The following is a 72,089-nucleotide window of genomic DNA, read 5'->3' on the forward strand; positions in this document are numbered from 1 at the left end:
TCTTTTGAAACCTCAGAGCCTGTCCCCAGTAAATTCTCCTTCAAAAAGTCTACACACCTCCCAATTCTTCTCAAACTGTTCCACCAACATATTTATAAGGTTTAAATCCCCCCATCATTTCTTGTTTTTTTCAAAGGAACCTAGTGTAAGGATTTTGTGCCAAGACTTTTCCTACATGCTGGCTTTCATACATACATACTTGAAGAAATTGTTAATAACCTGCTTTTTTTTTTGGCAGAAAATACACCATAGTATCAAACTTCAAGTTCATTTCCTTGAACTTATCCCACAGAGTCAGTGTCTAGACAATCAAGAATTCCTCCTTCACACCAATCTGATTTAAAATCATTTTCTAAAATTTTTGTATGTGTGCATACATGTACAGATTGCTGTATGTGTCCATACACGTATAGATTGTATGTGTGCACATGCATTTATTTGTTCAGATGAGACCAGACAATGTCATTATGTCTTTCTTAATCGTTGGGACCAAGCACTGAAACATATGAACCTGTGGTAGCCATTCTCATTCAAACCACCACACAGACATTCATTGAATTAGGCACTATATTTATTATTTATTTATTATTCAATCATGAATGAATAATTCCAGTGCCAAGTCTTTAAGATAGATGTGTCAGGATCTCTCTCCATAGATATCTTAATTGAAAAAGCATAGTTGCTTCTGTAGTCTGAGTTTTTGGGGACTCAGAGCGAAATAATTTATCCTTATTCCTTTGTCTCCCAAATGGTGCCTTTTCTCAGCCTTTCAGCTGTGTTGATTTTATCTGTCTTATTCTGGTATAATGACACTAGAAACTCTACTTTCTGTCATTTTTTTTCTTTTACAGCAATGTGTGTGTTTCTGGTACTCCATTTATATCTTGTTACCCGTCTTTCTTCAGGCTGCTACACTATCTTTAACTATTTCTCCCTGACCTGTAGTCATCTTTGTTTTTTTTTTTTTTTTCCTTTATCATAGGTGGGGCTGATAGTAGTTTTGGAATGGCCATTCTGTCTTTTGTTTTTGGTGCTAGAGATCCAGTCGAGGGCATCACACATGTTAGGCAAGTTCTCTACCATTGAGCTAACCTTTCCTCTTTTCCTAATATCAAAAGAAATCCAGTTTCGAAACAAGGTTTCTTTCTCTTGGTTTTGATGTCACTTTACAAGCAATAGTGTTCTATACACATACCAAACATGTATCCTTCTCTGCACTTTCTTAGGTACTCAGCCTTTACCTCCAATGGAACTGCTCCTTTGAACATACTGCAAGGAGGGGATTGCAAACAATACCGCTATACCATGGTTCACACCAATTTCATCATCTTTTTTACCATCCCAAGTCCTGAAAGTGGCCTACTCTTAACATTGTAGGAATAATATTCATTGTTTTGATCAGAAACTCCAGACTTCCCTCCATGATCTAGGTTTACAGTCTGAGTCTCAGACCCTAAACACAAACATACATCAACACACCGAGAGATAGGGAAATGAGGAGGTATCCATGTCCCTGCTCATGAACTTAGTATATCTATGGTTAACATTAACATTAACATTGAGTGGAAAATGCCCAGATTGGTGACTGTATTAACTCTGCTGGAGTTGAGGGATACAAGTAGAGAAGAAAGATGGAGCAGAGTTTGTGGAGACAGAATTATTGATGAACCGGAAGTTGGACTGGGCCTGCCTCTAATTCGGGTTTATGATCACAACCCCTTGAGTTTCCTTCTGTTTCTAAACAGTGATATTCGTAGGACTTTTAAATTCTACTTCAGTTCCCTTGTTTCCCATCTAAGGTAATGGTTTTCAAAAGGCCTTGCTTATCTTACTGCTGACTAAATTATTCCCCTCATTTCACCTTCCATGACTTGGCCACTAGTTGAGATGCAAAGGCCTCACCCTCAAGTAACAGTCAGCCGTGGAACAGTGCCATAGTATCGGTGCCTGGTGGGAGGCCATAGTAGAGACAGAGCCAAGTCAGAGAAGTCATGGAAACATAGTCCAAGATCAGAACATTGAGTCAAACTGGAGAGGAGATGAGGAGTGACAGGAAACCAGGTGCATGCTGGGGCTTGGACAGAAGGTCTTGGATGGCTGACAAGAACATTGCCTCCTAGGGAACAGGGTAGTTGTATTTCTAGCTCATGACAGGATCGATGCTGGCAGATACCCTGTGAAGGCCAAATCCCCACCAGGTGAAATGTTCATGTTTGCATTCATGAATCATGGATTCTGATAGCAGCAGGCTCTATGGTCTCTTGCTATCTTTATGTCAGAACTGTAGGAAGTTGACATGTCCGTGGGTATGAGCACCTTTAAACTCTTCAAGAATTGACTTAGTGCCTCCTCCTGTCATCCATTTCAGGGCTTCAGGCGTCTAATAAGAGCAGAGTCTTCCTTGTCTCAAAGCTCCATTAGTTTCTTGTGTCTCCTCTGACCACAGATTTTGATAGCACATCATCTTTTCTTGCTAAAATGTTCTTTCCCCTGAGAAGCCAAACCTAATGCATTTGCCCTTTCCTTATCACACATGTATTTATTCAATGCATATGTTCTTTTTGTTGACACATGTTCTATCGCTGGGTAATGCAGTTCACTGAACCTGAATGTCACTGCATTGATTAGAGTAGTTGACAAGTTAGCTTCAGGTGCTCATACATCTCTGCTTTTGGAACACTGGAGTTACAGGTAATACCCCTGGCCTTGGCGTTGATGTAGGTACTTAGGACCCAAATTCACATTCTTGTAGTAGCGTTCCAAGCATTTTTACTAACTGGGCATCTCTGCATACCCTCCCTACCCTAGGTTTTATTTTCATCCAAGCAATCTTTATTCATGTGTTAAAATCAAATTTGTCAAAGACAACATTGTCAGAGTATGTTGTGCATGTGTGTGCACACACACATGTGCATACACACAGAGTGCTAGGTATCGTTCTAAATGCCTTATATATGTTAACTTAATTGATAATGGCAGCTTGCTGTTTCTACCGTCCAGATGGGACTCTGGGTTCATGGATGATTATTTGCATATAAAAGTTTAAAGATTCTGCAGTGGTAGTGCTGGATTATGGACAGGCAGTGCAGCATAGGGATTGTGTGTCACTCATCCTGGACTTACAGAGCATGGGCCACCCTCCCCACAGTGGCACCACCATGCCTTTCCTCCTGATACCCAGTTCCTTTTCTCCAAGACTTTCTGTTCTTTTTTCAACATATACTTTTTCTCTGATGTTGGCCTCTATATTTCCAAGTTATGTATAGTCAAGGCTATTTGTGGATTTATTAACTTTTGATAATATCTACTGAATGCTTATGTGTGTGTTGACAATAGTTTTGCTGTAGCTATGTTCTTTTGTTTCCTCCCTCACCCTCTGCATCTTGCTTATCAGTATTGCTTATCCATCAGCATAAACCTGATTTTAACTATGCAAAATTTTATGATGAACTAACTAGATTGTATACACTCATTGTATTTTTCTTTCTTACTTGGTTTTTAATTTCCTTGGGATTAATACATTTTTATTTATTTGCTTGTATATGAAAATATTATTTTGCTGTCCAGGGTTAGAGGCTATCAGATATGTTTTTCTCAGTGTTCAAATATGTGAGATCATGCACCAAGTCCAGAGTGATTTCTGCCAGTGGAAATACCCTGTCTTTACCCAGCCATGACCAGCTATTCCTTGCATCTGCTTTCCCACTCTCCCCCAGGACTGTCAATTTTTGGTCTTTTTTTTTTCTCATGTCTCATTTCTCAGATTGACTTCCTTGCTGTGTTATATCAGAGTTTCTTTCCTATCCCTGCATCATAAACCTTCTCAAAGATCATAGGCTTAAAGCAATTTCTCTTCTCTACTGTTCAATGGGTTTACTGGGTTGTTCTGTGCCAGGGGAGATACTAGTGACTGGGGTGCTGTGACACTGGCAGTCATCGTGAGCCTTGGTGGCTTTGCAGGATGAGGGTGGCTCACTCACACAGCTGGAGGACAACGTTGGCTGTTGATTGGGTGCTCAGCTTGGGCAGTTAACCAAGGCACCTACATATGGACTCCCCGTGGAGTATGGGATTTTTCCAGCACAGATTGGTGAGGGATATTAGGGATTGCTGAGGTAGAATCCCAAGAATGAACTTTTAAAGATGCCCAGAAGTTGTCAGCAAGGTTTCTCAAGCCGTGGATGGCTTCCAATCTCTCTTTGCCTGCATTCTTCTCTTCTAGAGAAATCACAACTATGGTTTCATTATGGATTATACTGCAAAGGTCCATGTGTTGCAAGCTTGGTCTCCAACTTGTGGTGCTAATGGAAAGTTCTAGAATCTTTAAGAAGTGGGAGGTCTGATGTTACCGGAGCCATCTGGAGGGTTTTACCCCACTGGTCTCTCCCATACATGTTCATCTTTGTCTTCCTTGTATACACTCTTTGTAAGCCATGATGTAAGTAGTCTCATCTACCGCACATTCCTACCATGATATATTGCCGCACCACAGGCACAAAGGCCATGGGTCAAAGTGGTAATGGACTAAAACCTCAACACCTGAGTCCAAATAAACCTTCCCCTTTTTACAAATGGATGGTGTTGGGTGTTTTTTGTTGTTGTTGTTGTTGTTGCACTCACGTTAACACAGTGAAAGAGAAGCAGACTCCAGGGAAACTCAGCACGGGTGTAGATGGATTGAAAGAGTAGTTGGAAACCATCTGTGAGACCAGATGCCACAGTTGCCAATACTACTGTCATCAGGGAGCTGCAGCCTTCTGTTGCTTCGACACAATGATACTTTTATTTTCTACTTGTGTTTCTCTTCTCTCTCCCTCCCCCTCCAATGAATATTTTCTACTTGTGTTTCTCTTCACATCCCCCCCCCCCCCCCCGAGGATACTGGAATCCTATGTGTTTAAGTGGAGGATGGTGAGAAAGGGTGTGGACTGCGAGAGACATCTTTATTTACTATCATTTTTGGACAAGAAATATCACATATCACTGATTTTTTTTCCTATTCTCAAGAAGCAAGCACATGGCCAAACAGACACAAAGGGGTCTAAAAAGAATTTGTGTGTGAAGAATATGTGCTTAAGGAATGCCTTATGAACAGAAGAGTCATGCCTCTTCTGTGGCTAGCTGGTTGTATCTACTGCTCTCTCTCTCTCTCTCTCTCTCTCTCTCTCTCTCTCTCTCTCTCAGGCAATGACTGGTTTTGGCAGAAACAGGTCCCATTTGTTGGAAAACTCACTAGAGTCAGTGCTTGGAAAGTTTCCTGAACTGATCTATTTCATCACATCACCCCACTCTCTTATTGAACATGCCCTGGAGTTTTAGTAGCTGCTCTGAGTAAGACAGCTGCGATCATGCTGTGGCTTCTTTCTGTTTTGTCTCTTGTGCCTCATACTTGCATTATCTCAGACTACTGCCTTGGCATGCAGAGGCTAATGGTTTAATTTCTTCGATGGGCACACCTCAGGTTCCCTCTCTGTGTTGTGTGGGTAACACAGTTATTGCCTAGTTGCCCAGGTCTGACAAGAGGCAGTTTCCCCCCAAGCCTTTACCTCTTGGGCATTCTATTCTGCAGTGCTAATGTGTCTTCCTGCTGCAGCCATCCTTCTCCTTTGGCTTTGCACTTGTTTATGTTTGGGAAGAGTCTGCACGCTGGCATCCATTCATCTATTCGGTTTGTACTTCTGGAGTTTATAGGTTATATAATTCCTTCAAGATCATAGTTCAGGGAGAGACTACAGGTTTTCTCCCAGTTGAGAGTATCCACAGTTATGAACTTGGTTATCTCTATGTGATAACACAATAGGCCTAGAAATCTCCCCAAGGTACTTAATCTCAAGCCAGGAGTGGCATCCAGTGACATTTGTATCATGGACTGCGAATATCTTTTTCTATCTCTATTTATTTTTTCACTGCTTTGCTAAAACCCATATGGAGTTGCTAGATAGGAGACTATGACTGAGTGTCAGATTCCAGGGGTGTGCTAATTGGTCAAGTATAGACTACTAGTAGAAAATCCAAAGCCTTTGAAACCCTAACCTTTGCCACTCTTTTCAGTATGAATAAGCCTCAGTTTCCTTGTCTATAGAATAACACACACACACATACACACACACACACACACACACACACACACACACACACACTACTAATGACACCTATACTGCAAAAATCTATTTTGAGCATTTAAACTAATGATGAGAGAAAGTGGCCTTATCGTGAAGCTGAAGAAGTTATAACTTATTTTATTTCTACTTAAGATTTTCCCTATCAATGCAATCAGGAAGTTTCTAGAATCTACTGGTAAATCTTTTTTGTCAGTTTCAAACATCATGACACTAGCAGACAATGGCTATTTAAAGCAAAACCTCATTTAAATACTTGAGAGGAGCTGGCTCCTTTTCTTTCCCATAAATCTTCTTTGCTTCTCATAATGCAGAAATGAGTTCCAGGCTTGGAGATAGCAATATCAGGGCAATATTTTATGGTGTTATTGCATTTTGTATCCAAACATGCCCTGAGGATTTTATAAGCAAAAATGAAATTTCCTCACATCCCTGTGGCACAGGCATTTCATTACTAAATTTATAGACAGATAAACAGTGACTCACAAAAATGAAAACTTTCTCCCCCAGCCTTGGCTGTGACTAATGGGATCTGGCAAAAAAAAAAAAAAAAAAACAGCTCTCTGCCCACCTCTGTGCACCTCATATTCAAGTTTTGTAACAGGAATCCCCCATGTACATGGAAAAATGTGAGAAAGGGAAATTAAAGAGAAGACTTTTCATAAAGATGCTAGATGTGGGGTTGAATTGGAGTACGGAGAGGGGAGAAGGAAACTGGAGGGAGCATCGCTGAAATGCAGTGCAGTGAAGACTGGGTTTTATTGACAAATGGAAGAATGACTTGGAGTATGCCCAATAGAAAGAGAACCCTGCTGCCACACGCTGTACAATTTGACAAATTGAATAACCTCTTGAACTTTTAATCCCTTGTCCATTTTCCTTTGGCTCTTCTGATTAGTACATGCAGTTGTAATCTTTTTATATTCAACTGGGAAAGTGCTAACCATCTACTCTATTGATCCTTGCCCCCACCTACTTTTTTTTCCTATCCAGAAAAGAGAACTTCTTTTCAAATCCTCTATAGTTCTTGCGTGAGAACAGATAGAAGAATTCTGTGAGATTAACATGTCCTGATAAGAAATTTGATTGCTTTTAACAAATATTGATCAATTATTCTTATGATCATAGTATCACTAGGTGGGATCAATGAAGGTTTCAAAGATAAGTGAAGATGCAGCTGCTGCTCTTCTGAAGCCAACACCCATCGTTGAAGACAACTGAGGAGTATGAACCCTTAGTACAATGCTTCTAGAGATGCATGTGCTTTCTGAAAGAGCTCCTAAGTTTTTGCAGTGGAAAGATGAAGAAAAGACCCTGCATGCAATGTCATTCAGCATTGCATCAAACTGATTGTCCTCAGACTGATTAGCAGCAAAGGTAGGGTCAGGGTTTTGATAAGAGAAGAACGAAGGTGAAAGATATGTAGATGGAGGGTTTGTGTAGGCCACCACATCGAGATGTGACATAGACATCTGGGAAAGCAATGAATGTCTGCTTAAAACCAAGAACAGTTGGCAGTTGAGGAGAGCCACCTGTATTTTTAATGTTTCACTATCCCCAAACATAAAAGGAGGCAAAATAAGCACGTGCATACCTAAGAATCTTCAGATTCTGCAGCTTACTCTTTCTGAGCTCTCAAGTCAGAAGTCAAGTTTCCAACCAGTTATGGTGCAGTGGCTGCTTGATGTAGAGGTTTGGACACACCCACTGACTTATTTTTGGAGGGGGTGGGAAGAGGACTCTACCAAAGTATCTACAGATTTGTCTACATGATATACACATATCTGCCCAAGACAGCTCAGCCAGTGGAGTCAGTTCAGCTTCTGGAGCAGTAGTTCTCAACCTTCCATCTGCTGCAACTATTTAATACAGTTCCTCCTGCTGTGATGACCCCCAATCATAAAATTATTTCATTGTTACTTCATAGCTGTAATTTGCCACATTGAATCATAATGTCAATGCAGGATATCTGATGTGTGACTCTGTAAAAGGGTTGTTCCACCTTCAAAGAGTTGCAAGCCCCCACAGGTTGAGAACCGCTGTCCTGGGGGCTCTCCCTGTTCCTTGCCTACTGATGGTGTGTACCTGTGACCTCTGCCTCCATCTTCACATGGTCTGCTCTGTCTGTGTCTTTCCCTTTTCTGTCTTTCACATAAGGATATTTGTCTTAACTTAGAGCCCACTCAGGTATTCCAAAATGATGTCACCTAGAGCAATTTACAAAGGCATCCACATTCAGAGATCTGGAGGTTTAGATTATAGGCATTTTTGGAGGGGGTGGGAAGAGGGCTTTACCGAAGCATCTACAGATTTGTCTACATGATATACACATATCTAAGCAAGCCAGCTCTGTCAGTCAACAGATTCTCCATTGCAGGAGCGAAGATTTAAAAGAAAAAAGAGAATTAGACAACATTATAGCATGACCCCAGCTGGTTCTGGGGCTGAGGCAGGTTTATTTTTCCCAATATGCTTTTATACAATTTTAATTACATGCAAGTAATAAGGTCAGTTCTAGGTTGAGGGATAAGCAAGACAATAAACACAAATAGTCAAGGAACAAGTAAGGCAATAAACCAAGCCCCGTGGTCACTGTTTCTAAGGTCTATTAGGATGACCAAGATAGCTGAGCCTACTTCCTTGTCCTAGCCCAAAATCAGATTCTTGCTTGAAGCCTACTTCTTTGTTCTAGCCTAAAATTAGATTCCTGCCTGAACTTACTTCCCTGTTCTAGCCTATAATTAGATTCCTGCCCATGCTTACTTTCTTGTCATCCATGGCCCAATGTCAAATTCCTACCAAGTGGCCCCAAAAGCTCTCCACATATATCTAATGGTACGTGCCTCAAGGTATGTGCTTCTGTAGGGCTCACTTGAATTCGTGGAACCCGCAAGAACTCTGTGTATTCTACAGTCAGCAACTGTTCCCTGTGTGTCTGTGCTTTGGCAGATGTTAGCAACATGTGTATGTTTGTGTTTAGACTTCAGGAGATCCATTACATACATATACAGATGCATATACATATATACATATACACATATATGTTTGTGGTTAGACTCTAGAAGATCCATTATATACATATACAGATGCAAAAAGATCTTTCTCTATGTTGCTCCTTGCTCTTTGCCACCATGACTGAAAAATTCTAGACACCATTTCCAAATTCTCTGTCTCCATTCTCAGCCAGACTACTATTCATGCTTGGGCTCTTTCTGAAAAATGTTATCTAGAAAAATAACTAACAAAATCAAGAGTCTCCTCCTGCATTCTGTTTATTAACTTTCAACTTTCTAGATTTAATTTTTTTAAAAATTTTTCGAGACAGGGTTTTTCTGTGTTCCCCTGGCTGTTCTGGAACTCACTCGGTAGACCAGGCTGGCCTTGAACTCAGAAATTCGCCTGTCTCTGCCTCCCAAGTGCTGGGATTAAAGGCGTGCGCCACCATGCCTGGCAATTTAGATTTGTTACCTTCATTGATTGGACACAATGATAAGGAAGTAATGACTTCATATCAGTACAAGTGTGCTAGTTTTGACTGCTGACAAACTTCTAACTCCTTTTAAGCATCACAGTCTATGGGCCAGTGAGATGGCTCAGCAGGTAAAGGCTAGCCTGACAACCTGAGTTCTATCCCAGGACCCACATGGTGGGATGAGAAAACCAACTCCAATGGGTTATCCTCTGACCCCCACATGTACATGTTGGCATGTGAGCAGTCCTCCTCCAATAAATATATTAAAACTTAAAAGTTATCATCTAGTGCTTATTATTGTCCCATGCCTGTAAAAATATTTTTCATACACCTTTCATATTTTTATAGTTGTTTGCACTGGGACAGCTAGTATAGTATTAAGTTATTCCATTAAGTTTAAGCAAAGTTCCTTTATAAGCATACATACATGCATGCATACATACATATATGCATATATATGCAAAAATCAAGGAGAATCTTGGAATGAAAAAACTCAAGAGAGTTTTATGTTTATTTTTCCCTGCAAGCCATGAAAGAATAATCTCTAATCCAGAGGTATGAGATTTATTTCTCTCGCTTGCTCTTGGGAGTTTAGAAGGTAATTAATTATGAACATCAATTATCAATATCCATGGCTTTAGACTTTGAGCTGGACAAGGTTGATGGCACTGGTTTAAGATATTCAGAGAGAGTACAGTGTCTATATAGGGTCCATCCACAAAGGGATATTCTTGTAGTGAGTGCTTCTCTTTATTTATCACCTGGATAAAGGAGGCTATGCTCATAGATTTGTGACTAGCACAAAAAAAATCACTAAGTCAGGAGAGATGAAGCAATCTGCAGAGGACTAAAGATGTCACATGAGACCCAACTTTAATTCTCGAAAGGCTGCCATGTGGAAGGATTGCCATGCTTTTGAGTGAACCACATGGTCGCAGAAGGCTTGATGAGGGTTATATAGGGAAGAATAATTTGTTGATTTGCAAAATGAGCCTTCTATTTTAAGAAAAGCTCTCTAAAGATAAGGTAGTGATTGCCTATCAGAAGAAGTGTGTTGCTTTTGATTGCTCTCAAGCAACCACAAACTACCCCAAAATTTGCAGCTTAAAACAACACCTTTTATTATCTCACAGTTGCATTAGGCAGGATCCCAGGCAGATGCAGCAGGCCCATTCTGATGTGGGTTCACAAGGCAGAAACCAAGGTGTTCTTTTATATGAGCTCCAGTATGGTGATTCAGGAGAGAGTCATGTTCTAGCAATCGGGTCCCTGGCTGTATTGTGCAGCACTGAGCTCCTGGCTCCTGCTGACTGCTGACTGGTGTTGGTGTTTGGTTTCTAGAGGTCATCTACATTCTTTGGTTTGCCTCTTCCATCTTCAGTACTTTGGAGGGTAGAATACTTTTTTTTGCTTTGAATATCACTGGCTCCTTCTTCAGCCATCAGTGGGAAGAAATTCTTTGTTTTAAGAAATTTTAAGGAATTAGTTCAATATGTTTAGACAAACAACAACTGTATGCCACAACACAATGGAAGGAGTGATTGCTCCTCGCATGCACAGGCTCTAGGGACTGGATCAATTCTGTCTACCTCATGATGGATCCCAGCAGAGAAGAGGTGACTATTTAATACCATATCTCCATGATTCTCAGCAGAGAATGGCCCTAACTAGGTGAACTTTAAGGCCTCTGTATTCTTTGAATTATATGAATATTTTATTTAAAGTAGGACAGGAAACAGGAACATCTCAGGAGATACTGCCTAACATAGTAAATTTCACTAGTCATTCTATTAGCTAGCATTAGATAACTCACCTGTAATGCATCAATTAGTTTTGGTTGTAATCCCAGATCTATTTATTTCTTTTGTTCTCTTACAAGCAAAGAGATTTCTCTTGTTCCACCTTGCTGCTGTTTCTTCTGCTCCCTCAGTTGAGATTCTGCTTTATACTGCTTGTGGTGGTTTGAGTGAAAATGGCTCCCATAGGCCCATAGGTAGAGACACTGTTAGGAAATTTTGCCTTGTTGTTTTGTTGGAGGAATTGTGTCATTGAGAGTGAGCTTTGAGGGTCTCAGAGGCTCAAGTCAGGTAATATCTCTCTTTTCCTGCTGCTTGCCTATCCAGAGGAATTCTCAACTACCTCTCCAGCACTGTGCCAACCTGCACGCTGCCATGCTTTCTGATTTGATAACAATAGACTAAATCACTGACTGTAAGTCAGCCCCAAATAAATGTTCCTTATACAAATTTTCATACTCATATTGTCTCTTCACAGAAATAGAAAACCCAATTAAGACACTGCTCCCATCTTTCTGTGTACCAGGGATGTTCTGAACCTTGTGACTTGTACCTTAAATGCATTCCAAATGTCACAAGCTGAGGGTTTGGTTATCAGCCTGGACAGTAGTTGGGAGATGATGGAACTCTTAAGATGTGGGGTCCATTGGAAGGAAGTTAAGTCATTGGAAGAGCACCACTGAAGGGATATTGGGATTCCCAACATTTCTAACAATTCTTGTTTTCAGGCCACCTTGAGGCAAGCAGCTTTGTTCTGTTTATGTTCCTCATTCTACCACAAGTTTGAAAGCAGTGGAGCTCACTGAGCAGGAGCCAAAAGAAGCCTTCAAGATCTCTATCTTATGCCATTTTTGTCATAGCAATGCAAATGCTGACACAGCTAAAATTGATCCACCTATTAGTGTCTCTCCCTATCTCTCTGAAAAATTCTTTCCTAGATAATTAACGTTTCCAAGGAGAAGAAAGACAGGATACCTTTGCACAAAATAAACAAAACAGAAAAAAAAAACAAAAAACAAACAAACAAACAAACAAACAAAACCAACATGTAGTATGGGTAATGATTTGTGCACACATATTGTTTTTTAAAAATGTAAGAAGCAATAAAGTTTCATCAATTGTAGGAATACATAGGTAAGAAACCTTTCAATTAAAAGAAGATGGAAAATTCACTCTCCCCATCCCCTGGGTTACCCTGGAAATAGTTTGTGACAGTTAGATTCTGAACTGGATCTTGAAAGATAAGAATGTTAGCACCAGGACCTCCCAAAGTTATGACATCACATAGGTGACAGCGTGACCTGCAACCTGCAGACTAGTTGCAAGGCAACAGGCACCATATTCCCAACATCCACTTGGCTCACCTCCCACCTTTACCTGCATTACACCATTTTCAATATCAATAATGCGAACACCCCTTCCCCTCTCTCTCTCTTCCCTTCTTTTTCTGCCACTACCTTGTCTCTCCCTTCCTATAAATCCTTTTTCACGTGGAACTATCTTGGCCTAGTGTGTTGTTGAGACTCCACCTACCATTCTAACACATCAAAGAAGGCTTAAGGCAAGAGGTGAAGTAAGAGGGACATGCCCATTAGAGGGGATTGTGGATAACACCAGCGAGACAGGCTAGAGTTTTGTAGGGCCTCTGAATGAGTTTGCACCTGAGTCAGTAGGCAGCTGGAAGCACTATGCTAAATGTGCATAATGATGCTGCTACCTCCTCCAAAAAGAAAAGAAAAGATAGTAAAACAAAACAACTTTGCAGATTCAAGAAAATTCAAATATTCATAAAGAACATATGCACAGGGCTGTAATGACATACACTAAACTTTAACAACAGATAATAAACTAAAAATACTCCTAGGGAAGAAAGCCGTCCTAGCTTTTTCCCATCCTCTCATTTCCTTTGCTTTTGATTCTCATTGGTATTGTTTTGTGGCCTAAAGCTGCTTTTCCTGTTTGTCTACAAGGCTTGTTTGACACTGTACTGTGAAAGCCCTGGATACAATATCATTTCTCCTCTTCTACTTTTTCTTAGCTGCTTTCCCTCCATCTTTTAAAATCATATTGTGAATCTCATGGAATTTAAGTATCCAAAGGCAGCTTTAATAGTCTGTTAAAAAATAAAATAAAATCAAGTCAATTTTACTTCTTAGTGTATTCCCAGGTTGGCCTTCTGTCAGTTGTGAAGGGTTATTTTATCAATCTAGAAAGCATGTGGTTCAGGGTTGGTGAGCTAAAGCCTGCCGCTGCTGGAGACAGCCAGGGGCTTAGGTGACAGACACTGTAATCATTTGTGTAGGCCTCTCATCAGGTTGGGTTCCTGGAAATCTAGGTCACCTGCTATCCAGCGCCCACTGCCTGAAGGTCTCTGTTGTTTGCGGATTCTTTCCCTGTGACTTGGTGAGAACAATGCCATCTTTAGAATTATAGTGACTAGGATTTACCTTTAGTGATGGAGTGGACTAGCTGAGGGATTTCCTGCTCATCTCTCCTCTTCTTTGAGTCTTTTAGGACCAGTTAGAGAACAGACATGATCCATGCCTGGTGCCTAATTCCATTTGGATTCATCTGTTTTGTAGAGAAGGTCAATTTTCATTTTGAATCGCATCATTTGCAACTCTGGCTTTTTTTTTTTTTTTTAATCAGACTGGCTCCATCAATTGGCAATGGTCGATTGACATCATTCTGTGTACAGACCCCTACATCTGGTATAGTGAAAAATGATAAAGTATCTGGAACATGTCTGTTTCAAATCTGCATGAATGGCATTAACTCTGGAGTCTGCCATGTTTGGCTAGTGCAGCCATTTCTGGAGCCTAAAATTTCAATACGGTTTTTCATAAAGAAATGAGTTGCGTACTGTATGGGTTGTATACCGTATTTTATCATCACCAGAGCCCCAAATACGTTCGTTAAAATGTTCCATTAAATCCCAAATCCATCTGAGGATGCAAAATATCCTCTAGAGATGTCTGACCTTCTTAGGGATAGTGCTCACAAGAGATGCATAGCAAGGCCTCAGGCCACTGAGAATAGGGTTTAGAAGAGGCCTGAATGTCTGATTGAAAACTTATTTTGAGTGCTTGCTCTGAGTGACTTTTTATCTTATCACATTGATAAGAATCTCTGGTCTTGCCTTTGGAGTTCTGATGTCATCAACGGCTATTGCCCCTTCCTCAAGTTCTATTTCTTTCCCTCTTCCCCTCTTTATGATACAAAGACCTATAAGTTACCTTACTTTTGTACATGACATGAGGAGGTATGGATTGGGTACTTTGTTTTACTAATTTTTGCAGCTCTATTTTATTGATGGTACTGTTATTTTCCCATTGGATTTTAAGCCAACTTAATTTTATTGAGCTATGATTTGCACACTGTTCTGTTTACCCATTAAATGAATGATCAGATGTGTGAATGTCACCACAGATTTGTTCAACTTACATCACAATCAATCTTGGACCATTTGGTTACTCTAGAGGGAAAAGCTAAGCCCATTAGAAAATTACCTCAGAGTCTTTATCCTGTTAGTGCTAGGAAACCACAAACCTACTTTCTGTCTTTATAGATTCCCCTACTATTTGACTGTCCACGTAAATGGGTTTATGTACCACATAGTCTTTGGCCCTTAATTCCTTTCATATAATATACTTTTGAGATTTGTGCATACCATAAGCCAACACTGCATTCTTTTTTGTACACATACACATTTGTGGATACACCATATTTCATTCATGCCTTTGTTTGACAGGCATTTAAGTAACCCCTTCTTCTTGGCTATTCTGAATCACACTGTTGATGTTTTAGTATAAGTTTTTAAGTGTGTACATTTTGTTTTCCTATGATGTATTCTTAGGCATGAAATTGCTGGGCCATGTGTAAAACTATGTTTAAACAGTTGAGGGTCTGCCAAAACAACTTCCTGGAGTAGAGGCGTCACTGCGCCTCTCACCAGCAGGGGATGAGGACTCCAGCATCTCCTCCTCCTTGCCCAGACTTCTATTGTCAGCTGTTTTTATGTTCTTCCAGAAGGTATGAAGAATATCTCTTTGTGGTTTTGATTAGCATTTACCAAATGACTCAAATTGTTGAGTGTCTTTTTTGGGGGTGTTCATTTGTCACTTGTGTATCTTTTGTGAATAAATGACTCTTCAAATCTCTTGCCATTTACCAAATGCCTTTGAATTATGGTGTTATAAGTATCTTATGTCCCTACCCTTTATTCCCAGATATTATGGCTTTGACACAGGATAAACCAGGGACCTCTTCAGGGTTCTTAGTTTCATTAATAAAGTAATCTAAGAATGAGATTAAATGGAAACACTAGGGTAGTCTTATTAGAAATTATAAGAAAAACTGCAGGGTAGTCAAGCTGAAAACTTTAGCAGCTGCCCAGAGGACTAGAAGAGGGAAGAGATAGGGAAAAGTCATGTAATTTAAGCTGTCATGGAGGTCAGCATGTGATGAGGAATGAAGCTTTAGAGAAAGAGTGTGGAAGCCAAAATGTTGGGGGGAAACTCAAAACTATTAATGAAAGAATGGATAGAAAAGAGGTAGAAAAAAATGAAGGAAAAATTGTACTTTTCTGAATAATTACAGCCATGCATGACTGTGGTCTGTAAGCTTCTGCAATGGGTGGGGTTTCTGGATGGGAAATTACAATGTCTCATTAAAGGAAATATTACTCCACCTATCTCATTAGCATGGCCTCACGTGAGCTCACCTCTCTAGGTGTGTTCCTGTAACTTAAATGACTGTGCCAGCCCAGCTAGACCATTCGGTGTCTGCCCAGCAAGAGGTTCTACTCTCATAACCAGGGGCTTCTTTAACTCTAACATCAGATGTTACATTGTGATCATGAAGGGTGTTATTCTATTTTTGCCATGCTGTCTTTTTGAAAATCAGAGCAGTGTTAGACTCAGAAAATGATTGTGCACTTACCTTCCTCTATCTGCTGGGATCTTTTTGGTTGGATTAGCAATATTTCTTGCTTAAATATTTGACAGAATTCTCCAGTGAGGCCATTTGCTCTGAAGTTTTCTCCCTGCAAAGGTTGTTAACTATAAATGCACTTGCTTTGATAGGTATTGAGTCATTTGGTTCATTTCTTCTTGAGTGAACTTTGGTGCTATCTGTCCTTCAAGGACATTTTGTACATTTCATCTTAATGGTTGACTTTATTGCCCTGTAATAGTTTTACATTCTTTTATTCTTTGAACATTTGTAAAGTCTATAGTGATCCTGGTTAGTGGTAATTTATGACTTGTTTTGAAATAAAAAAAAATACTCTATGTATAGCAATAGAGTTTATATGTAGTTTACTAACAGTAAAATTGGATTATTTTTAGTTTCAGACAGAAGATGAAAGGGAAAAACTGTAGGTTATACAACCTCTTTACTTTTTTTAAAAGCAATTTTAAAAATTACTCTGCATGTGTGTGTGTGTGTATGTGTATGTTTGTATGTGTATTCATGCATGTATTCCAATATGCTTATGGAGTTAGAGGACAACCTGTAGGATTCTGTTCTCTCCTTCTACCATGCCTTCAGGCTTCTGGGCAAAAACTTTTATCTGCTAAGTCATCTTATGAACTCATGGCTTCTTTTATAGCTTACCAATATGGATAGAGATAGGGATTTAAATTGTTTTCCTGTTTCTTTTATGGTTAATTTGCATATAATTTGTTAGTTTCTTAAGATAGAATCCAAGGTAAATGGTTTGAGGATTTATATTTTCCTAGCACAGGCATTGAGCATCTTGCATTAGGTGCTTTCTAATTAAGGGTTTTTAACTAATAGAATTAATTGAGGAATATTTAAATATTCCTTAAATACTTGAGAATTTTTAAAAGGTCTTGCCATTATTGATTGGAATTTTGTGAAGGTAAGAGTGATTTGTCAACTTGGCAGAATCCAGAATCAACTGGGAGATGGGCCTTTAGGCATGCCTGTTGAGATTAATTGTTTATTATATTATTTAAAGTGAGAAGACCTGTCAACTGTGGGTGGCACCATTCCTTGGCTGGGATGCTGAACTATGTAACTGGAGAAATGGAGCTGAGCAGAAGCAGACATTTACCAGTCTCTGCTTCTTGCCACCGTCTCAGGACAACTGCCTCAAACTCTATTGCTGTGAGATTCCTACCTTGATGGACAGACAGTAAGGTAGGATTGTAGGCACAAATAGCTCTTTCTCTCTTAAGATTCCGTTGTGGGTTATTTTATCACAGCAACTGGAGGAGCCATTATGACAGGGCAGAAAGATTTATTCATTTATTTTCTATCACAGTGCCAGTTCTCCTTCATTACCTGCTTGGGCCCATTTGCTAGAGGAGAATATCATAGAAGTGAGCGTGCATGGCAGGCAAGAACCATAGAGCAAGGCTCAGACCAGGGCTGAACTGTAACTCTTCAAGGCCCACACTGAATATGCAAATCCAAAGTTTTCATGGTGGTTTAAGACCATATTAGCTGTGAATCCCTGTTAAGTTTTTTAAAAAGACAATTAAATACTACCAATATAAAATAGTGTCTTAAATAGAGTTTCTATTTCTGTGGTAAAACACCACAGTCAAAAACAACTTGGGGAGGTAAGGGTTGTTTCAGCTTGCAAGTTCACATCACATCTGCCACAGAAGAAAGTCAGGGCAGGAACTTGGAACAGAAGTGAGGAGATATCCATGGATGGGCATTGCTTACTGCCTTGCTCCCTGTGGCTTAGTTCGTTTGCTTTTTTTATACAACTCGGAGTCACCTAGCCAGTTGTGGCACCACTCAAATTGAACCTTCCCACATCAGTCATTAATGGAGAAAATTCCCCACAGGCTTGCCCACAGGCCTTTTCTAAACTGAGATTTTCTCTTTCCAAATGACTATTTTGTCTCACATTAACAAAAAATTAACAAGGACAAATGGTATAGAGTAAATGGTCCCATTCCAAAAGGAATGAATGGAAGAATAACAAGGAAAGTCTGGATAAAAACATGACTAAAATTTATCACGGCAAACATTGCATCATGAACTCTACTATCCAGTTGTATATGATGGCATTGTTTCAGCTCTAGCAGGCTTAGGTATCTCTTTCTCTATGGCTTTATTGCTTACAGCTCATATGGCCTATCTCTTGAGCTGGCTCTACTTAGTGCCTTCAGCTTTCTTTGCCAAATATTCCACACTTGCATTATCTCCATCAATCTGGAGTATCCTCTGCAATATAGGCTTCAACTTTGAAGATTCATGTATATAACCCTCTAAGTTCTTAAGTTGGAATCTCACTTTGCTACACATTATCTGACTTATGAGTCTTTTCTTTAAAATGATGAGTGTAAGCCTCCAGTTATATAACCCATAATGGCATACCTCCAAAACGACAACCAAGACAGTATATTTGCCAGGTGTAACTGTTTCCAAGTTAACTTGGACATTGACTACAGAACCCACACAGCTCTCCCTTCTCATGAGGCTGTGTGTGATCAAGGACCTGTAGAGGTACTCTGTTATCAAGGGAGTACATTTCAAATGAGTTCACAGTTTTACAAGCTAGAACCTGTGAAAAGTATAATCCCACACTAGTTGCTGAAATTTACTCAAAGCACTTGTATTATGGTCCCAGTGTAAAATACTTGGCTTTTCTTTAATGAGACAAGTCTCTTTAATAACTATGGTTTCTTCTTCTAAAACTTTAAATGTATTTGTTATCTGATAAAACCACACTCTCCCCTACTTCTTTGCTCTGCTGTTTGTGGTTCTCACTGGAAATCTGGCTAAAAGCTATCAGCAGTCACAGTGCCACAGTCTGAACAATTGTCTGTTTTGAAATCTCCTCTGCCAAATTAATTAGTCTATTACTTTTGACTTCAGTGGCACTTACATCTTGACAATATGAGCAAAATATAATCAAAATCATTGACAGGATGTGGAGTGAGTTGCCTCTAGTTAAATTCTCAGTATAGTCAGCACTGTCATGAAATTGCATATACTCTACTGACAGCCATTCCATTGGTGATCCAGTCTTTAATTCTCACTGCATCTGCCATTAGGCTTTGCTCATAGTATTCTGTGGCTTTTCTACCCTGAAGCCCAAGAGTCTCCTACATTCTCCCATATACCAGGCCTAGGAATAACAGTGAGCTTTAGTCATAGAAATGATCCACCCCCACTATCGATTTTCTGTATTGATTCAGATTTTTTTCTTATCACTATGATCTAAGTATCTGACACATAGCATTTAAAGGAGGGCTAGTTTATTTTGAGTCATGAGTTCAGAAGTTTTAGTCCAACAGGGTGAGGGGTTCATGGCAGGGCAGTACACTACAAACCACTATGGAAAGGGTACAGAGTGAAAGAAACAGGGAATGTCCAGGGATAACATTACCTAAAGATCCATCTCCAGTGACTTATTAGGTCCCAGTGTTCAAAGTTTCCAGAATTTTTTGAAGCAGGAAGATTAAACAGTCAAAACATCAGCTTGTAGAGGAAATTTCAAATTCAAATCCCAACAGTTGGAGAATATACTTTGTAAGACTGAAATTCCTTTAACATTATTGGGAAAGTTGCAGGGCTTATTGTATGGGCTTTTTCTTCAAAGTAAGTCCACTTGACAAATATGCATACTGTGGTCTTGTAGGATAACAAAGTCTACAACGTAAATCAAGTTGTTTAGTTACTTTCAAGTCTTATGCTTCCTTCTCATATTCAAGATCATTTTCTGCTTACTTGTTTATTGTCTATTATTAACAGAGAAGCATTGAAACACCCCACTGTGATGCATGCTTGTCTGCTGTCCATATAAATCAAAAAGTTTCCCCTTTACATATTTTGCTTATGTTATTAAGTATACATGCATTTGCTGTGTACTTTGATGAACTTAACCACGAGTATGTATATGCATGCATGCATCTGTTTGTCCTTCTATTGATTATCACTATGGTTATGCTGTTGCTACTTTTTCTGTAGCATTGTTTTATTCCATAGGATACCTTATTTAGCTCAGATGTTAAAATTCTCATTTCTAAAAAATTTATTTTAAGCTTATCAGCATTGCCCTTATGTCCAGTTCTTCAGATAGCTGAGGTATAGTTATAAATAATAATAATAATAATAATAATAATAATAATAATAATAACAATACTATTCTTTTTTTAAAGAAAAAATGTATTGAAGATCTGAAAATCAACTCCTACAAGATTGACTTTTCCATAAGACTGCAGCTATACGATGCATTGCGTCTATCATGTTAAAGCGTGCATTAGACACAATACAGAAACTATGAAAACAAGCCACCATTCTTTCACAATTGAGCAAAGATAAGATGCCTAAGGAACAATGTGGATGACTTGCAAAGCATGGGCTCTTCAAGCACCACTTTAAAAAAAAGAAAAGGGCAGACAGATGAGTGTGCAGTTATATACACTGAAGTGAACCTTTGGCACTAGCAATCAGAGCATATTGTCATAGAGCATTAGCACATTATAAAAGTGTGTAGTGTCAAAGGCACAGAATCACCAGCATCCAAAAGCAGCCTTGACCACTAGGCAAACACTCTACAGCACGTCCCTCTGCTGTCCATCACTGGTACACTGTTAGAAACTTTGCAATGAGGAAAAGAAAGAAAAGAACAGTCATTCCTTTTATTTTCTCTATTTAAAATCAAACAGAAAACAAATACCAACTCTGTTGTACTTTGAAGACTGTCTTAGTCAGGGTTTCTATTCCTACACAACCATCATGATCAAGAAGCAAGTTGGGGAGGAAAGGTGTCTTAGTCAGGGTTTCTATTCCTGCACAAACATCATGACCAAGAAGCAAGTTGTGGAGGAAAGGGTTTATTCAGATTACATTTCCACATTGCTGTTCATCACTGAAAGAAGTCAGGACTGGAACTCAAGCAGGTCAGGGAGCAGGAGCTGATGCAGAGGCCATGGAGGGATGTTCTTTACTGGCTTGCTTCCCCTGGCTTGTTCAGCCTGCTCTCTTATAGCACACCAAGACTACTAGCCCAGAGATGGTCCCACCCCCAAAGGGCCTTTCCCCCTTGATCACTAATTGAGAAAATGCCTGACAGTTGTATCTCATGGAGGCATTTCCTCAACTAAAGCTCCTTTCTCTGTGATAACTCCAGCTGTGTCAAGTTGACACAAAACTAGCCAATACAATTGACCCCTTGTCAACTTGACACACAAACACATCACTAGTAAGCCTCAACCCTTACATTCTTATCCATCCCCAAGGTCTAAATAACTTTAAATGTCCTACAGTCTTTACATATTCTTAAAATTTCAATCTCTTTAGAATATCCATCTCTTTTAAAAGTCCAAAGTCTTTTTACAATTAAAAGTCTCTTAACTGTGGGCTCCACTAAAATAGTTTCTTCCTTCAACAGGGAAAATATCAGGGCACAGTCACAATCAAAAGCAAAAATCAATCTCCAACCATCCAATGTCTGGGATCCAACTCACAATCTTCTGGGCTCCTCCAAGGGCTTGGGTCACTTCTCTAGCCATGCCCTTTGTAGCACACGTGTCATCCTCTAGGCTCCAGATGCCTGTACTCCACTGCTGCTGCTGCTCTTGGTGGTCATCTCATGGTACTGGCATCTGCAAAACACTGCATGACCCCTTCAGTCCTCAGTCAATTGCAACTGAGGCTGCACCTTCACCAATGGCCTTCCATGGCCTCTCACAGTGCCGAGCCTCAGTTGCTCTGTGTGACCCCTTCATGCCTTCAAATCTAGTACCACCTGGGTGACCCTTACACATTACCAAGTCCCACTGCAGCAGGAGTACAACCTTGGCTATCTCTGGAACACAGCCTCTTTGTGCTTTCAGAAAACACTTCCCAGAAGATGTCACCTCAGTGATGCTGGTCTCTTCTTAATCACTGCTAAATTCTTAACTCCAGCTAACCAGCATCAATAGTCCCAGTAATGCAAAGTTTTTGCTTTGGTAGTTCTGGTATCTTGTTAATCACAGCTGATTCTTCAGCCCCAGCTAACCAGAACTACAGAGTCTTCACAATCAAAACAGCAATGGCCCTGAAAAGTCTTTAATCTTCCCTCTGAAATTTCACAACTCTAGCCTCCATCCTCTGCACTGTTCTCAACATTATCTTCCAAGCTCCTACACAACATTCGACAGAGCTCTTAACACCAAATGGATCTTCTGGCCCAAAGTTCCAAAGTCCTTCCACAGTCCTCCCAAAACATGGCCAGGCTGTCACAGGAATACCCCACTCCTGATACCAATTTGTCTTAGGGTTTCTATTCCTGGACAAAACATCATGACCAAGAAGCAAGTTGGGGAGGAAAGGGTTTATTCAGATTACATTTCCACATTGCTGTTCATCACTGAAAGAAGTCAGGACTGGAACTCAAGCAGGTCAGGGAGCAGGAGCTGATGCAGAGGCCATGGAGGGATGTTCTTTACTGGCTTGCTTCCCCTGGCTTGTTCAGCCTGCTCTCTTATAGCACACCAAGACTACTAGCCCAGAGATGGTCCCACCTACAAAAGGCCTTTCCCCCTTGATCACTAATTGAGAAAATGCCTTACAGTTGTATCTCATGGAGGCATTTCCTCAACTGAAGCTCCTTTTTGTATGATAAACACTTACTACCCTTAGGGTCCTATCTCCTAAAACCAGCTCAGCAGATTCTCAAATATCATCTCCGTCTCCATGGAATAGAGAACCACCTTGATAAGGACGAGGTAAGCTACGATGTTGTGCTGGATGCTGCAGATGTGGCTGTGATAACTCCAGCTGTGTCAAGTTGACACAAAACTAGCCAGTACCAAGACCATTAGTGTGTGTCACTTGTACAAGAGAAAGACTAAGAACCAAACTGTTTACAGAGATCCACACACAAATGGAAGGGAGCACACCCTTGCACGGCTTTGCGGTGGTCCTCAGGAGGAGCCACTTCATAATCACTGGCACTGAACAAAGTTGCAGAATTCTTTTCCAGGTACTTGAGGAAATCATGTAGATAGCTCGGTAATAAAGCAAGGGTTTTCTTATCTGGAGGTGTATAGGCCAACATCGCTCCAATTCGCACAGATAATCACAGTAAATGCGGCATTCCATACACCTGGGACATGGCGCATCTGGGTGATCCCCAAGAATTTCAGCATACTGTGGTCTCTCACATTTGTAGAGTAGCTGAGTGCCCAACATTGAAATACCTCTTTATCCTTGCCACAACCTCATGAACACCATACTCCTAAGTATCTGTATTTCCCCAAAACTCCTTATAATTTGCATAATCCTCTAAAATGGAATCCACATTTTTCTTGGCAGGAAGATAAAAAGCTGCTTTTGTATGGGGATCAACTTCCAGTCATCTACAGGTCACCGGTTCAGCTCACCAGGAATCTTCACTTTAACTTCAACTCTGTTCACTAATGTCTCTTCATTTTCAGTGGTAGCATCTACCAGGGCTCTCTTCTTCCCAGCAGGCTGATTTGTCTCACTGATACTGCCACCATCCCCGTATCCCAGTGTTTTCTGCTTGTTCTTTTTGTTTTCACTGTCCCTAATTCTTACTTCAGGAGAGCATGCATTGCTTTCACCTGCACTACTGGCCTGTCGGACTATCCTGTAACCAGAGCTGGAGATCTCTGTGGGCTCGATCAGTCTCAGAGGCCAGCTACAAGGGTGACTTGAAGCGTTCTCTTCACACAACCTGGTGGAGTTGAGATCTGAAGAAGGAAAGGACCGGAGGAACAGTTGGTAATCATCGTTATCACCCTCACTCTCCTGTGGAGACCGGCAGCTTGGAAACAAGGGCTGCCAAATGTCGTGATCCATCCACAGGGTTCTAACACTGCCCACTGCCTCCCCCCACAAAGCATATTGATAGTTGCAGTGCTTCTGGGCTGGTGAGTCCTCTGGGTAGGTACAGCAGAAGTCAGCCAGGAAGAGCTCTCCTCTCTACAAGCCTTCTGGATATCTTGTGCAGTTTTGCTGGTCTTCAACACTTTGTGTGATCTCGAGGAAGGTTCAGGTTTCTGTCTTGGCTGATGGTGTGCAGAGCCACATGGTGTCTTCATCTCTCCCTCAGGACTGTAACAGAAGCCTGGGTAGAGGATGGTGTCCATTTCAAGAATCGCTTGCTTGGCCTTAGCTGGGATCTTTGCAGCTGTTGTGTGGTTCTACAGAATCAGTCTCTTCAGGTGCAGAACCCAGAGACGTTTGTCTTGCTGGGATTTGGCCTGAACCGGGTGCTGAAGCTTGGGGTTCTTGTCGTGGAAGACGCTGAAGCTGAGCGGTTCTTTTGGTTTGACCTCTACAAGAATGAGATTGCCACAGGATGTGAGTTTTGTATGTAAACATGTCCTCTTTCTTTTTTTGTGATGAGTAGCAGCTTTCCCAGGAGAAAGAGAGTCCTCTCCTTTTCAGCACTCTGGATGAGGAAGGTTCCTTCAAGCACCAGCTCCCCATAGCTGGTGAGGTGAGGCCCCTTCCAGTTAGCAAGCTCTGGATCTCCTGCAAGTGGACAGCATGCTCATCCTTCCATTTCATGTGATTGATGTGCCAGGCCACTTGCCACATCTGCAGCCTCCAGCACAACATCGTAGCTTACCGCATCCTTATCAAGGTGGTTCTCTATTCCATGGAGACGGAGATGATATTTGAGAATCTGCTGAGCTGGTTTTAGGAGATAGGACCCTAGGGGTAGTGAGTGTTTCAGAGTTTCCTGGTGCTCCCGGAAGAACTTGGTGAGTATCTTGTTCCTCATGCACTCAGTATGGTCACAGGTAGTTGGCACAATACTGGGTATAAATGTGGAACTCTTCACTCTTGGACACAAAACATTCTGCTATGGCCACAGGATCATTTTCACAGTTTTCCAGATCTTGAAGAAGTTTGCTTTTGAAGTGGTAGATATCCCGTGTGCTTCCGAAAAGAGCAGCCCTGTCTTCCGTCCCTAGGGAAACTTTGGCTTGGTCACGGATGCATGCCAGGTAATCCTCCATGATGCTTTTTAGATCTTGCACGTAGGTCCTCTCTGTCTCCAGGATTTCCTGTACAACTCTATCCACATAGAGGAACTTGGGGCTGGTGGCCAAGTCTGCAGTGGTTTGAGGTGCTCCATTCATGGCCACTCTCCCTGGAGTCCTAAGCTGCTTCTCACTGACCCCATCCATGTTCAGGGGTCCGGCAGGCTTGTCGCTCTGCAGTTCGTTGCTGGAAAATGGTTGTGCTCGTATCAGCTTCAGCTTTACAGCCTCAGCTTCATTATCCCTTCCCGCCAAAGGATAAATGGACTGAGCCTCCATGATGGCCCCGGACATCACTGATTGGCAGAATTAAATCCCTCCGTACCCCCGTTTTGTCAGGGGAGGGGGGGAGGGAAGGGAAGGGAAGGGAAAGGAAGGGAAGGGAAGGGAAGGGAAGGAAAGGGAAGGGAAGGGAAGAGAAGAGGTGGGTCTTTGTCATGCAAATGAGCAAATTTCCAAAACCCTGTTGTGTATTGCAATCGATTTTGGACTGTGCCTCAGGAATCAGCTCAATATCCTTGGCTCTGTAGACAGTCTGGGTGATGACGACTCTTATCTTTTCTACAATGGGAAGCTGAACATTGTATGGGAACTGGAAGTAGCTTCTTTTATTCACAGCTTCTCTCACAGCCTCAGCCAAGTCCACAGACCCTTTCCCTCTGGCCAACCAGTGATAGCTTGATAGCATATCAAAGGCACCGGCCTGTTTATCGAGCTCACACACCAAGACATTCTCTGCATGGGTGTATGTCTTGAAGACATTCAGTGCCACCACCACAGGCACCTTGAATATTTGAGCCATCTGAATTTGTTTCTGTAGGTTGCAGCAGCCACCAGCTGAATGTTCTCTATATATTCTTTCTTTTTTCTTTTCTTTTCTTTTTTTTTTTTTTTTTACTTATTGGGTATTCATTTCATTTACATTTCCAATGCTATCCCAAAAGTCCCCCCCATGCTCCCCCACCCACTCCCCCATCCACCCATTCCCACTTCATGGCCCTGTTGTTCCTCTGTATTGAGGCATATAAAGTTTGCAGGACTAATGGGCCTCTCTTTACACTGATGGCCGACTAGGCCATTTTCTGATGCATATGCAGCTAGAGACACAAGCTCCAGGTGGGTACTGGTTAGTTCATATTGTTCCACCTATAGGATTGCAGATCCCTTTAGCTCCTCGGGTACTTTCTCTAGCTCCTCCATTGGGGGCCCTGTGGTCCATCCAATAGCTGACTGTGAGCATCCACTTCTGTGTTTGCTAGGCCCTGGCATAGTCTCACAAGAGACGGCTCTATCTGGGTCCTTTCAGCAAAATCTTGCTAGTATATGCAATGGTGTTAGCGTTTGGAAGCTGATTATGGGATGGATCCCCGGATATGGCAGTCTCTAGATGGTCTTTCTTGAGAGGAATCCCAGCAATTACACTCGGCCCACAATCATGCTTCTTCAGAGCTTGAACGGTGGCTAATAGCACAACATTGGGCACCAGGCCAGAATCTCGGCATTTGATGTTGACGAATTTCTCCATCCCAATATCAGCCCCAAAGCCAGCTTCAGTAACAACAAACCCTTCTTCGTTGACCAATTTCAGTGCAATTTTATCAGCTAATACTGATGAGATGCCATGAGCAATATTGGCAAAAGGACCATCATGCACAAACACAGGTGTTCCTTCCAGGGTCTGCATCAGATTTGACTTGATGGCATCTTTCATCAAAGCTTTAAGTGTCTGTCACCCGCAAGTCCTCAGTTGCATGACATCTCTGACGATGGAGTCCATCCTGGGGGCTTCCTGATTGCCCGGGCCACTGCTGCTGAAGGCTTGGCCATCCTGTAGCTGCCTTCCATGCAACTCCTCGGGATCACCACCTCCGCTGCTGCTGCTGCTGCTGCTTTTGCTGCTAGTGACACAGCTCACGGAGGCAACACTTCAGGCCTGGGGGTGGGGTGGGGGGTGGGTAGCAGCTGCTGGCGGCTGGGCAGGCATAGCAGGAGAGGGAGGCAGGCGCTCAGGCTGCTGTAGAGCACCGGGTGACTGGTCCTTCAGAGGCACTTAGATGGGGCTGCAAGTTCCTCCCAGGGTTGGTGAGAGTGAGTACCAGAGAGCCAACCGGCACAGTAAAGGGCCAGAAGCAGGAAAGACCAGGCTCTTCCTTGTGTCAATCCAATTTTTATTCCAACCACTGTAATGGATAAAGTACTTCACTTGTTTGTCCTTTACGGCAACTTTTACACACTTTGTTTCATAAAGAAGATGCCCATGAAGTCACAGACAGCACTTGCTCACTCTCCTGGAACGTAGGCTTTGGGTCCTGCTTGGGTGCCACTTATAAGTGCCTTGCTGCCTTCTCCTCCTCCCGACAACCCTGACTACCAACAAAACTATTCTAACATCTTTCAGTTCTGGGTAGTATGATTATTGGTTTATCATATGGGTGATAATTCTTTGAATGCCCGGTAACCTTTGATTCAATGCCAGGCATTGTGAATTTTCCCTTAGTGAACGTTGAATTCTTTGTACCTATAAATATTATTGACTTTTTTTTCCTGTTGGAATCAGTTGAGTTGCTTGGAAACAGTTTGATTTCTTTTATGTCTGTCCTGCTTTTAAGATTTGTTTGCTAGGACAGAGCAGTTTTTAGTCTAGGGCCAATTATTTTCCACTTCCGAGACATGACCCTCCAAGGACTCTCCCCAGTGTTCCGTGAATTATGAGGCATTTCTATCTGGCTGGTGAGAATCAGGTAGAAGGACTCTCAGGATCAGCACATTGCCATCCAAGCGGGATTTACTAGCCTGAAAGTGCCAGATGTACAAGGAGCAGGGTAAACAGCCTGTGGAGGGAGACCTGAATAGACCAGACAGGAATTTACAAGAATCCTGTCTCCGTGGAATCATACAGGGTGTGTTTAACTCCATCATAAAGGTGTTTGAGAAGCCAGAAGAGAAGCTGTTCACCAAGAGAGCCCCTGAGACGTTCGGTATCTGAGACTTTAATTGGAGACTGGTCGCATCAGCATCTTCTGCTTGTACCAAGCTGACTTCAAGATTCCCAGAAGGAAAGCAAACGCCCAGCATAAACCGTTGTTTTAGTTCTCTCCTTTCTGTTTTAAAGAAAGGGATTTGAAACTGATTGACATGACAAAGGACAGGATGACTCTGAGTGGTGGTGCACTGACCTGCAATCTTTCCCACCTGTGAAACAAAAGTGGTATTCAGTAGAAACTACACTTGAAATTTTGAATTTCAAATCCTTCCCTGTCTACAATCTGTAATAAAAAACACTCTTTCAGGATTCTGGTAGCAGTAAGAAGCTGTGGGCATGGAGTCAGCCTGGGCCCCGAGAGGAACAACTGATGCTTTTCAGTGGACTGCGTAGCTAAATTAGGATGTTTGGTAGGTAGTTTGACTTTGAGGATTTTTAACTCAGTATGCACTTTTGGTAAGTATCTACATTACAAGCACCTGTGTATATTACTGTGGTATATACCCTGTGTATATACACTATTATTAGGATTACACATTTTTTCAATAACATTCATAAATAAATAAACTTTGTTTGCCAAATATTTCCTGCTTCAACTACTCAACACTGCTGTAGTAACAGCAAAGCAGATGGGCTTATTTACTAGTGTATACTAAAATGATTATATTATGCATCTTAAGCATGTATATAATGTGCTTTGATGACATTCCCCTGCTAATTGTCCTCCCTTCTTCCCATGCCCTCTTATGTCGACCTTATTCCTCTCCGAAACACCCTTTACTCCTCATGTCTTTTCATTTCTTAGATCACACAGCTATTAGGCATAGCTTTATGTTACAATAACAAATGACAAACACTATCAACTTTTGTTCCCAAATTGCCAGTGGTCTCTGATTCAAGCCTGGTATAATATTAGTGGAAAATGAAGGGGTAGCTTTGCTGCCAAGGTGGGGTATTGATGGCCAATGACTTACTTCCCAGTTTTTCATGATAATGATGACAACTTTCCCATGACCTTTTGATAAGTTTATCATCTTGTGATTAAATGTTTCTGAAACCTTAGCAATATGTAACTTTCAGTTTGAGAACAATGAGAAATGGTTTGTCTTCTTTTTTGGTAAAGTATGAAGAGGGAATTGTAAAAGAAAAGAGGCAGAAAGAACCTGTCCCTCTTGTCACCCTTGACCTGACACTGGTCTCTGCACCTGAGAACACACAGGGAGAATGGGGGATCTACACTCATGCAGTTCTAACTCTCAAGATTCTTAGAGCTGATCAAAGTTCTTCAATGGGCTTGAGAATGACTCTGCTCAGACCCTTAGAGTAACCAACAGCCTTTCTCTTTTGAGGGACTTGGACAAATGTAGCTGCTGTAAAATCCTTTGTCCTGAGTTCTGTTGGTGGAGGATCTTCTTGCTTTGAAATTCATGTTGTCATCTTATCCTAGATAAATGCATGTGTGCATATGCCTCCTTTTCACCCCAGGCCAGCCTCTGGAGGAAGCCCAGCTCCGATACTTGGTTTCTTTCAAGAAAAAGAAAAACATTATTCTCATCTATAATTTTAAGATTCAGGAAGCAACAGATATAGCTATGCACATAGAATTTTATGTTGTCTACTTAGCCTATCTATATCTTGGCTTCTTTAAATTCAGAATAGGAATCATAGTAGAGCCCACATTGTGAACAGTTATAAGGATGAAATTGTTGTTAGGATCTGGGTTCCTACCCTTCCTTCCTACTCTCTCAACACTCCCATTGCTTCAAGATTAACACAAAGTTTTGTTTTGTTTTCAATAATGTTTCATGGAAACTCAGTGTTAGATGACAGTCATATTACCAGGGACTCAACTCCTCCAAAAAACTGTTACTCTTAAAGGAATCCTGGATGAGCTGTTGGGAATTTTTCCTTCTGTCTTGTTGCCCTTAGTGTTGATGGGTGATGGCTGCCATAGATGAGTATGAGTCTTTAAGATTTACTATTTTTCCCTTTTGGAAATCAAACCTGTGCACACCAGGCAAACACTGTACACTGATCAGTTTCTGCAGTTTGACACCCATTCTTCTATATTTGCTCCTGGAAAGAGGATCTGTTGTTTCTGGAAGATCAACCTCTAGCTGTCAACATGCTGCTGCCTCAAACACAGCAATCTTACTGGAGAATATTGGTTTGGAGATGGGTTGGAAAGACTTGTGGAGCTCACTTAACTCATCGTAGCTTCCATAGAGCCTGGAGCTGATATTTGGCTACGGACATGATTGTTTGATAAATGTGCACTGAATAAACAACTTGGCACTTAGGCTCACCTTGATTATTTATTTCTTCAAATGAGCCAAAGATTAAAGATCCATCTATTAGACTGGGACTCATGCGTGACTTCTTTATTCATCACAGAAGGCTAGAATTGCACAATGGTTGGTATATGGGTTTTCTTTTTTTTAAATATTTTTTTATTATTACATATTTTCCTCAATTACATTTAGAATGCTATCCCAAAAGTCCCCCATACCCTCCCCCCCCACTTCCCTACCCACCCATTCCCATTTTTTGGCCCTGGCATTCCCCTGTACTGGGGCATATAAAGTTTGCAAGTCCAATGGGCCTCTCTTTCCAGTGATGGCCGACTAGGCCATGGGTTTTCTTTTTAAATCAGACTTATTTCCACACTCTGGACCTCAAACTTTTATATCTCTAGAATTGGGATATTCATAAGGCCTGTCTCCTTGGGTTGTTGCGAGACTTACCTAACTCTACCCATTGCACGTGGTGTGGTTAGCATAGTGCCTAATGTACATAAAGTGCTCTGTAGTGATTTGAGTGTCAACATGGCTCATAAAGTGGGTGTGGTAGGTACTAGGAAATACAGAGATGAATACACGGTCTCACAGTTCTTACAGTTTTCTGGGGGAATCTGTGAAGAAGATGGCACAGAGATGTGTTCCATGGAAGCTGTGTCACAGCTGTGCTGACAGCAGTGGGAGAGTACAGAAGGGACTTCTCATTCAAATGTGAGCCACCATGTGGTTGCTGGGAATTGAACTCAGGACCACTGGAAGAGCAGTCAGTGCTCTTAACCACTGAGCCATCTCTCCAGTCCTTCTCATTCAAATGTGAAGGGTCTTGAGTTAACAAAAGCTATTGAAATCTCCCCTTGAATCACTTACGTTAATAGATATGTTCCATATGGCAGATGATGACCTATAAATTCTATCCATTTCTTTAAAAGGTACAATTTAGCTCCACTGAGTATTGTAAGATTAAAAAAAAAAAAAAAACCCTACATTTCAACACACTGACCTTGGAGCTACCAATCAAGCAGAGTTTTCAGAGTCACCAAGGAAAGAACAGTTCATGAACATTTTTTCCTGTAAGGGAAACTGTATGAATTCCAGTGTGAACAAATAAGTGTTATGGTTAAAAAAAAAAGATAATGGAAATATTAACTGCCCAGGGGGACTTGAAGAATGCTTCACAGGAAGATTCTATTTGAACTTTGTATTGATTGTGTTTGAACTGAATATTAGAGCTTGAGTTGGAACTCATCAGATGGGCAAGAACACTGAAGGGAAGGAAACAAGCACACAGACTCCTAGAGCCCCAGAATATCAAATGTCTTGAGGGAATTTTAAATAATTCAACTTGACTGCAGGTTAGGGGTTGCAGAAGGAAGGGATGAACAATGTTTACACATGGAGTCTAAAGGACAGGTCTTGTAGGGTCTCCCTTGTATTTTTGTGAGGCTTTAAATGGTTTGGAGATAGTGGAAAGGGTAGGAAGAAAGAGCCCTGAATGCAGTCACATTTTGGACCTATTGGTCTGGTTGATAACGGATCAATAGCCATGTGAAGGAGAGATGAGTTCTAGAGAAGGAGTAGTCTGGAGATGGACATTTGTTGGGTTTGATGCCACCATCAATAAAGTGGTTTCCTTCTGCTCTCAGAGCTGAACAAAGAATTCTCACCCGAGGAATACCGAATGGCAGAGAAGCACCTGAAAAAATGTTCAACATCCTAAATCATCAGGGAAATGCAAATCAAAACAACAGTGAGATTCCACTTCACTCCAGTCAGAATGGCTAAGATCAAAAACTCAGGTGACAGCAGATGCTGGCGAGGATGTGGAGAAAGGGGAACACTCCTCCATTGTTGGTGGGATTGCAAACTTGTACAACCACTCTGGAAATCAGTCTGGCAGTTCCTCAGAAAATTGGACATAGTACTACCGGAGGATCCAGCAATACCTTTCCTGGGCATATATCCAGAAGATGTCCCAATCGGTAAGAAGAACACATGCTCCACTATGTTCATAGCAGCCTTGTTTATAATAGTCAGAAGCTGGAAAGAACCCAGATGCCCCTCAACAGAGGAATGGATACAGAAAATGTGGTACATTTACACAATGGAATACTACTCAGCTATTAAAAAAATGAATTTATGAAATTCCTAGGCAAATGGATGGACCTGGAGGGTATCATCCTGAGTGAAGTAACCCAATCACAAAGGAACTCGCACAATATGTACTCACTGATAAGTGGATAATAGCCCAGAAACTTAGGATACCCAAGATATAAGATACAACTTGCCAAACACATGAAATTCAAGAAGAACGAAGACCAAAGTGTGGACACTTTGTCCCTTCTTAGAAATGGGAACAAAACACCCATAGAAGGAGTTACAGAGACAAAATTTGGAGCTGTGACGAAAGGATGGACCATCTAGTGACTGCCATATGCAGGGATCCATCCCATAATCAGCTTCCAAATGCTGACACCATTGCATACACTAGCAAGATTTCGCTGAAAGGACCCAGATATAGCTCTCTCTTGTGAGACTATGCCGGGGCCTAGCAAACACAGAAGTGGATGATCACAGTCAGCTATTGGATGGGTCACACGGCCCCTAATGGAGGAGCTAGAGAAATTACCCAAGGAGCTAAAGGGAACTGCAACCCTATAGGTGGAACAACAATATGAACTAACCAGTACCCGGGAGCTCTTGTCTTTAGCTGCATATGTATCAAAAGATGGCCTAGTCGGCCATCACTGCAAAGAGAGCCCCATTGGACTTGCAAACTTTATATGCCCCAGTACAGGGGAATGCCAGGGCCAAAAAGGGGGAGTGGGTGGGTAGGGGATTGGGGGGAGTGGGTATGGGGGACCTTTGGGATAGCATTGAAAATGTAAATGAGGAAAATACCTAAAAAAAAAAAAACCTCAAAAAAAAAAAAAGATGCTGTGTAGCACATCTTAACTGACCTGGTGTATATCAGATATTCATGTTATGATTCATAATCAGAGCAAAGTTACAGCTATGAAGTAGCAATGAAACTAATTTTGTGATGTGGGTCACCACATGAACAACTGTATTAAAGGGCCACAGCATTAGAAAAATTGAAGACCACTGTTCTATAGGAACTGTCTTATAAACAAACCCTTGTATGAATAACTAAAGTAGAGGGCACATAAGATACCAGTGTCCTATTGCTTCTGAAAGATTCTGTCGTCCTCCAGATTTTCACTGCTCATATTTCATTTATGAAAATGATGTTCAGATGTAGTGACAGAAGATTAGCTTATTGCCATATGGCCATGCCTCAACTCCTCTAGCACATTCACAGAGATGCATTCCTTTGTATTTTGTGACATAGCCTTCGCTGACTTAGTGTTCAAGTATCACAAGAAAAGTTAGAGCTTACTGAGCCCAATCTTGTTTAAGAGGAGGTAAAGCCTCTTTGAGTGGTGTGTTTTCCAAGGATACCTGTCTGTGGTAGTTTGAATGAGACTCTCCCCTGTAAGTCTTAGGCACATGAAGACGTGGTCTGCCATTGGTGGCTGTTTGGGGAGGATTGAGAGGTGTAGCTTTGCTGGAGGAAATGTGTCACTGTGGGTGGACTTTGAGGTTTCAAAAGACTATTTTGTGTTAGCTCCCTCGGTTTCCTGTTCGTGGTTCAAGATGTGAGCTTTCAGTGCTGCTTCAGCTGCCTGCTGCCTAATACCCCAACTCTCCCACCATGGACCCTAAATCCCTGGAACTGTTAGCCCAAAATAAACCTTTCCTTCTATAAATTACCTTGGTCTTGCTGCTTAATCACCACAATAGAAAAAGAAACTAAGACATTTGGTCACAGTTCTGTTGTTGTTCTGTGGCCTAATCTTTCCTTACTATTTTTCTAGTCTCTAGCTCTACAAATAAACCATCAAGTTAAACTAAACATGATTTTGAGGCAGTCATGGGAGGCAGAAAGCATAGATTCTGATTCTACATCCTGACTGGATAGGCTAAAAGTGGAAAGGTTAAAACTGGAGAGGTTAAAACACATGTAAGGATAAAAGAAAGTCAAGCTCACTATACGAAAGAGATTGATAGCTGGTAGAGATGAGACACAGGTGTGGAGATTAGATAGATTCAGAGGTGGCCAGCAGCAGACTCCAGAACCAGCTTGACATTGGGTTCCATCCCAAACCTGACACCTTACAGACAAGAGATCTTGGCACTTCCCTGATAGTGCTGAGTGTTGCTCAGTGTTGAAGCACTGAAATAACAGGTGTTTTGGAACTCAATTCCATCTCAATTCCCAGTAGCTGGAAAGTCCCCTTGGAGGAAGGGGTGGAAGAGGTAAAGAGGGTGAAGAAAGGAGGGGTTTTAACAGTTGGCAGGCAAGAGGGCTGGAGTCAAAGGGCTAAGAGGACTTGGCATAGCAGAGGATCAAGGAGGGTGTCAGTGTGGCAATGGAAGAGGTTTTAGTAAGAGTCATGGGGCATGGCTAGAGGACATGTAAGGCAGAGTAGAGAAGGCTTGGAACTTTCCATGAGGAAAGCTTCAGATTACAGTCATCAGGTTGTATAATGCTTGAACTGAAGGTGCTCAGGAGATACCTAAAGCCAGAGACCAAAGTGAGCTTTGTGTCACTCAGGTTTGCTGCCAAGTTAAATAGATTTGGCTTGGGCTATTCCTGGGCTTAGCAAAGCTAAATAAATTTCTTTCCTTAGAATTTCCTTTCAAAAAGCTAATATCTACACTGAATAGTCAAGAAGAAAATAAGATTACTGTGTTTTGAAATTTTATTTGCTCTCAGTGTACAGCTATATCTTAGGTAAGTCCACTAAGATGTCATGTATTATCCAGAGAAACAAGACCCAAACAGTTCTTTTGCCCACTAGCCAAAGAAGCTAGCATGAGGCTCTCTGGCAAGCTCTTATCTGCTCATTATTACATTGTTGAAAGTAGTGCCCACCTCTCAGAGGTTTTCAGAGATTTCATTGAAGGCTCTGTTCCTTATTACTTTAGATTTCTCTGGCTTCATCAGCAAAGTATGCCATTCTAAGACCTCAGACAAAAGCAGCATGGGGTCCCCAAGTTCTGGATGCTGGAAATCTGAGTTTAAGGTCTTCGGAGTATATCCTAAGGACCATGAAGAAGAATCTGCTCTGGACCTCTAATTGACTTTTATTATTGTCATCTTTCCTCTGTGAGCAGCTGTGTTCAAATTTCTCCCTTCATAGGGACATTAGTCACAGGCTTATAGATCATTCTAAAAACTTCACTGTAATATGGTTACCTTTATATAGACCATATCTGCAAATAAAATCACATTTCCAAATGAGAATAAGGGATTCAGCATATGAAATTAAAGCAATACAATTCAGTCTAGGAAACTCTTCAATATTTTATTTCTTATTGAGGGCCAACTGAATGTTTCCAGAGGAGTGGCCAGCATCTTATTAGATGGTTAGCATGGTGCCCAGAGTAGACAGTGTGCTTCCCCTGTGATATGAATGGTGGGTATTACTTCTGGCTGTTTATCTTTGAGCATACATTCTGTATTTTCTGTCCCACCTCACAACACATGGGTACACATGGTATACATTTACATGCATGCATGTATTTACAAACTCTGTCTCTCTGTTTCTGTGTCTACCTCTGTCTCTGTCTCTTTGTCTCTGTTTGTCTCTGTGTCTCTCTCTGTCTGTCTCTGTGTCTCTGTGTCTCTCTCTGTCTCTGTCTGTCTGTCTCTGTCTGTCTCTGTCTCAGTCTCTCTCTCTCTGCCTCTCTCTCTCTCTCTCTCTCTCTCTCTCTCTCTCTCTCTCAGGGATTAGGTAGTAAACTATTTGGCTCATATTGTTTCCTCTCTTCATATTCAATGTGTGCTTTCTCAGTAGCTATTTTCACCGTGATTACAGATTCATGAGATAATTTCAGCCTTTATATCGATCAACACAGTGTTGGCATGCAGTATGCACATGCACATTCATCATGGAATTGAAGCAGGACAGGGAATGTTGGTTCTGTTTTATTTGTGGAAGTTCTGTATTTGATGAGGGCAAACATTCCTGACCATAACCTTAGACTCTTGTCCTTCAGGTAAATGTCCTTAACTGTCCAGTCCACTGTACAATATCAAGTTCTGTGAAGCATTACTTTACATACTTATGTCTTCCCAGTACTTCTGCCCTTTCTTGACTTCTTCCCTATGGTTTCTTCACCTCACTCTGTCCAACATCTCCCCTTCCTCTGGCAGCATGGCTCTTGCTGGGGTTCATTCTTTTGTTAGTCTTCTCTTTCTGTTATCACCTTTATCCCCTTGAGGGGTTTATTTCATGTTGTCCTAAAGCCTGCCTAGTCCAGAAGATGGAGAGACTTGTCAGAGCATCAGTCAGGACTTTCTACATCTTTTGCACATCTGACTGGGGTGACTAGATAGCCAGACTCTCTGGGAAAGTTGGAGGAAGCCAGGTGCATGTGCCTTCATGTGCTACTCCATGGGCCACCAGGTTGGTAGTTCCTTGGTTAGCAGACACCTTTGCTTGAACCTGGAAAAACAAAGGTGTATTGTATCAGTGTGGAGGCCACTGCTGAGGCACTTGGCTTATTCATTGCTCTCTTAATTTTTATTAATTTTTAAGACAAATTGGTACCTGCAGAGTGGGGTATTCCTGTGACAACCTGACCATGTTTTGGGGAGGACCGTGGAAGGACTTTGGAATTTTTGGCTAGAAGATCTATTCGGTGTTATGTTCTGTAGGAGCTTGAAAGACAGTGCAGAAGATGGAGGTCTGGCTTGTGAAATTTCAGAGGGAAAATTAAAAACTCTTTTCAGGGCCATTGATACTTTGGTTATGAAGATTCTGTGGTTCTGGTTAGCTGGGGCTGAAGAATCAGCTGTGATTAACAAACAAGATACCAGAACTACTAAAGCAAAACCTTTGGATTACGGGGACTATTGATGCTGGTTAGCTGGAGCTAAGAAATTAGCGATGATTAAAAAGAGACCAGCATCACTGAGGTGAAATCTTCTGGGAAGTGTTTTCTGAGAGCACAGAGGCTGTGTTCCAGAGATAGCCAAGGTTGTACTCCTGCTGCAGCGGGACTTGGTAATGTGTAAGGGTCACCCAGGTGGCACTGGTTTTGAAGGCATGAAGAGGTCACGCAGAGCAGCTGAGGCTCAGCACTGTGAGAGGCCATAGAAGGCCATTGGTGAAGGTGCAGCCTCAGTTGCAAATTGACGGCCCAGGACTGAAGGGATCATGCAGTGTTTTGGAGATGCCAATACCATGAGATGATCACCAAGAGCAGCAGCAGCAGTGGAGTACAGGCATCTGGAGCCTAGAGGATGATGTGTGTGCTACAAAGGGCATGGCTAGAGAAGTGACCCAAGCCCTTGGAGGAGCCCAGAAGATTGTGAGTTGGATCCCAGACATTGGATGGTTGGAGATTGATTTTAGCTTTTGATTGTGACTGTGCCCTGATATTTTCCCTGTTGAAGGAAGAAACTATTTTAGTGGAGCCCACAATAAAGAGACTTTTAATTGTAAAAAGATTTTGGATTTTAAAAGATATTGGACAGTTTAAAGGGATTGACTTTTAATATGTAAAGACTGTGGGACTTTTAAAGTTGTTTAGATCTTGGGGATGAATAAGAAATTAAGGGTTGAGGCTTACTAGTGATGTGTTTGTGTGTCAAGTTGACAAGGGGTCAATTGTACTGGCTAGTTTTGTGTCAACTTGATACAGCTGGAGTTATCACAGAAAAAAGAGCTTCAGTTGAGGAAATGCCTCCATGAGATCCAACTGTAAGGCATTTTCTCAATTAGTGATCAAGGGGGAAAGGCCCCTTGTGGGTGGGACCATCTCTGGGCTGGTAGTCTTGGTTCTATAAGAGAGAAGGCTGAGCAAGCCAGGGGAGGCAAGCCAGTAATGAACATCCCTCCATGGCCACTGCATCAGCTCCTTTTTCCTGACCTGCTTGAGTTCCAGTCCTGACTTCCTTGGTGATGAACAGCAGTATGGAAGTGTAAGCCAAATAAACCCTTCCCTCCCCAACTTGCTTCTTGGTCCTGATGTTTGTGCAGGAATAGAAACCCTGACTAAGACAGTCCTGTACTTAAAAGTTTACTAAAGCAATGGCTCCCTGCCCAGTCTTTGTATGTCCTTCTGATAACCCCATCTTCAAACACCTGTTCTGGTTTGATACTCACATTCTATCTCTCCTCGTACTGCTTTTGTGCTGCCTTTGATATTCCTCTCTTGGTCATATTTACCCTGCTCTAGCCCAGATGACCTACTCGCCAGTGTGTCTGTTTGTTCCAGTTTGTTCTCACTGCAACCATTTCAATGGAGTAGATCAGATGTGGCTCACCCAATGCTCAAGCTTTATTGAATGCTCCGGGTTTTCTCATCAGGAACTCCTACAGAACAGAGTGTTTTATTTCACCTCTGTCATTAGCATGTGTAGTGTTTTCAACCTGGAACAGCCTTTCTATTCCTCTTCCTCTCTACGTCCCCCAGTTTTCTGATGAACCACTGCTTTGCTCTGTAACATATTTTTGATCATTGTCTATGGGTGGCTGTGTCTGATTCCTCCAGCCAGGTGAGTTACTCCTTGTCAGTATGCCTGCCTCACTCATTGATCTGGTCTTTTGCCTCCTGCTCTTCTTGGGTGGGGATTCAGGGCTGGGCATTAAGTAGCCTGAACCTCGCATATAACTGCAACTTTGGAGTTGTTGCTGGAACTGGTGAAGTGCATGGCAGGCTCTCTGTTGAATTCTACTTTTTTCTAACCATGGAAATGTTTTGTTCTGGGTTGATTATCTAAAGCACAACAGCCTGGGCTATATCTTTGTTTGAAAGCATACATTACTAGCAACATCAAGGGCAGGGCAGGGTGCAAAACACTACTAACCTAGCTGACCAACTAAACTGTCTTTATCTATCTGGAATACTTTATGTAGCTTTGATCTCAGCTCTTATTCCCATCAGCCTTTGTTTTTCTGAGTCCAAATCTTTTCCTTGCTAGACCTTGAATTATCCCTGGATTCTTCTTGCCTAACCACAGGGTCTGGACTCAAGTAGGTCCTTAAACATATTTTTGCATGATTTAAGCTCCAAAAATTCAGAGGGAGAGGAAAAGCAGTATTCCCCATATCTAAAGAAATGAAGAAGACAGAGATGATCTAGGAGTTTGTACAGTGTTTCTCCTGACATTACTTGTCTACATCATCAGCACCAGTGGCTGGCATTTATATTTGTGGAGCCACTCATAAAATAGGTTGGTGGCTTCATTAGCATTTTGTGTGAGTGTGTGTGTGTGTGTGTGTGTGTGTGTGTGTGTGTGTGTGTGTGTGTTGGGCATCAGGTCTGAAGATGTTGGAGGATGATTTTTATGGGTTGAATAGGTTGGGGAGAGGCAGGAAAACAGTTTTGAGTGAAAGGAGATTAGATAGTTTAAAGGTTTCATGGATGTTTCATCTCCCTTCCCCAATGATACGGAGACATTTTTTCTCAGCTGGATTTTATAGATACGTAGAATATTTTGGGAGTGAGAAAAGCCAGAAGAAAGATCAAGAGCTCTGTTGTCAAGATGTCTGGTTTCAAGAGCAGTCCCAAGAGAAGTAAAACTCACGTGCAACTTGCCTGCTACTTTAAGGTCCATTATTTAGTGGCTTAACTTCCTTGGTTGCATAGATTTATAATTACCTCACTGCCTGGATTTGAGGATGATATGTGACAATATCAAGCAGTGACTATACTATCTGGCATAGAGGTAGGCTTTGATGAAAGGGAGTTTTCTCCCTGTCTAATGCAGACATCACAGTTGATATTTGAAACAAAGAAACATTAACCTTTGGGGAAAATTTAAATCCACTGGTTGCTGAGCTGGATAACTAAAAGATCACAGGTCTTTGAACTTGACTGTCAAGAACTGCTGAGCTAATCACACTTAGGTCCTCAAACTGATGCCAAGTTCAAGCTGGCTTCCTAGGCATGCTTTATAGGAAATAATCACCAGGATGACCCAAGGCATGCTTAACAAATATGATTTCTCCAGCAAGTCCGTGGGAGCTGGGGTAGTGAGCACATAGGAAGGTAGAACATGGCTTAGGCGTCTTCAAGGCAGCTTTTGTTGTTCGTTTTGATTTTGACTGTGCTTTGTGGATGTGCTCCTATTTCTATGCACATAGCCATAACCCTGTGTGCAAATAGAAAGCAAAGGAAAACATTGAGTGCCCTAATCTGTCACTCTTACATTATTATCTCGAGACAGGGTCTCCTACTGACCTGGAGGAGGCTGGAAGCCAATAAGCCCTAGTAATTCTCACCCCTAGCAGACATCTGTCCTTGATAGTGTTGGGGTGCTTAAGTATGCACACATGCATGCTAAGGTTTATATAGGTTTTGTTATGGTTGGGCCTGGTGCTGTTTGTATTTTGATGCTAATTCCACTTTCCTGGAAGGGATGGGGGACAAGGAGTGAGTCATATGTTCTCAGGTGACATCTTGTGAACCAGTCCCCTAATGAATAAAGGAGCCAATCACTGGGTGAGTAGGAGGGACTTCTGGGTTGGATGGAGGAAGAGAGGAAGCAGGAGAGAGGTCCTTTTGGATGGGATAGTGTAAGGACAAGATGTAGCTATGAGTGTCTCCTGGTTTCAATGGTGGTTCTATCAGGATTCACCACCAGAGGATTAGATTTAATATGGCTTACAAGGTTAGGATTTTAGTTGCTACATCCAGCAATTGAGCTACCATCATTTCTGAACTAAGTTTGTGTTGTGTTGTGTGTTCTAACACACAGCAGCACATCCAGCGGTTCAAGAGAGAAAGGTATGGTGGCAGAGTGTGGGTTTGCCTGAGGTACACCACAGAGTTAATGGGGGATTTGAAGCACAGGGTTGGCTTGGTAATGACCCACCAGAGGGAACCTATCAAGCTGGGTGGAGAGATTTTGGAGTTCTGAGTCAGAGTCTCCAAGAGATAAAAATAGGACGGCCATTGCCCACCAGTGCATGGCCAACCAGGCCACCAGGACAGAGTTGCTGACACAGCACGGGAATGAGCCGGTTCTTCATTTTTTAAAATATTTCCTTTTTTTAAAAAAATTTTAATAGTTATTTTCCTCATTTACATTTCAAATGCTATCCCAAAAGTCCCCTATACCCCCCCCGCCCCCGCCCTGCTCCCCTACCAATTCACTCCCAATTCTTGGCCCTGGCATTCCCCTGTACTGGGGCATATAAAGTTTGCTAGACCAAGGGGCCTCTCTTCCCAATGATGGCCGAATAGGCCATCTTCTGCTACATATGCAGCTAGAGACATGAGCTCTGTGGGTACTGGTTAGTTCATATTGTTGTTCCACCTATATAAGGTTCTAGGTGATTTGAGCTAAAATTTTAATTTATGCTTTCCCAGCAAGTGTTACTATTTACTGAGGCATCTTTTCATCTGTGTGGCTCTGGTTTTCAAAGCTGGAGAGGACTGGAGGATGCGTTATGGTTCATTGTGGTCTCTGAGTGACTTTTCTCCCTTGGATATCTCTGCCTTGCTGTAATGACAAGTTGGAAACATATTCTACCTATATTTCTTTCACATTTTTCTGTCTCCTTCACATTCTTTCTTCTCTGATGTAGTTAAATTGAGGAAAAAACTTGAATTCATGAATAGATGCAAAGTGATATTACTTTAAGCATGAAATCAAGACAGTGACTTTGCAGTGCAAATAAAGAATTTTGACAGTGAGTCCTCTTTCATATAGAGCACCCCAATAAAAACAATGACTTTTCCTGCCTGTAGGAATCCGGGCCAGAGAAAGGATGAATAGCTTCCTTTTCAAGTCTTATGGAGACAAACATGTAAAATTATCCATGTTTAATAAAGTCAATGGCATCCATTAGGCACTGTATTCCACAGGTGTGTTTATGTATTCATTAGGACAGTAGTTAACTTGTAGTGTTCTGATCTATCCCTCTTATGTTCTAGCTTTGAGACTAGGCTGCTGGCCAACAAGCCTAGCAGGCCTTTTGTCCTGTAAATATCTGCTCACTTTAGAGTATTGGGGTATCAAAGCATGGGAACATTCATGCTGCACTTTTACAAGGCTTGTGGGGATTTGAACTAATGGCGCACACCTTTAATCCCAGCACTTCAGAGGCAGAGGCAGGTGGATTTCTGAGTTCCAGGCCATCCTGGTCTACTGTGTGAGTTCCAGGACAGCCAGGGTTACACAGAGAAACCCTGTCTCGAAAAACCAAAAAACAAACAAACAAACAAAAAAATCAACAAAACAAAACAAAAACAAAAAACAAACAATAAAACCCAAAACAAAGAAGTTCTCTTACTTGTACAGCAAGTGTTCTTACCAATGAGCCATCTCCACATCTGCCAGTCAGAGGGCGTGTTTGTCTCCCAGAAAGAGATTTCACATAGTTTTGACAACTTGTCATATAGCTCGCAGGAGACACTGGAGCTGAAACAATAATGCCAGGCAGCACCACAGCTTGACCAGGACCCATTATTGTTGACTTTTATTTAAGCTAAACTTCAGTTAGGGTCCTGAAGATCAACTTTGTTCTTCTCTCCAATGTTCTCACACCAAGTAAATCTTCCTCTGCCTTTCACTTGCTTGCATCGCTGGCCTGCTGAGGATGGGTAACCTGTCCTGCGCAGGGTCTGACCACTGGTAATAGTCACTCCAGTGGTATTAAACTGATGAGACAGGAGATAGAAACTGGCCAGGCAGTTTTAGGGCAGAGACCATGAACATGAGTGGTTCTAATTCTGGTTGTTAACCCAAAGCTGAATATGTCCTTGTGTCTTGTATCTGTCAGTTGGAAGCTCTGATTCCTCACATTTACTTCTCTCTCTCTCTCTCTCTCTCTCTCTCTCTCTCTCTCTCTCTCTCTCTCTCTCTCTCCCTCCCTCTCTCTCTCCCTCTCCCTCTCCCCCTCTCTCTCCTTCTCTTCTCCCTTTAAGTACTCCTGTCAAGCATGTGACCCGAATGGAAGCACCTGAGCATCCTGTAGGTGGATGAACTAGACTGACTACCTCTTTTCTCCATGCACCAACCCACTTGCTACCGTAAGTCCTTTAAAGTCCCTAAACTAACAGCTTGGCAGCATCCCATGTTTGTTGGTGGGGTGCTCTCCTAATGTGTAGGAACTTTGCTTTATTTATTTCTCTTAAGCCCCTACCTATAATCTTGTAGTGGAATGGGTTTCATTCTTTGGGTTTTTGAGACAAATGACCTTGAAAGCACTATTCCAGGTTGGCTTGGTGACCATTATCTCTCCAGAATCTTAGCACCCCAAGTGATGCTCACCTGAGGCAAGAGAGAAAGCCCTAGTTACCTCAGAGACTCCAGTTTTCCTTGCGCATAGAAGACCAGAGTTCTTTATTTGTCACACAGTATGAGCTTTTAGGGTTATCAATGTAGCACAAGCTTTTTAGCCTATGACTAGTGAGAGCGTTTATTTATTTATTTTTCATGTTTTATCTGTTTTACTTTACAACTTCATGTATTTTACCTACATTCACAGGCTATGCTATTCTACATACAACCTCATGCATTTTAAATCTCTACCCAGGGGTATGTGCATCTCTAGTAGTGTCACAAAAAATTGTCAGACTCTCTGGAGGGCCTCTATACAGTGGTGGCATCAAGTTAATTAGTGGTATAATGAGCCATTGGTTATCTTCCAATATATGTACCCCTGACATATGTGAGTTTGGGCTGGTCACTACTTTTACTTCAGTTGCTATAGATGGTAAATTGGAATAGAGATTATTAATCAGTAATTATGTAAAGATGTTTCAGACACTGACTGTGTACAGGAGCTATGGTAATTGCTAGGTGGGGTGATGCATTAATAAATCCAGATGAACCTGAATATTTTCTTTCCAATAGTAAATACTGTGCGATTTAGTGAATCCCATGGCTTGACACTGCAATGAAATCGTGTAGCTTTTAGAAATTAAGGTCCATAGCTACTTTCACAATACATGCAATCATTATTTTCTAATGTTTCTAGCCTCTGGGAGTAAGTCTAGTGTTAATATAGAGATACTGAGAAATTGTATTGTTAGTGGCCCTTTTAGCTCTGCTCACGCTCGGCAGTGAGGAAATAAGTAGCTCTCTGATAACCTGTGTAGTCAGGCTTGCTGCCAGCCTATCTGGTGGCCCTTCATACTGAAGCGTTCAGTGAGTCACTCAGAGTCTCTGATTAGGAACATGACTGGGAGCTTTGCTTTAGAACAGTTCAGTTGATAACTTATGCATGCATTGCAAAGTTTGGAGGGTGAATATGCTAATGGACTCCTGCTGAGAATGAGTAAAGAGGGAGCATGTTGCTCATTAACCATAATAAAACCATAAGGAGACTCAGTCACCTTCTTGCTCCTTCGCTGGAGGAGCAATCCAAGAAGGTAGCTATTGGGAGGCCCCTGGTTTTACTTTTTTGCCCCATTAATTCACTTTATTGACTGTACATCCTGATCACAGCACCCCCTTCTCCTGGCCCTACCTTCCTCCCCCTGCCAAAAACCAGGCTTTTCTAATTCAATATGAGGTTTGCTTGGGGTTGCAAACCACAGGATCAAATCTCTAATTGCAACATCAGCATACATAAGAACCATTTCCCCCCTTAGATTCAGGCTCAGCTGTCATCAGTTGAGCCCTTACTCTATGCCTGAGCCAGGCCTTGCTATGCTGTGTTCTCTATTCCTTTCTTTGGTCCTTGGCTTCTCTGTGTGTTGACCTTCAGCACTGCACAGATGGGACTTGGAGTCCCATAACATCAACAGCAGCTCTTGACACTAGTAAACATGGTACTAAGCGAGGCAGCCAAAACATCGTGACTTTAGTTATAATATCACATCAGAGAAACTTTTGTAAACAAATCATCTCTGCTTTCACCTCAGAGTCTATATTGTAAAATAAGAGATTGAAAACAGAGTTTCTTGAGCCACCATGTCCCAATTTGATGCTCAATGTTTCATGGCTTGGAATATCTGAGAAGCTGCTGGATGGGCTCCCAGTTAGCCTGGGAGAAATGGCAAAGTTGCCAAGTGCAGAAAAGAAGCACTGAAGCTCATCTACCAGCCAGCAGAGTCTGTCCCACTGTGGCTGTGGAGTTTATGTTTGCACACTGAAAAGTAAGTCTACAATGCAGAGACTAGGAGACACAAAAACACTGACGGGAACAGAGATGCTAGATCCGGAGTCAGACAATGGTAATTAGTTTGAAACAGGAGGCCAATTTCCAGGCAAAATCAGCAGAAAGCAACACCAATCAGATCATCTGTCACTATAACAATAAGCATCCAAATTAAGTTTCATCTTCTGGGGAAGTGGGTGATGTCCCGCCGTGGTCAAACAGTGATGTCAAACAGAAGCCATTATGACTTCTGTGCTTCAGGAAGCTTTTCTAAGCCCATCTGCAAACCATACATCTGCTCTCCCTTCCTCCTTTGTGGGAAGGATGTCTGCAAGGAAGCCCAAGGCTGATGGTGAGAAGGGTATAGTGAAGCTTCTTAGAATGTTTTGCGTTTCAATGAGGAGTGTGTGAGTGTGGTGTGAATGGTGTGTGTGTGTGTGTGTGTGTTGTGTGTGTCAAGGAACTCTGAGAAATCCTCCTGGCTCTCCTTGGGAGCACATGTGGGAGTAATCAAAGCATTGCTGAAGCCTGCAGAAGTTCACAGGTACATGCTCTGTCAAAATGAGCAGCTCGAGAGGAGACTCATCCTCCTCTGAGAGGCTTCAGGGGCAACGGTGCAAATTCAACTCATTTGCAAATTCTACATATGGATGGGTTGTCCACAAAGAGTAACTAACCATCTATCAGCCTCTGTGAGGCTCCCTTTGACTTTCATTTGACTGTTGCCTGTCTCAGTTCTTCATGGAGGTTTGAGATATCCCTAGATGACAAACATGGCCTTCCTCCACATTCCTCTAAGAAATCAATGTTTCAGGAGAGAAAAATGTTGTGTCCCCTTTGTTCACAGATGACTATCCAGTGATTCTAAACATTCCTGGGACATAACAGATATTTACGCTTTGTGTAAGGCTTGATATAGTAAAATAAAAAGAAGCTTCAACCAACTCTGGAAGAGTTTGAGGTACAGTACCTATTTATTACAGTGCAGTAGATGAGAGGTAAGAGTGTTGGTCATTCCTGAAGTACATTAGACTTTTATAGAGTGTTATATTCAGTTAAGAGCTGAAGAACAACCTTTTAAAACAGAGTAGGTTCCCAGATAAGGACAGCAGGTATTTTCAGGGTAGTATTAGGGCCGTGGGCTTTTGAAGAGCACTCAGGCAGAAATGAAATCTACTTTGGCCTGGTTTCTTGTTGGCTTTATGACTTTATTGTGAAGCTCCTTTAAGTATGTATAAACAGAGACTGCTAGATAGACCATCAGATAACCTTCAGCATGAGCAAGAGCTTCTAGGCTGTAGCATCTTATGGATCACAAGCCATCTCTTATGGCTGTCCTTGGAGTCCCTCTCTGAAGATGTGAAGGGAAAATGTGGATACCAGAAAAAAATGGAGCTGGAGTGGAGATTGCAAACTTAGTTCCCTATATGCTGGTCCTGTGGGCTGTTGCTTGGTTACCACAGGCATAATGGACAGGATCTTGCCTCATGCTCTGGGGGTGTACTGATGGTGGGCTAGATTTATTGAGTCAAAAATTCTTCAGACTTTTTCTTTAAACATAGAACCAGTTGCCTTCTAAGTCCCCTGCCGCATACTAAAGTTAACCATCTGGCTGTACATTGTAGTATTTTAGGTTGATTTCTAGGCTGTGAGGATTGCTGAGGTCTTTGACATAATTTCTAGAATTGATTCTTGGCATTCTGTACACCTTGGGGTTAATTTAAAAATCTCTAAAAATCCATTTTTTAGGAAATTGCACTTACCTTCTTACAATGAGATGCCTGCAAGATTGGGAGAGTTTACTGTTTCTATGAGGCTCATTGTAGAAGTTCACCTTGGACTGTGTACTTTGAGCCAAGATTACAGGGCTAATCACACTTGGGACATTGTCGATGAGGATACATGAACCAGGGGATGCATTTAGGGAGCAAAATCCATGAAGCCTGGAAGCACAGGGCTTTTTATCCAAGTGTTGGCTCTGCCTTTCTTAGCTGTGATCTTGGAATACTGAATAAAGGTTTTACACAGTAGGCAATGAGTGAATTATTAAAGTATTATGAAGAATGCCTTTTCATGTCTTCTTAAAATAGAGATATGAAAAGATGAGCCATGAAGCAATTGGGAATAGCCAGGAAAATCTGACAGATAAGAAGTAACCGTACAGTAGCCACCAATGCATGTTAACTAGAGAGAAGGTTTAATGCCATAGTTCAACAGCCTTGATCAGAACCCCTGGATATGATGGCATTGATATGATGGCAGTGGGGTGACAAGGCACAGCCCTGCCTTCTATCTGAGTGCATGTAAATGGTATACCCCACCCTTCAAGGACTCCTGGAGACTGCCCTCTGTTTATTATGGGACAGTGTGAGATGAGGATATGAAACAAAGTCTACCTAATAGATATTGTGTGCTTTAAAGGATTTAGGAGCCTCCTGGGATGCTTAGTATACTTTCTGCAAGTAGTAGTGAAAGGCAAGACCTAGAGGGCTCAAGAGACCACATGTAGTTACTCCAGGTCAAGGTGGAATTTCTCCTTGTAATGCTCTGATGGAATGAGAAGTTTCTATTGAACTGCAGTGTCTTAATCTCTAAATCACTCCAGTGGCTCCAACAGTGCCAACTGCACAAAAAAGGTCTCAGAGTTAATAGCTCAGGGCACTTAAACACTAAGAACCCTAGCTTCTTTCTTCGTGTAGTACATTCTACCACAGTGGCCACATTGTGTTAAATGTTAAAGAAGGTGACCCAGGAACAGATGCGTTGTAGCTTTGCTCAGAGGGGGAGGGTGGAGGGTGGAGGTAATAGTCTTCCTCATATCATAACAAATATGGAGATAGGCAGTAGCCAGGGCAGCATGGATCCTCACTATCTCAGCCAGTTAATCTCCCAAAGAAATAGTTTGCCATCTATTCCTCTGCTTACTAGTCCTGTCATTGAATGGAGATTTTGGAATGAGGCTGATCAAATTTCAAATTTCAGAAAGCTATCAGTAGAGCAACTATTATGAAGCTACTTTATTTCCGTAAACCACAGTTTTCTCCTGGGTATAATAACCCCCACTTCAAAGGGCTGCAGAGGAAATTGAGTGAGGATGGATGTGTGAGAGCATCTTCATAAATGCAGTGGTAATCTTTATGCATGTGTGGATAATTTCTCTCCAAAAGTTAATGCTGAATTTTAAATTTAGGTTTCCTATGAATATTTATCAGAAATAATTATTATAGTAATGCTAGGTAACTGTTGCATATGTGTAATGCTTTCAGGGTTAAGAACATCACTTATGTCACTGACCAAATTACTTAGGACAACTCTGTGAGGTGAGTGGGATATTGACAGAGAGAAAACCATCCAAACCACACTTCTGGCAATTGGCAAAGAGGGTTTCTATCTTGGAAACAGAGTATGTTGGTTAGTTCTCTGTCAATTTGACACAAGATACAGTCATTTGGGAAGAAAGAGTCTTAATTGAGAAGATGCCTCATTAGATTGGCATAAAGGCAAGTCTACCAGGCATTTTCTTGATTAGTGATTGATGTGGAAGGGCCGAGTGCACTGTGGGCAGTGCCATCCCTGGACAGATGTTCGGAGTGTATAAGAAAGCAAACTGATCAAGCTGGGAGGAGTACAGCAGTAAGCGACACTCTTCTGTGTCTTCTGCTTCAGTTCCTGCCCCCAGGTTCCTGCCTTGAGTTCTTAACCTGATTCCCTCACTGATAAACAGTCAGAATGGCTAAGATCAAAAATTCAGGTGACAACAGATGCTGGCAAGGATGTGGAGAAAGAGGAACACTCCTCCATTGTTGGTGGGATTGAAAGCTGGTACAACCACTCTGGAAACCGGTCTGGTGGTTCCTCAGAAAACTGGACATAGTACTACCGGAGGATTCCGCAATACCTCTTCTGAGCATATATCCAGAAGATGTTCCAACTTGTAATAAGGACACATGCTCCAAGATGTTCATAGCAGCCTCATTTATAATAGCCAGAAGCTGGAAAAAACTCAGATGTCCCTCAACAGAGGAATGGATACAGAAAATGTGGTACATTTACACAATGGAGTACTACTTAGCTATTAAAAACAATGAATTCATGAAATTCTTAGGCAAATGGATGGACCTGGAGGATATCATCCTGAATGAGGTAACCCAGTCACAAAAGAATACACATGATATGCACTCACTGATAAGTGGATATTAACCCAGAAACTTAGACTACCCAAGATACAATTTGCAAAACACATGAAACTCAGGAAGGAAGACCAAAGTGTGGATACTTCCTTCCTCCTTAGAATGGGGAACAAAATACCCATGGAAGAAGATACAGAGACAAAGTTTGGAGCTGAGACAGAAGGAAGGACCATCCAGAGACTGCTCCACCAGGGATCCATCCCATAAACAGCCACCAAATGCAGACACTATTGCATATGTCAGCAAGATTTTGCTGAAGGGACCCTGATATAGCTGTCTCTTGTGAGGCTATGCCAGTGCCTGGCAAATACAGAAGTGGATGCTCACAGTCATCTATTGGAAGGAACACAGGGCCCCCAATGGAGGAGCTAGAGAAAGTACCCAAGGAGCTGAAGGAGTCTGCAACCCTATAGGGGGAACAACCATATGAACTAACCAGTACCCCCAGAGCTTGTGTCTCTAGCTGCTTATGTAGCAGAAGATAGGTTGGCCATCATTGGGAGGAGAGGTACTTAGTCTTGCGAAGATTATATGCCCCAGTACAGGGGAATGCCAGGGCCAGGAAGCAGGAGTGGGTAGGTTGGGGAGCAGGTCAGGGGGAGGGTTTTGGGATAGCATTTGAAATGTAAATGAAGAAAATATCTAATAAAATTTGTTTTTGAAAACAAAACAAAAATAATAAAGTAGAAAGCTGAAATAAATCTTTCTTCCCCCTTTCCCCCACCCCCCACACCCCGTTGCTTTTGGTCATGGTGTTTTATCACAAAAACAGAAACGCTATGATAAGCTTATGCTTTCAGCCACTCCTGTTCACAACTCACCAGAACAAATCAAGTGTTTGCCACCCTGTGTGCCTTGTGAATTTTCACACAAGGGCTCTCAGCATCCTCTCCTCTAGGCCTTCCCCACGTCCCCAGCTTGTTCCTTTATCATCTTGTTTTCTTTCCCTTAAGGTGACAAATCTACCAGATCTCAGGGCTTCTTTTAAGCTGGTAGCCTTTTCTAGAAGGCAGACTCACATATTTCATAACACATTATATACTGGTATTACATTGCAGTTTTTGTAACCCACAAAAAGAAGCCTCTGAGAACTCCCTCTGGGTGTCTGTGGAATGCATACCACAGCTGGCTCTGTTCACACTTCCCAGAGCGGTTGAGTATTGGTAGACCAGGGCACCAGATTCTATGGCTCATCAGAGACAGACACCTCACTCCAATGCTTTCTTTCCTTCTTTGTTGTCATTCCAGAATTCCTCCTGTTCTCTCTATCAGTCACCCCATTTGTATCTATCCTGGTCCTGTGGTAAAAGATGAGAGGAGAGGGTCTGAGGAGATGGCTCTCTTTGTAAAGTGCTTGCTGTGTAGACGTGAGGACCAGAGTTGGTATCCTCACAACCCAAGTCAAAGCAGTCTGTCATCCCAGTCTTCCTACAATGAGACAGAAGCAGAGACAGTGAAAGGCATAGGAGCTTATCCCAGTCTTCCTACAATGAGACAGAAGCAGAGACAGTGAAAGGCATAGGAGCTTATCCCAGTCTTCCTACAATGAGACAGAAGCAGAGACAGTGAAAGGCATAGGAGCTTATCCCAGTCTTCCTACAATGAGACAGAAGCAGAGACAGTGAAAGGCATAGGAGCTTGCGGATGCGTTAGGCTGGCACGCACAGTTGCAAACAAGAGATCCTGTCTCAAAACGAACTGGGAGGTAAGGATTGACACCCAGGATAGTCCTGTGACCACCACATAGCTGCTGTGGTATCTCTCCCTCTCCCTCTCCCTCTCCCTCTCCCTCTCCCTCTCCCTCTCCCTCTCCCTCTCCCTCTCCCTCTCCCTCTCCCTCTCCCTCTCCCTCTCCCTCTCCCTCTCCCTCTCCCTCTCCCTCTCCGTCTCCCTCCATACTCATACAAGCACATGTGTGTGTGCGCGTACACACACACACACACACACACACACACACACACACACAGACAGACACACACACACACACACGCTGACATCTACATATATACACGCATATACTTGCATACAAATACAGATGAGAGGCAGGAAATAATATAGTTATCAGGCTGGGTATCAGTGACCTTAGTTATCTACTCTGGTTGTGATCAGCATGAGTGGAGATACTGCTTCCACGTCCGCAGGGTTGAGTCACTGAGCCACTGAGCTGAGTGGATTCCTCATGCTCCTGAAGAAAAATCCTTTCAGAGAACCACAGAGAAACCTGGCATGGGTTTCTTAAATGTGCTGCGATTTCTACATCACTGACAGGTCCAGCATGTGTGCTTTCTCATATTATGGGATTTCTCTTCTTATTCCTCTAAAACTGATGGTCACATAAATTTTAGTAAGATTTTGTTGGCCTTGGGTCAGATTTTGCTTAGCATTTTCGTTATGTCCACATTCCACCCTGGGTTTTCCTGCTCCAGATTTGCTGCAGAGATGGTGAATTACTCATATTTACTTTTGGTTCATCATGTTTTAGTTTTTCATAACCTTTTGATAGATTCCCAGAGTATTTCAAGCAGGAAAGACTTGCAGTCTAGTGTCAACTCAGAACTATTTGGGAAAAGAGATGTGAGACTGTATCTGTGCCATTCATTTTGGCTTCTTGGTTCCAACAAGGTTGAATTGGCTACCGTTGAACGGAGAACAGACTACCACTTCCTCCCCTCCTTTAGTTTGGCACTCAAGATGGGCAAAGACAAGGCTAGCAGTGGAGGTCTAGAAGTTTGGGAAGGGGTCTGGACAGACTAGATGCACTGTGCCTGAACACCTGTATACGATTTCCTGCTACAGAATTCAGAATTAGCAGGAACAAAATATTTTGTTGCCCTACAGATTTGTAATGGATATTTAAATGTATTACTCAATGGAGAAGGCTTATAGGCAGAAGTACCAGTAGAACTATAGCAATATATTTAGTGAATCTGCACTGTTCTTTATTCATAAGTATGATAGAAAACTAAAAATTATGAGATACTGAAGTCATCCAATAGTATGAAAAACCAGAGAGTAAAATCATGGTGACCAAGATACACATAAAAAAAACAAAAACAAAAACAAAAACAAAACAAAAAAAAACATTTTCTTTAGATTTGAGAACTTACATCAGCTAGAGTACAATATAAAATGTAGCTAGCTAGTGAATTAACTTTTGGTGGGAAAACTTAAAAAAAAAGTGTGACTCTGAAATTATAACATCTGTGGGCATTGAAAGAAGAGGCATATAAAGAAAACCAAACACAGACTCCAAGAACAAAGTCAGACGGAAGAGATGGTGAAGAGGTAAACTCAGAAACACGACAAGTAGCTTTAGGGGTTTGACATTCATCCAACGAGAATTCTAGGAGAAAACAAAGTAATACAGGAAATGAACTCATCAAAAATAAAAGTAGAAGTTTTTTTGCTGATCTGATAATGTTGGTTTTTCACATGGAAAGGATTCCTCAGGGCCAAGGGGATTCATGGAAACAGGTCTATCTCTGTTTTCTGTATATTTCAGATCCTAGGATGGAGAGCTTACAGCTCTGAAAAAGAAGCATATGGTGCCCACAAAGAAACAAGCATTATACCAGCATGAACTGTTGTTCCCTGAGCATCTCAGGTATTAGCAATGAAGAATAACTGTAATGTCCAGAGATGAATTGTTTTAAATCTAGATTCATTATCAAGCTAAAAACAAAAATAAAGCACTTTTAGACAAAAATTGGAAGCTTAGTTCTCATATATCTGGAAGACAAAACAAAAATCAAGCTGAAAAGAATTCAGTGAAGACTACCTGGTCAAAAGAATGTGACTATATGGCCTGAATGCATGGAGACAATATATGGTAAGAGTTGCATTAAAGGCTTTGAGAATCCAGCAATACCCTTGGTTCTATGTTTGAATGAGCCGTCATATTAATATGGTAAACTATAAATCACAAATCTCAAAACTTGGCAAAGTATAAATAATAAATAGTAAAGGAGGGGAGGGAGAGGGGGAGACGATGTTGGTATTTGTATACTGGGTTGATGTTCTCATTTATATACATAGAGTAGAAATTAAAAAGTCTTTTTTTATATTCATGAAGGGAAAACAAAGAGACTCAATTATATCAAGTCACCAAGATTTAACCACAACTGTTCTGTTAATAATTGCTATATATGAGACTGTGCATTGAGCACATGAGATGGATTTTATTTTTCATTTTGCCTTGAAAGTATAAGCATTATCCTAAAGCAACATGACCTAGTCTTTTCTTCAACAAAATCCCACATTACATTACAAGTTGAGATTTAAATCAAGTTTGCTCTGGCAATCTCCAAGTGCATACTCTTCAGAAAAAACAAAAAACATGATTTTGTTTCCTAGTGAATAAAGGGGGAAGAAAGCTAAAGTTAGATTTAACTTTAGAAGGACTGTGCTTCCAAATGAGTGAATGTGTGGAGGAGCATACAAAAAATGTCTTTGAAAATCAAGGTGTTTCTTTCTGGAAGCTAAAATTGCTAATGAAAGGATGGTTAGGGAGCCTTTTCCTTTGTTTTGATTTAAAAAAAATTTATAACTGTGATTATTTCATTAATTAACCAATAAATTATTGTTTTCAGATAATGCATTTTTCTCTTTTCATCCTGATTCTTCGGTCAGTGAATCCTTTCTTCCCACCAAGTCCCCTTCCTGTTTTCTTTGTTTCGTGTATGACTCACTGAGCTTAATTAGTCTTGTTTAAACAAGGGTGCAAGCTAACTTACTGGCACATGGGTGACTTACCAGTGACTACATCTCTGAGGAAAATGACAACTCCTCCCCCAACAACCATCACCTTTCCTTTTTATATTTATTTATTTATTTATTTATTTATTTATTTATTTATTTATTTATTTATTTATTTATTTTGTATAGACCTGGCTGGCTTTGGACTCTTGACAAGGCTCTGCCCCTCTCCAGGACTGAGATTATAGATGTAAGCACTATAACTGGCAGGATTTCCTATATTGGGATAAAAATAATTACAGAGCAAACTCATGTAATAAACTCATCATTATGATGGTAGTGGAGCTGACAATGCAGATCAGGCACAATCCTGTTGTATTAATGAATCCCGTTGGATCTATTAAAGTTGGCCATCCTTCAGGATAGATGCTCATACCAGACTTGCTAGTCCCTCCACACAGGCTAGAAAGATCAGTTGATCAACTAATTGATCAATTAGTTAACCAACTTGTTTTTCTCTTGTTTTCTTTCTTATTTTAAATCAGAGTAATTTATTCAGGATGCTAAACAAAAAATAAATAAATAAATAGGAATTAGCAGACTAATGAGTTATCTATGTACTTTGCATACAGCCCAGAAGATTAATCTTTGTTAACTGCTTGTTTAATGTTATAGTTAATAATTAGTTACCTTGTCGCCCTGGACCATTCATCATCTTATTGAACTGAAGGTTTATACTGTGGGCTCTATTTTTAAGCATAGCTGTTTATCTTCTCTTATCTTGGCTTAGGATAAAGGAAGTCTAGGTAGCTTTTTACAGGATGTTAGAAGAGTGAAATATACAAGATACTTTATTCCTTATATTTTAGATTAGAAGAAGATGATTGGCTTAAAGAGTGTCAGTCTAGGAACTAGTTTCGGGTCCCAGGTTCTCTGTTGGTGCTGTATTTATCTATAAAATACCTTCCTGAACTCTACAAAATGACAGTGTTGAACTAGTAGACCTCACAAATCTACCCCAGCTTTCCCACTGTAACAGTAAATGATAAACCAGAAATGAAGCTCATTCTTAGATATGTCTTTCTTTTTACACAAAGTAGCTTGCAGGTAGCTGCCTGCCTTAACAATAGACAGTAGACTGCTACTTCCATGCCTACAATATCTTCAGCCCCCAACTAAACATACTCCCCCTTTCATGATCAGAAGTAACTATGGAAACCACCCTGACAGTAGTTACTGTAAGGAGCCTTTAACATTTTTTAAAGGGATTTAGAAGACACACCAACAAAAAAGGAGGCAGAGAAATAAACAATGGCTTTTCTGCAGCTATCTGCACTTTCAGCATGTCTTGCCTACTGTCTTTCAGGTGGATTAGGAACTCAGGTCAGGCAATGGCATTCACAGGGAGCTAGGGCATGTCCTGCTCACTCTCATCTATGCAGACTAGTGCAAGTTGCTTTGGTGATTTCTTAGAGAAATTACTTAGGTCTGAAAGTACATTAAAGGCAAAGAAAGGCAAGGAAGGATACAGTGGAGAAAGCGGGGACTCTGGATCTCAGGCTTTTTTGGCTTAATCATCAGCGGAATCCAATACATGAAGCACATAAAAACAGATAAGAAAAGCTGATATTGGAATATTTGTGAGGGACCTGGGGTTTCTTTGTTGGTTGTTCTTGCTTATCATTTACCAGCTAATAAAACAGTATTTTAAGGTATCAAGAGATAGATGGATGGATGGACAGATGCACAGACAGAGGCCTGAAGGCTTAGTCTTGAAGATTCTGCCAAGATAGCTCTTGGCAAAGCATTGACAGACAGAGACAAGAACATAGAGCCCCTGAGCAACTTTGTCCAGAAGGGGATAAGAGGCATTTGATGGTGGTGTAAGGGACCAGAGATCTTGGTGCCAGAGTTCTGAAAATAGAAAGGCTATAAATTAGACCTGGGATGAGCCCTGAAAGCCTGCATACTAATGTTTGGCTCTACTCAGGTTTGTAAAATCTGGAAGTGGAGCCTTAGGTCATTGGGACCATGTGTTTTTTAAAATTATATTATATTATATTATATTATATTATATTATATTCAACACTATATATATATATATGCACACACCATAAAAATGATGGACATGTTATTAAATAAACATAAATAGATAAAGTCTTCTTGTTTGTTTGTTTTTAGTAGAACTTAAAATCTTGGCTCTTACTGTGATACACACACAAAATAAGAACAATTTTTAGGCATTGGAGTTCATGTAATAAGGCTGTACTTCAATGTCCCTCACATCAGCAAAGGATGTTACTTCCATAGTAGTTGAGCTAAGAGTTGACAGTTCTGCTACGCCAGGGAAAGAATTGTAGGCTCGATTATTTGGGTACAGATTTACTGCTATGGTCAAAGCTACTTGACCTGAGTGATTGTCATCATTCTCACCCACAGCCAACAGGTTGCATTCATTTAAGAAATGGTGTGTTTATTAAGATGGTCTATTCATAAAGTAATTCATCAACTATTTCAATGAACAACGGTTCTGCTTGGAGGGTTGTGGGAACAAAAAAGGCAGTCTGTGCTGTGGTCAAGTGAGTCTTTTTTTGTTTGTTTTTTGTTTTTGTTTTTTGTTTTTGTTTTTCAAGACAGGGTTTCTCTGTATAGCCCTGACTGTTCTGGAACTCACTTTGTAGACCAGGCTGGCCTCAAACTCAGAAATCTGCCTGCCTCTGCCTCCCAAGTGCTGGGATTAAAGGTGTGTGCCACCACTACCCAGCTCAATCCCAATTTCTACTACATTCTAGAATTATCCATTAGAGTGATTTCTTTGCAAATGGATAGAAAAGATGATTTTGAAAAGCACTCATCTCAGAAAAAGAGTAACTTACAAGGTCCTCTGTTCAAAGTTGATCCAGTAATTATAAATATCAAGCACAACATTCAGTCTCACTCTTTGTTGTTCTCTTACAAGCCACCTCCCAAATTAATTATCCCTGTTTCTTTTGGCTGTATAAATAAATTTGAAATATGTAAGCTGTTCTGAGAACCATAGTTTGTGTAAAAACATCAAATAAACAATCCTACTAATAGAGAGGCTGAGATAGGAGAAGCATGATTTCAAGACCATTATGTGGCACACAGCAAGATCCTGTCATGTACAAACAAGCAGAAAGTATATATGGTTTGTAAATATTGGACCTATTTCTCCAATTACCAAATTAGAGAAACCACTGGAGACAGCAAACAAATTTCTAATTCCTCAAATTTTTGAATTTCAATCGATTAGGATATGTTGGTAATATTAATTTTCATTTTAAGAGATATTAAGGAAAAGTTATTGTTACTTCCTGTTGTTTTTGTTGTTAGAGGTAGAATTATATTTATATGGGTTTGTTGAAATACTACTTTCTTACTTTTTCAATCCTTGTGGTGGCATTTTTCTTCTATTATCCTTTGTAGGGCCAGATTTGTGGAAAGATAGTGTATAAATTTGGTTATGTCATGGAATATCTTGTTTTCTCCATCTATGTTAATTGAGAGTTTTGCTGGGTATATTAGTCTGGGCTGGCATTTGTGTTCTCTTAGGGTCTGTATGACATCTGCACAGGATCTTCTAGTTTTCATAGTCTCTGGTGAGAATTCTGGTGTAATTCTGATAGGCCTGCCTTTATATGTTACTTGACCTTTTTCACTTACTGCTTTTAATATTCTATCTTTATTTAGTGCATTTGGTGGTTTGATTATTATGTGGCAGAAGGAATTTCTTTTCTGGTCCAATCTATTTGGAGTTCTGTAGGCTTCTTTTATGTTTATGGGCATCTCTTTTTCTAGGCTAGGGAAGTTTTCTTCTATAATTTTGTTGAAGATACTTACTGGCTCTTTAATTTGGAAATCTTCCTTCTCATCTATCCCTACTATCCTTAGGTTTTGTCTTCTCGTTGTGTCCTAGATTTCCTGCTTGTTTGAGGTTTTCTTTCACTGTTGTATCAATGTCTTCTATGGTATCTTCTGCACCTGAGATTCTCTCTTCTATCTCTTATATTCTGTTGGTGATGCTTGCATCTATGACTCCTGATCTCTTTCCTCGGTTTTCTAACTCCAGGGTTGTCTCTCTTTGTGATTTCTTTATTTTTTTCTAGTTCCATTTTTAGATCCTGGATGGTTTTGTTCATTTCCTTTGCCTGTTTGATTGTTTTGTTTTGTTTTGTTTTTTTCTCCTGTAATTCTTTAAGGGATTTTTGTGTTTCCTCTTTAAGGGCTTCTAGCTGTTTACCTGTGTTCTCCTCCTGTATTTCTTTAAGGAACTTATTTATATCCTTCTTACAGTCCTCTATCATCATCATGAGAAGTGATTTTAGATCTGAATCTTGCGTTTCTGGTGTGATGGTGTATCCAGGACTTGCTATGGTGGGAGAATTGGATTCTGATGATGTCAAGTAACCTTGGTTTCTGTTGCTTATGTTCTTATGCTTGCATCCCACCATCTGGTTATCTCTAGTGCTACCTGCCCTGGCTATATCTGTCTGGAGCTTGTCCTGCTTGTGATCCTGGTTGTGTCAGAATTCCTCAGAGTCAAGCTGTTTCTGTGATCCTGTGATCCTGAGATCCTGGGTGTGTCTGAGCTCCTGGGAGTCAAGCTGCCTCTGGGACCCTGATATCCTGGTGAGACCAAGCTCCTGAGATCTTGTAATCCTCGGCATATTAGAGTGCCTGGGAATGAAGCTTCCTCTGGGTGTTGTGGGACTCACTGGGGAAGTTTGTGCCCAAGGTCTGCTCAGGGCACTGGCTCAGACAGACCTGAAGGAACTTGTGCCACTGTTCTGGCAGAGTTCCTGTATGCCTGGGTCCCACTGGTCCCAGTTACTCCCGGTGTTGGGACAGATGTTATGTCCTTCTCTGGGACCATGTGTTTTAAGAGTATTGTGGAAACTTCTCTGTCTGTCTATGCAGTGAGCGATTATGCTTTGACATTTATTCCTGCCTATGCAAGTCTTTCATTATCTGGTAGTTCACATTTATAAAAGTTGACAGTTTGCAATGGGGATCATAGTTCTCTAACATTCTTCATAGGTATTCCCTTGTTTATTTGTTCATCCATCTGTCTGTCCATCATCCATTCCCATCAGCCAGTTAATAGCCCATCAATTTATTCATTATGTTCATTTGCCCCTGTCCCCATACTAAGTATCATTGTCTTAGATTTAAAATTCTCTGATCTAACCACTGGTCTACATAAAAGCTTTGCTATAGGACTGAGACAATCTTCATTTTACCCAATGGTTAAGCTTGTGAGACTTAAAGAGAAATTTTCACACCTTCATCTCCCTACCCTTTGTCCTGGTTTCTCTAATTTTTATCATCATCATCATCATCATCATGTAATGTGAACTATGAATGGGTAGTATTAAGAAAAAAGGTTATTTCATTTTTATCTGGGCCTGGTGGTATAGGCCTGCCTGGAATTCCAGCCACTTTACAAGGCTGAGGCATAGCATCTCAAGTTAGAGTCTTTCCTGGGCAATAGAATGAGTTCAAGGTCAACACAATCCCATTTAATGAGATTTTATCTCAAAATAAATTAAAATACTGCTGCTCTGTAGCTCAATAGTAGAGTGTTTCTCAGCAGGCATGAGACCCCCTACTTTCAATCTTAAGAACAATAGCAAAAAGGCAATATTTCTCTAGGAAGTAGGTCAATAAAATGATCCATAGATATTTTGAGTCAGCTTGTTATTCTTCCAAGTCAGTGCTCACCCAGATGTCCAGTGTTGACAGCACAGCCTCTATTCAAGTTTATTTGTCCATTCAGAAGCCATTGCCAAAAACCACATGTGAGCCTCTGGTGACTACAGAGTTTAAGATGGCTTGTAAACAGAAAAGAATCAAGATAGTACAACCAGAGTAGAATTTATCTTACTGCATTTTGCCTTCAGCTGTGGTCTGGCCTCTTATCCTTGGATGACACTGCTATAGCACCTTTTGTAGTTGTTCTCAGGTACAGCAGCAGCAGCTAACTTTTGGCACTGCAAAGCCCAGTCTAATGTAAGCCAAGGTATGCATCTTTCATCTTAGTCTATGTTTTTCTTTTCATCCCTGGTTCAGGCTGGCTCCAGGACATCATGTAGCTGAGCACACAATGGCTTGTTCTTCCTTCTCTTCCACCTTGCTCTTCTGAGCCTTTTCCCTTGCTTCTTTGATGTTTCCACACTTTTCAGGTTTCAAGTGGAGATCAGGATGGGGAAAAGAGCCCAGTCTGAATGTGACTTGAGGTAGTTAAGTCTGGAACACACAGATTATTCTTGATAATTACTTTCTCCTCTGGGAATATTCTGAGATATTCCTACCTTCCCCCTGTTATTTTCTTGCTGGAGGAATGTGCTCTCAAGTTAACATCGGTGCCTCCCCTTATTCAGCACATAAACCTTTCGTTTTCTGTAAATCCTTTGCCCTTCTAGGCACAACTTGGGAACTAGAGAATCTCCTCGTGACTATCCTATAGTGAGATGGAATGCTACCATGGAAATGTTCTGTATTTAAGTCATGTCAGCTATACTTGGGAGGGAGGAAGAGAGGGAGGGAGGGAGGGAGGGAGGGAGGGAGGGAGGGAGGGAGGGAGAGAGAGAAACAACTAGTCTTTGTCTCCCATTATCCATAGGTCTCAGATGCTAAGTTTCTTCTTAGGACATTCTTTAACTTTTGTTTTATAGAGATCCTTTCAATAGATGCTTAGAATGAGGGTGTGCAGTTCAAACATATGGCTGTTGAGTAACAACAACATATAAAAAGATCCACCAAAGCTCTGCCTTTTTCAGCTTTAGGTTGGCATGGTGAACAACCTCCACAGGAAGAGGAAGTGTAAATGCCTCAGCCCTCACTCTGAGCCAGTTCCTTAGACCTTTTCATGCTCTATTGTAGAAATAGACAGAGATAATAGGGGAACATAGTATGGTTTGATGAATGAAATTTGCCATCTTTCAGAAAGGTCTAAGGATAGCCCAGCACTTCTGTGTCGAATGTGTATTTGTCATCTACTGTTCTCAGCTCAAGAGCTGCAGCAGAAACTTAGAACAAAGAAATCCTGTTGAGCCATCAGCTTTTCAGAAAGCTGGAAAAATAACATTTCACTTTCACATAAAATCTTTGCCATAATGGAGAAGATTATTGACCATGTAAATGTCACTGTAGCTTTCAGTGCTGGCATATTGACAGGTGTAGGTGACAGAGTAGGTGTTTTCGGCACATTCGTGGATGTTCTGATCCAGCAGTTTTGGGATAGGGCATTGTATCTGAATGCTGGGTAGGAATTACCTTTTCTTTTCGTTCTGAAGTAGGTACTCTAAAAAATAATATGGCAGATAATTCTGTGTGTGTGTGTCTATATGGTGCATATGTGTACTCTTCAGAAATGCTGTCATCTAATTTATCTATTTAACAGGATTTTTCTGGTATAGAACTTTCAGTTACACTAAGATGCCTGGCAGACAGCCCCAAGGGTCTGCTTCTTTTTACCTCCCCAGAATGGAGATGATTATGCTTAGGTTTACATATGAGAGTTCTATTGCCTGACTACAAGTCCCCAGGCTTGTGGGGAAGGTACTTAACAGACGACTCCCACAGAAGGCAATTCTGGTGCTACACAGCTTAAAATGGTGGCAGGAGTCTGGATTAGTATAACCCCATCCTGAGGATGAAATGGAAGGCTGAGGAATGACTGCTTAGCTAGAGGCTCATCTTTTATCAAGTTCTCCTCAATATCAGTCTCTAGGACTCTGTTGCTCTCCAGGTTGTCAAGAGCATGTTCACAAGAGTGTGGCCATGTTCTGTGAAGACCCGTGCCTCTGTTAGACTGAGCCTCTGTCCCTCCAAGAAACGGGAGGAGACAAAGGGGATTTGTGAATGTACTGTGTCTGTTAATCCCAGCTTCTGTGTGCCACTGTTCATAATTCAAGGATCTTCTTAGTATTTGGCACAAGATACTTTGTCTTTTGGTACTAATTAATTATAGCATTCCTAAAACTTTACGTAGTCTAACAGTGAAATATATGGTCTTTGAAATCAAAACTAAAGCTAATTTTTTTTTTATAAAGGAAGAAAGAAAATAAAACAAACAACAAATAAAAGCATTCCCATGTGACTAACTCCTTAGATTAATTTGTTTTTAATATCAAAATGTTAGGGAGCTACAAATATAACTCAGAGACTTTCTTATCATTTAGTAAAGTGCACTAACGGTATAGTTACATGGCATAACTATTTTTTAGTATTATTTGCCCAAAGCTTTCTCTGTGACTCTAACTTTTTTTCTTTTTTTCTTTTTTATTAGGTATTTTCCTCATTTACATTTCCAATGCTATCCCAAAAGTCCCCCATACCCACCCCCCCCACTCCCCTACCCACCCACTCCCCCTTTTTGGCCCTGGTGTTCCCCTGTACTGGGGCATATAAAGTTTGCAAGTCCAATGGGCCTCTCTTTCCAGTGATAGCCGACTAGGTCATCTTTTGATACATATGCAGCTAGAGACAAGAGCTCCGGGGTACTGGTTAGTTCATATTGTTGTTCCACCTATAGGGTTGCAGTTCCCTTTAGTTCCTTGGGTGCTTTCTCTAGCTCCTCCATTGTGGGCCCTGTGATCCATTCAATAGCTGAATGTGAGCATCCACTTCTGTGTTTGTGACTCGAACTTTTAACAACAATATATATTTAAATCCTACAGTTTTCTTGCTATGGAGGGAAGCTTTTTAGTTGCTATTCATGTTGTCTTGAAAGGTGGTCTGCCGAATAGAATCACTTTAGGATTCCAGGTAGGATATATGTACTGGACCTGCATGTGGTATGTAGACAGCGTGTTGCTAGGGAGAATAGGAAAACATGTGATTTCCTACAGAAAACGATACTCATTTGCACGTTGCTAAGATAGTGCAAGAGCATTAGGAGCATAGGTGTTGGCTAGAAGCTAGCAATAGAAAGAGTAAGAATTCTTGACAAAGTAAATAACGGGGACGATCCATTAATTAATTTAAAGCAGAAAATACAAAAAGATGAAGAAAGGACTGATTCTTAGATGAAGAACCTTTAGAAGAAACCCATAATCTTGTTTATAACAAAGGTGCCTCTGTAACCCTTATGACACAATAGTGATAATAATAATAATTAATAATAATAAATAACAGAATAAAAAAGCAGACTTACATAGATGTTTCTACAAAGAAGATGTATCAGTATCCAAAAGCACATGGAAAGTGAACACCAACAGTCCTTAGTGAGGTTTCATGGCTTAAGTGAGGTTATTTCTTATCATTAATTTTTCATCAACATCATCACCACCATCACCATAAAAAAAATGTACCGATAAGGCTATATTGAAGTTGGATTGTTGGCCCATTGCCAGCAGGAATTAAAACAATATAGCTACTGTGGAGCATGTCATGTCATACCTCTTAAAGTAAAAAAGAATTAACATACCAACTAGTAATATTATCTTCAGACTTAAATGAAAAAGAATTGAAAGCAAGGATCCAGTAGATAACATGTGCCACAGCATTATTCACAGTAGCCCCTAATCCAATATCCATCAGGAGGAGTCGAGAAGCAAAATGTGATAGAATCCTACAATGGAGTATTCTCCAGCCTTAGCAAGAAAAGCCATTTTGACACTTGCACAACATGGCTCTACTTTGAAGACATCCTGCTAAGTTCTCTCTCTCTCTCTCTCTCTCTCTCTCTCTCTCTCTCTCTCTCTCTCTCTCCTCCCCTCTGTGTGTGTGTGTGTGTGTGTGTGTGTGTGTGTGTGCGCACATGGAAGCCAGAGGTCAACGTTGTATAACTTTCTCAGTTGCTCTCAGCCTTACATTTTGAGGCAAGGCTTCTCATTAAAACCGGTGCTCACAGATTCAGCTAATCTGTCTGACCAGCAAACCCGGGGGATCCTGTTTCCGATTTCATAGTGCTACTATTACAGTCAAATATCACTGCAATCAGCCTTTTTAAAATAAGTGCTGGGATCAAATACAGGTACTCATGTTTTCATGACAATCATTTTAGCAACCAACCATTTCCCAGTTTTGATGTTCTTTTCAACCTACCTCATTGTTACTTGAAAGGCAACATCCTCCTAGAAAGCATAAGACAAAGCATGTGTCTGGGTAGAGGAGGGATCACAGCAGGCACAGGCCTGTATAGACTTAGCTGAGCCCAGTGTGAGATCTCCATGACCTCTTGGCTTAGGCCCTGTATAAAGAATGTATTCCAAATGCAAAATATGCCCCTACCACTCTCTTCCTAAGCTTTTGCAATTGTCACATTACTGGTGGGTTCTAAAGCACACTGAAGTTTCAGATATTTTTTAATTAGGTATTTATTTCATTTACATTTCCAATGCTATCCCAAAAGTTCCTCACACGCTCCCCCACCCACTCCCCCACCCACCCACTCCCACTTCTTGGCCCTGGCGTTCCCCTGTACTGAGGTGTATAAAGTTTGCACGACCAATGGGCCTCTCTGGGAGACAATTCATGCATCCCAGAACTGACTGGACCAGAAGAAACAGCAAGTAAATGTGATGAAGGGCTAGTAACCAGTGGATTCTATGTCCTAGTTCTGAGACACTAGGGGTAAGTTTCTATGGAAGACATGATCAAAGGGGAGGATGGAAACTTTTAACAAGTAAATTTAATTCCATAATATTTTTAGCTCAATTTTCAGTTTAATTTATTTTTCCCTATAGTGTGACAAACTGGAATAAAACACAGTTCTTGCCCTTTGCAGTTCACCATCTATTTTCAAAGTCCAGACCATAGACCATCGAACTGTACCAAGATTCTATTAACCTGTGGATCACAGAGGAAAGAGCGATTCAAGCATTCCATATCAGTGGGCCTGGGAAATATTTAGTTGACACAGTCATGTTGAATAAATATTATTTTGTGATTTTAAAGAGATGGACCTGCTGGATCCAAGAAAAGAATGTGACAGCCCCCAAAGTACTTTAAATATCTGAGAAATGTGAAAAAAAAATCTTAATTTATATTCCTATAAGCATATCTTATGTTTTAAAATAAGGTTTAATGAAATAATTCCATCAATATGAGCTAATAGGAACAGATACCCCTAGTAGTCTTGGCAAATACCAGCATGAAAAAGTAAGTTCCAGAGCTTCTGAATATTCCTTATTAGGAAATCTCTAGAATAACACCTCTCTGATGCATGAACACACAACACATATATGTGTGATATGTAAGTATCCAGATACCTCCTTGAGAAGTTGCCTGAGATCGTCTTTGTAAGAATTCTGCACATGGAAGTGGGGAGTAAAGATATAAGAACTCTTAAGGATATATGCTTGAAACAAATTTGGCAAGACCTATGTTGCCGTTTTTTTTTTTTTTTTTTTTTTTTAATGCATGTAACTGAGGGTACCAGACTCTGAATTAGGAAATAGATCTTGGTGATATCTCTCTCTCTCTCTCTCTCTTTGTGTGTGTGTGTGTGTGTGTGTTTGAAAACACCTCTAATTTTATTAAAGGCAAGGGAAATGAGATTCAATGTAGAGAAATCCCCTTTACAATAGAATTTTAGTCAACTATCAGTGTGGAACTAGAGATTGCCATAGTAAGAATGACTAACCAGAGTTTGGAAGACAGTGACTGCATATTTCTCTACATGGGGAATTTAGACTTAATTATATTTATAAATATAGATATATGTAACATGAAAGGGAAGGGACTATGAAGGGAAAGAAAGAAGTCTAAATGGAGGCTAATGACATGCATATAATACTATATTATATGTATAATATATCACAGAGGAAAAATATGTGGGAGAGGGAAGTGACAGGAGGACTGTGGTGTGAATAAGAGCAAAATATGATAAAATATATAATATAGTATATTTATAAATATGTACAATGCATTAAGTAGTGGGCAACAAGAAACTAATTGCTTTGTATGTAAACAAAACAATTGAATATAAACAAAATGAGAAAAAAAGAGAACAGAAAAAGAATGTCCCTCCCATTATTTGAATTCTGCATTTTGCCCATCCCTGAGTGAACAGATTCCAGCCAGGTAACTGGGGTTATAGAGCTAAGTGGGGTAACAGAGAGACCTCACCTTTTGAGAGTCATAGCTGCATTTTGAAAGTGCCCTTCAAGCATTTGAGTAGATCTTTACTGGAGAAGTTAATTGTATTAGGGAGAGGGATTATTTTTGAGAAAGGAAACCTTCAACTTTGGACTGCACAATTGTGAAGCAGGGGCTTTGGCAACTATCCTAAAAAGGCGCGCCGATGGTGGAGTTAATAGGCCTTTATTTCAGAAAAGGAAAATTGAAGCTCACAGGAGGTCATTTTTCAGGCCAAAAAGAACCCCATAGGTACTAGTCTTTACAGATAATCAGGGAATATTATCGTATATGAAATAGCATGGGACGTCAGAGGTCAGCAGCAGAGAGTCTCAGCGGCACTGGGGAGAGCATTGGGATCAGCCTTAAATATGCTCAGATTTCAGTATGGAAGTCTGATAAATTAACTCACGCTAGGAAGTCTTTTTCCATATATTTCAAGAGCAGAGTCAGTAGGCAGGCCTGTGGCTCTGTGGATTCAGCTGTGAGGCATGTGTAGGAAAAAGGAATATAAAACAACTTCTTTCTAGCCATTTATCCCAATGCAGAATTTCAAATGAGCCCCAGCTAGTCTCTTGCATATTCCTGAATACATTTCAGGGGACGTTGGAATCTCTTCCATCATCTCAATGGCAGTAATTTGCGTTTAACATTTTCTAAAGTTTCAAGGAAAAAAAAAAAGAAGAAGAAAATAGACTGATTTTAGTTAGTGTCATTCAAAGATCACCTCTTAAATTTCAAAACCCCTCTTAAATTTCAAAGTTGTTTCATCCTATACATTTGAGTACAGAGTCTTGGAAATATCAGAAGAGAAATGCAACTTAATTGTGACCAGCGAATTTGTGTGTGAGGTGTGTTAGTGTGGCAGGGAAAAATGATTGCTCCTGTGAGGAAAAGTCCTGGCTAGGAGAGACATGGAGAGTAAAGAGGTTTGGAAGCGTGGTGATGAATATCCTTTCCAGCTACAAACCAAAGTAAATTCTCTGTTCATGCATGCCAGTTATTTAGTCATAGCAAAGAGAGAAGCAACTAATGCAATATTATCCATCTACGCAGAGACTCGTCTTAGGGTCTTTTTTGCACCAATCTTCTCCAGCAGCTATACAGTAGAACCTGGAAATTGGTGACTCCATTTCTCCACCTGCCTCCCCCTCAGACCTTCATACTTCCATCTAAAATGTTGCAATTCCTGGCAGTAACTTCTTGCTGTTCCTCCTTCCTGGTTCCATTGCGGTGATTCTTATCCCTATTTGCACTAACTTCCCATCAGCTCTGGCATCACCGGGGCAGCTCTGTCCATTGATGTTTCTCTAGTCCACACATCTCCTCCAACCACACTGGCTCCCGAAGGAAGTTTCTCTCATATATCACACCTCTAATTCTGACCCCTTTTTAATTCTACCTCTTACTGTTACCACTGTGAACTTTCATAGAAAAAAAAAAAAGGCCTGTGTAATGTGGTCTTGGTATGGAAGTCTTCAGGGATTCCCTGTTACCAAGTATAGACTTGCTTGTGTATTTTTGGAGAGGCTGCATCCTCCTCTCTAAGGCACTGGCTTTTGCATCTGGCCTTGAAGGTTTAACTGCTAAGGTGATCTTCTGTGATCCTCTTTGCCTCAGTAAAATTCTCTCTCTGCATGGAATGCAGAGATGTACTTTTACTCATGGTCTTGCTTTCTGTAATTTGAGTTTCTCAAAACTGGTCTGAAATACTAAGTGGAAAACAAGTAAATTACAAATTTTCAGTGGTCAGCCATTCTTAGTAGCACGATGGCATCTTGAGCCTTCTAGCTTTGCTATATGTTGGGCATGAACCATTCCTTGGTTCACTGTATACACACTGTGTGTGAACCTATAAAATAGACACAATAAGAGATTGACAAGAATAAGTAATGGTAGAACAGAACAATAATAACTATATTGTATTAAAATTGTGGTTGTGCTTTGGTCCTAGTGTTAAATAAAACAAGAGGTAATTAACACAAGCATTGCAATAGTACAACAGTCAATCTGCTATCAAGATGGTACCTAAGTGACTAAACAGCTGGTATACACAGATACACACAGACACACAGACACATAGACACACACACACACACACACACACACACACACACACATATAAAACATAAGCTTTAGGCCAGGTGGTGGTGGCACACACCTTCAATCCCAGCACTTGGGAGGCAGAGGCAGGCAGATTTCTGAGTTCCGGGCCAGCCTGGTCTACAAAGTGAGTTCCGGGACAGCCAGGGCTACACAGAGAAACCCTGTCTCGAAAAAAACCAAACCAAACCAAACCAAACCAACCAACCAACCAACCAATCAAACAAACAAACAAACAAAAAAAACCAACCAACCAACCAACCAAACCCCATAAGCTTTAAGGGGAGATTGTAATGTTGGTAAATGGTCCCAAAGGAGAGAAAGGGTAACAATCTAAGTCCTATCATCTAGCGACCCCATCTCTACAGCACTGTCCTTGGCTGGCTTAAGTCCTATCATCTATTGACCACATCTCTACAGCACTGTCCTTGGCTGGCTCTTGAACACTGAAAGTTGCTTGTAAGAGAAAATTTGAGATGGCCATACCCTCCTTTCTGAGAAGGAACTTGGGTGTGCCATGTTATAAAATAGGGATCAAACTTGGGGTTTGACCTACACATCTGATAAATTTGAAAATAATAATTATTATTAACAATGTGAATCTTTTACTGGGGTTCTCGGACTCTATCTCTGACATCTCCTCAGGCTTGTGCATTTTTGGACTTGTCTAAAATGGATAGAATACAAAATCATATTCCGTATCCTGCTTTTCTGTAATACTTCCTTAGGTCATGTGACTAGGAGAACAAAGTGATGTTCACCCTCTCATTGTCTCCATCACATAACTAGCACTTACTCTCATTGTGGCAGGTAAACTCTAAGATGCCCTTAGGTCATGTCCACTTCCTGGTATTTAAATCAGGTGTAATTTCCTCTCCTGGCTCTATGGTACAACAAGTTGCTGTGGTGGTGACAATAAAGAGGAAAGACTGGCCTCTGGATAAAGTTCAGAAAGGAGCTGTGAAGCCCTCAGTCTAAAGACCTCCTGAGAAAAAGCGTTAGCAGTGAAGATTGTAGTAGATTCTTCTCCAGTGAAGCCTTTAGGTAGGGCCACACATAGTGATTGTCAGGAGTCACCTTGAAGCTGAGGAAGCAGCTAAGTCACCCTTGATCTTGAGGCATCGAGTATGAGGTATACATGTTGTCTTAAGGTGCTAAATTCAAGGTAGAGATAGTCATTGGATATGTTAATTTTAAAATTCCTGTCTTTTCCTATTTAGATCAAACTCATAAGAAGCCTTGGTCCAGCCAACATATGGAACATGAAAAAGCACATGCACTGTTTTGCTTTCTCACGTTATTCATGGTTGACAAAGAAGGGCGTTACAATCTGGACCACCTTCTGGACAGAGAATTGGGAACAGGCTGGGAAAAGAAGCACAAACATTGTGTGTGTGATGCACTGTCTGCATTGGATGGGGCAATTGGTAAGGAGATAACCTCAGACTCATATAGATCTGAACACATAAGGCATCTGTTGAGACAACAGAGAAGAGCCAATATATTATCAAATGGAGCTTAGCAGCTAGCCATCACATGGTAGTCCATCTGCTAGACAGGATTGCTGAGCAACGTTACAGTAGTGACTCTGAGAAAAATCACTCCTTAGCTTGGACAAATCCTATTGAGAGAGAGAGAGAGAGAGGGAGAGAGGGAGAGAGAGAGAGAGAGAGAGAGAGAGAGAGAGAGAGAGAGAGAGAACTGAAAGCAATGTAAGCTTGATATTCAGATATGCTGCAAAATACTGTCATTGTGATATACCAAAGATGAGACGTGCTTTATTTTGGTACTGACAAAGAGCTCTCTCTCTCTCTCTCTCTCTCTCTCCCTCTCTCCCTCTCCCTCCCTCCTTCTCTCTCTCTCTCCTCTCTCTCCAAAAATATCTGATGAGAAGATGAGAATTTTCTATATATCTTTAGTATGCTTATTTTAAAGCCTTTAAAATGTCACAGAGTATCCTTTCTTGGTAGAGTTTGAATCCTGAAGTGTTTTCTTTACATACTAGTGGTAAGTAGGTTTAGAGATCTGGGAAAAGCTTCTTGTATAGGTGGGGATGAAACCCAGGACAGAGGATCCTGGATTTGTTCTTTATCATTAATCTTTATTTGATCTGAATAGTAACCTGTAGAAGCAGAATTTGTCCTTCATACACAGAAATAAAAACCTCAAAGGCTTCACATGCCTGGTGCCAGGTCACACAGTTCATGAGGGAGGAGCCCAGGCTGAATTCAAATGTAGTTCTTCTTACAAGACGATTCTGCCCTTTAACCTCCAGTCAGTATAACCTCCCCAGGCTGAACTTCTAAGTATCAGTATAGCTGACTACTTCATCGGAGCAAGCTAGTTGAGGCAAAGATCATTTTTCCCCATGAGAAACCTTTGATAGCAAACTAGATATATAAAAATGGGAAGAAATAAGGTTAAACCTATCACCCAACTCCTTCCTCCCTCTGCTGTTGCCACTTGAAGGCCAGACCCATCACTACCAGTAGAAATTAGCCTTCATTTTCCTTTCCAGGTTGTATCTAGAAGAACAATTCCTTGTATCAGTGAAATTTTGCTATATAATAAATACCTTACAACTAAGGTGCTCAAAACCAAACCAAACCAAACCAAACCAAACCAAACCAAACCAAACCAAACCAAACCAAACCAAACCAAACCAAACAAAAAGCAAAACATTCCAAATAGTGAACAGATAAACAGAAATACCCTGAAGGAAAAGAGGGAAATGCCCCTGACCTTCTAAGTGTTTATAGCCAACTGCTTATTTGGTGCCTCCAGTTTGATTCACTGACATTCATACTCAAATCACTTCTATTCAATAAACACATTATGATGTCAAGCTTCTTACCTTCTGAATCTTTATTTTAAAGAAGAGTGCTATTAGCCACTGTTCCTCAAACCAAAAGCAACTCTTGGGTTAGTAACTAGTTTTCCAATGCATATTTTCTTGGAGATACATACAAGCTATTACATTTCTCCTTTGCTTAATATCTATTAATGACTTTCCACAGCTCATAATGTAGAAATCAACCTTAGTTTAGTTTCTATGGCTTTTAGCAGTCTTGTCCTAGGTTTCCCACCTTCTTTACCTACCAGTCTAGGAAGTTGATATTGAGACTTAACTTGGCAGATCTAGAATCGCCCCATACACAAACTCTGGCTATATGTGTGATGGAGTTTTCAGGTTAGACTAATTGAGAT

General features: G+C 41.1%; 3 pseudogenes; all 3 read right to left on the reverse strand.

Moving 5' to 3' along the window:
- Gm38668 (predicted gene, 38668) lies at positions 20,527–23,909 on the reverse strand (annotated as a pseudogene).
- Gm7126 (predicted gene 7126) lies at positions 23,901–25,627 on the reverse strand (annotated as a pseudogene).
- Positions 25,797–27,537, reverse strand: Gm9194 (predicted gene 9194; annotated as a pseudogene).

Source organism: Mus musculus, chromosome 12 (genome assembly GCF_000001635.26).
Source record: "Mus musculus strain C57BL/6J chromosome 12, GRCm38.p6 C57BL/6J".
Classification (NCBI taxonomy): domain Eukaryota; kingdom Metazoa; phylum Chordata; class Mammalia; order Rodentia; family Muridae; genus Mus; species Mus musculus.